General features: G+C 37.4%; 2 protein-coding genes and 1 pseudogene across 2 annotated transcripts; 1 reads left to right on the forward strand and 2 right to left on the reverse strand.

The window, feature by feature from the left end:
• Positions 1 to 6985: 6985 nt before the first annotated feature.
• Positions 6986 to 7463, forward strand: LOC126499494 (40S ribosomal protein S17-like; annotated as a pseudogene).
• A 22394-nt stretch (positions 7464 to 29857) lies between these two features.
• Positions 29858 to 36869, reverse strand: LOC126499412 (keratin-associated protein 21-1-like). Its single transcript, XM_050138597.1, has 2 exons — positions 36625 to 36869; positions 29858 to 30176 (listed from the first exon to the last, which is right to left on the reverse strand). Exons 1-2 carry the CDS (start codon positions 36867 to 36869, stop codon positions 29858 to 29860), a joined length of 564 nt encoding a protein of 187 aa, XP_049994554.1.
• A 9546-nt stretch (positions 36870 to 46415) lies between these two features.
• Positions 46416 to 46868, reverse strand: LOC126499413 (keratin-associated protein 21-1-like). The gene has a single exon (XM_050138598.1). The coding sequence runs from the start codon at positions 46866 to 46868 to the stop codon at positions 46416 to 46418; it is 453 nt and encodes a 150-aa protein (XP_049994555.1).
• Positions 46869 to 70581: the final 23713 nt, after the last annotated feature.

Here is a 70581-nt window from a genome sequence, read left to right on the forward strand (position 1 = left end):
ATCTGTTCCACTGCCAGATATTGTTAATTGTGATTATTTTTAACCATCCTAGTGAGTGTGTGATCCTCATCACAACATTTAAATTTGCATCTCCATAATAATGAGCAACACAGGAAACTGTTTCAAATGTCCTCTGTCCAGTAACATATCTTCTAAAGAAGTACTTTTTCATTTTTAACTAAATTTTGTCTTAATCACTAACTTTTCTAAAGTAACTTTTTTCAGATATATATGAAAACACATTTTTCTGTATATGACTGTCTTTCATTTTTAATAATAGTTAGTATACTCATATACTTTTACCTTTGAATCCAAGCATCAAATATTGTGCATGCTGTATTTTTTGTTTCATAATAAAAAGATCTTTGTTTACTTCAAATAATTGCTTTTCTATGCATTTAATTGTTTAAAAATTTTTATCAGTGCTGCCCTCCAGTATGAGTAATCTTCACAAATCTTTGTGGCATATAGTCACTCTGGTTTCTTCTAGAAACCTCATGGCATCATAGTTTAACTTTTTCATTCTTTTATAATAGATAGATAGATAGATAGATAGATAGATAGATAATAGATAATTTTGATTATTTCATTCCCTCATTACCCTCTTATTCTCCTGTCCACCCACCTACCCACCTACAACCCTTACCCACTCACAATCCCTACCTACTCGCCTATCCAGTAAACCTTATTTCCCAACAAGTCTCTGCTCCAACTTAAAAGAATTAGTTTTTAAAAGAATTAGTTTCTAAATAAATCTGGATTCCAACTCAAATCAATTTTACATTATGTAAACAATAAATCAATATTTGCACTCAGCATTTCCATTTTGATTTATAAATTTTGTTCATGCTATACCTCTAGACTTTGGATTATAAAAACATTAAAAAGAAAAATAATTAACTTGTTTGGTTAATTAAACACTTGAAAATCTGTTTTTAATGAACCACAGTTGTATAATATGCTACGAGCTTACATATTACTACATGTTGTATTAACTTTGCTGAAGGTTTTATTTTCTTATAATTAAAAGCTCTCCAACTTAAGTGTAATCTTCATTATGTACTGTTTATGAAACCTTCTTCCAATCACCAAGCATTTTGAAGGATAGAAGATTTTTGAGGTTTTTATAGAGGAACAATATTTTACTGAGAACTATTGTTTAATGTCATAACCTTACCATGGTTTAGGAACTTTCATTTTACCCATAGTCCTTTGATTACAACATTATTTGTGAGATAGAACAATGATTCACTTTCTCTCAGTAAGATGGACACTATTATATATCCTTTATCAATTTTTGTATGTGTAAATGTGTGAGTGTATAAACGTGATGTACATGCCACAACATGTGTGTGGAAGTGACCTCAGCTGTCATTCCTCCCCTTCCACTTTGAGAAAAGATCTTTGTTGTTCTGAGGTAGGTAGATTGTGGGCTTCCAGAGGCTCTCCTGTCTCTGTCTCTGACATGATCAGGATGGTGGGCTCTGGAGATCTAACATGGTCACATTTGCACACTAACACATTATCCTCTGAGATATTTCCCAAACCACCTTTCTCCATTTTTCTGCATTTAAAAATATATAGCTAATATTTTATTGAGAATTTTTGCGTCGATATTCATGAGTGAGATAGGCCTGTAATTCTCTTTCTTGGTTGGGTCTTTGTGTGGTTTTGGTATCAGGGTAACTGTAGCTTCATAAAAGGAATTTGGCAATGACTTTTCTGTTTCTATATTGTGAAATACGTTAAGGAGTATAGGTATTAGCTCTTCTTGGAAGTTCTGGTAGAATTCTGCGTTGAACCCATCTGGTCCTGGGCTTTTTTTGGAAGGGAGATTTTTGATAACAGTTTCTAGTTCTTCGCGACTAACAGGTCTATTTAGATCATTCACCTGGTCTTGGTTTAGCTTTGGTATATGGTACTTATCTAAAAAAATGTCCATTGCTGGTGGGAATGCAAACTTATGCAACCACTCTGGAAAGCAGTGTGGAGGTTTCTCAGGAAATTTGGGATCAACCTACCCATGGACCCAGCAATACCACTCTTGGGAATATACCCAAGAGAGGCCTTATCACACAACAAAAGTATATGCTCTACTATGTTTATAGCAGCATTGTTTGTAATAGCCAGAACCTGGAAACAACCTAGATGCCCTTCAATTGAAGAATGGATGAAGAAAGTATGGAATATATACATATTAGAGTACTACTCAGCAGTAAAAAACAAGGACTTCTTGAAGTTTGCAGGCAAATGGATGGAAATAGAAAACACCATCCTGAGTGAGGTAAGCCAGACCCAAAAAGAGGAACATGGGATGTTCTCACTCATATTTGGTTTCTAGCCATAAATAAAGGACATTGAACCTATAATTCGGGTTCTTAGAGAAGCTAAATAAGAAGGAGAACCCAAAGAAAATCATATAGGCATCCTCCTGAATATTAAACTTCATCAGGCGATGAAAGGAGACAGAGACCCACATTGGAGCACCAGACTGAAATCTCAAGGTCCAAATCAGGAGCAGAAGGAGAGAGAGCACAAGCAAGGAACTCAGGACCGCGAGGGGTGCACCCACACACTGAGACAATGGGGATGTTCTATCAGGAACTCACCAAGGCCAGCTGGCCTGGGTCTGAAAAAGCCTGGGTCAAAACTGGTCTCGCTGAACATAGCGGACAAGGAGGACTACTGAGACCTCAAGAACAATGGCAATGGGATTTTGATTCTACTGGACCTATTGGTTTCATGGGAGCCTAGGCAGTTTCATGGATGCTCACCTTACTAGACCTGGATGGAGGTGGGTGGTCCTTGGACTTCCCACAGGGCAGAGAACCCTGATTGCTTTTTGGGCTGACGAGGGAGGGGGACTTGACTGGGGGAGGGGGAGGGAAAGGGGAGGCGGCGGTGGGGAAGAGACAGAAATCTTTAATTAATAAATAAATAAATAAATAAATAAAAAATATATAGCTAATCAATTGGTCTTCATTTAGAAGAGAAAATATATTGAATATGAAAATTAACTCAAATTTTCATGTACAGTATCAAAGACAAAAGCGATCATTTCAGTGATCACTTCAGTGTACAAGCCAATATCTAAGAATCTGTGGCTCAACTCTATTACCTGGACATCAAAAGAGATGTAATTTCACGTGAGAGCACACCTATTGACTTTTCACATTTCAAAATTTTAGAATCATCAATCATATCTCCAGTCTCTGTGAGAAGCACATCAAAGTTAGGAGTTCCAGGGACTTTAAAGTCAGATGAGGTTCGTACCATGCAATGATTTACCACTTCTTTGGTGGTGTGTTGTTAGGACTGTGGGTGATATAGAATGGATCTTTGAGGAACTAAATAAGAGTCACTAATCAATGGTGATACTCCAGAAGCAAATCTCCAAATCTTCCATAATCGAATGTTTGTTAGCCACATAGCCATAAAACCATCTTAGCCTCAGCTGAAATCATTACCATGACACAGCCACTGCCATCACAAGAGCCATAACCACAGTTCCCACACACACTTCCGCAGTGATGGGAACGCATAGGGTCAGGAGATGAAGATGCGGCTGGGTCATAAAAGAACCTCCGAGAACTGAAGCATAGCATACCATCAAGCCTTTCTGTGTGACCAGAGGTCTGAACTGGGCAGATCCCCCGCATTTTGTCTTCCTGTTCTCACATAAAATCTCATCTCACAAAAGCTTGCTGTTGTTTCATTTTGTCATAAAAGTTCCTCTCAATTTATGAACCTCAGTTTTCAGTTACTCCAAACAGCCGCACACTGTCAGAAGTGACTTGTAGTATCCGTGCCCGTGTTCTCAGGAAGCAACACCACAAATACATATTCCACAAGTGTCAGGATTCTAAATAACGTGTTGCCTTTCTCTCCACTAATCTATAATTATATCTTGTAGTGAAGTTTAAACTGTGTTAAATTTATTGCTGTATCTCCTAAACCAAAAGTTGGCTTCTTGCCTCTTCATTATTTATTGTCTCCTCGCAGTTGATTTGAAGCCAATTCATTTTTAAATTAATCTGTATGTTATCCTCAGTCTCAAAGTTGAAGTCCTTGCACATCCATGCCTTCTGCCTCATCCCTCCCACTCCTCTAAATCGGTTGCCTGAAAATCTGGAAATTTTAATATTTACTATTCCTTACCTTCATTTCATCTCTATATCCTCATATTTTAAAAGGCACTTACATAGTTTACACTTATCAGATCGCAATATTTGTAAGTTGTAATAAAGTATCTAAGATTAGAATAGAGAAACATATGCCCACACACTTACTATTTTCCAAGGAATTCAGTCCTTAAAACCCCCGTTGGCTACATTTTCACCAGTGAACCTCCAGGTCTGTTTTGTCATTCCTAATCTTCCACGTTTGTCATGAGAGTTCAATTTCATGATACCGAATCAGAACCTTTCTATCAGGGTCTTCTTCCAAAAATAATAAGACTCTACTTCCAAAAAATACCACGGTGACCCCTGGGTCTGTATTTATTTTATACATAATTTTCATTAAAATTTTAATTATTTGATAGAAAGTGAGCAATCAAGCTCCTCAGAAATGTGCAGTGTATTTCTTTACTATAAATGTCACCATTAGCCCATACAGTCTCTAGTTACCACATGAGTGGGCGTGGTAAGCTCTGAAGAATATTCAGACTTTCAGACTTTCTCTTTATTATTTGGGGTGGATATTTTCTCATAAGCAATTAAGTAGAACTAGTGGTCTGGGACTTAATATTTTTAAACAGAAACACTGTAGTTTACATAATATCCAGACCAAGAAGATGTCTTCTTTGCTATTCTCTTCAGCTTATCTAAAAAGGCTATGCTAGAGAAGATAGATTTTTCTCCTTAATTGATGTGAACTGGTTATACAGAAAATTATTACTTCAATTCAACTAGTAATGATCACATAAGTACATGCTTCTCTGGAATTTGGGGTATGTGAATACAGAATGCCCACTTCGATCTAGAGGGATACTTCTTATAGCATATTTGGATATCTATCTTATACTATATTTGGGATATACTTGTGCATTTTATTCTCTTTATATGCAACATTGTAATTTAACGAATAGCCTCATGTAGGCCCCTCTGTGTGCTGTGATTACCATTAATGAATAAAGAAACTGCTTTGGACCTAGAGCAAGGCAGAACTTAGGTAGGCAGGGAAAGCCAGGATGAATGCTGGGAGGAAGGAGCCAGAGACAGATGTGCTAAAACTTTGCTGGTAGGCCACGATCTTGTGGTGATGCCCAGTTTACTTGAAATGGGTTAAATTAAGATGTAAGAGTTATCCAATAAGAAGTTAAAGAAAATGGGCCAAGCAGTGTTTTAATTAACACAGTTTTTGTGTGATTAGTTCTGGTCTAAGCTAGCTGGGCAGCTGGGAAGAACAAGCTCCCTCCGCCTACAAGAGCCTCTGCAGTTCTGTTGCTAAATCTAGAAGTCTCTTATGTAAATAAAGATTTGAAATACCATTAACACATATAGTCACATCCTTCTGACGATTGTTAATCCTAAGAGGAAGCACAATTAAGTCAGTGGGCTGCTGTCTTTATGACTAGCAACAGGTAAAGATTTTTTGTTTGTTTGTTTGTTTATTTGGGGGTGGGTTGTTGTATATTTTGCACATTTCATTCTGAGGACCACATGGAAAACAAAGGGTCTTAGTAATGAGTCTTCGGTTCCTTCCCTTGGCCTTCAGAGGGCAACCACAATCAGGCCACCTTTCAGCCTGGAGCCACAGGCTTATGAACCGAAGCTTTGTTTTGAAGCATTTAAAAACCACTCCACAGCCCCTGCAAGGGAGGGCTGCCTTAGAGACTTCTCAGGAAGCACATTTGGATGACTGCTTTATGTTCCTGGCCACATAAAATGCTTTAAGTGAAATGCTAGCATGCTGTCCTCTTCAAAGACATCTGCTTTAAGGCAAATGGCAGACATAAAATATAAAATGCATTTGTTTTTAAGTTATAAGCTATTGGTTATAGGTACATTAATATACTATCAAATAGAGAATAACGTGAAACTCACTAGCACTGTGTGAGTTTATGTTTTTAAAATAAAAGCAAATTAGCAGAATCCTTTCTCCCAAAAAATGTCAAAAAGAAATATATGCACATATACGTCTTTAATTCTAGAAAGACTGGAAACACAGATAATAAAATTGAAATGGTAATTTCCTCTGGTTGCTAAAACTTATGGTTGGGTATTTGTTTAAATTTTCTGTAGTTTATAAAATAATGTGATGAAACATTACAGTCACAACCAGAAAAAACAAACATTATGAAAAATTTATATCTTTCTGAGGTATTTTTTCTGCCTTAAATTTAATAAAATTCATAAAATGGAATTAGTAAGCACTTTTACTCTTCAAGCTGCAAATATTTCTTAACCACTTCTTTTTTATGGACTTCAGGAAAATTCTATAAATGGATAAATTTTAATAATACACTGTATTTTGACAATATCCAATCCTCTTGGTGTTATGCTACTGTAAGTAATAGAAATTTATTTCCTCATTTCTTGGAGGACTGAATTAATAATTAAAAATACAGACAAAGATCCTTCTGAGTGTTGAAGGGAAACATTGGTGTCTTGCCTAGAAGGGAGCAAAGAACTTTCCTTAGCTTGAATACCAGGTTTCTCTTTCATCTTCACACTCCCCCCCCCCACTTTTTGTTTTGTTTTGTTTCTCTGTTTAAATTCTTCCCTTTCAAGAAGAAAATATCTGGGCTTGAGCATCCACAAAGACCCTTTGTCTAATAGGCTCACATTCACAGATGTTCATATTATGATTATAGGGGAATACATTTAAGCACACAATAATTTTATGATTTTTCATGCCAAAACTCAGACATTCTCAGGATGGTGTCGTGTTTATTGTACTATATGAGTTCTAACTATTAAGTATTTTGCCAAGAGGACTGAACTAGTGCTTCCTGTGTCTTCTTTTACCAGGACCTGTCTACATGGGTTGTGTTCACACCAAAACTGTGAAGAAAGCGTCATCGAGAAGTACCACACCTACGTGGGTAATGACTGCCACACCACGTGTGCATGCGAGATCACCATTGTCCCCAGCCAGAAAGTCTGCAACAAGATAGTGGCTCCATCATACATCTGTTGAAGAGGATTCTAAGAGCTGCGATTCCAGGTGACCACCACCATGTTCAACTCCCTAGAAACATTTAAAAAGTTTTCATTTTAACATCAGTTCAGTTATCTACTTGTGTTTTTGTAACTCGTGGAAGGTTATCTTGAAGGAGGAAGAGAGAGAGAGGAGAGAGAATTATGTTCCTGAGGTCTCTGTCCCAGATCACAAGGTCCCTGAGGTAGATCCTGGGACCAAAGAAATGTTGAAGTTCCTGGACTTTGACACTCTCCAACCTGTGAGTCAGTCAGCCTTCAGTGCAGATGAATTTCAAAACACCATGTGGAGTCGTTTGAATATTTCCTGTCATATTGTCAATAAACATTAAAAACAAAAAACTAAAAGAGGACTGGACTGATGTTAAGATGAAAATGGTTTTTAAATGTTTCTAGGGAGATGGGCATGGAGGTGCATACCTGAAATCTTAGCTCTCAGGAGGCAGACCCAGGCAGATCTTCCACGAGTTCAAGGCCAGCCTGATGTTCATTGTGAGTGCCAACCAGTCCCTGCTACACAGTGAGAACCAGATTCAGAAACAATAAAACACCTTCAAGTTTCCTTGAGAAAAGTCACAAAGGTTTCTTATGCCTAAAAGCACAACCATGGTTCTGTTCCCTGATACCTGCTTTTTGGGGGCCACCAACTCTGAAAACACTGGTTGGCTCATAGCTGTCCCCACAGTTTGAGAATGCTCTTTATACAAGTTTATAGGAGCACATCCACAATAAATAAATAAAATAGACAAGGAAGACGTGGTGTTTAACCAGTGCCAAAGAGTCTCTGTAACACTAGTAGGTAGTTTACATATAGGTCGGGCACACAGCCATGTGGACATGGGCCCTCGTTGCTGTTTACTCTAGGAAAAACGAGTTCTATGAAAATGCGCAGATCTGACATTCGGTGTCAGTTCTGTTTCTGAAGACCGTTCATTGCTTATAAGTTAAAAATACAGCATATATTTTTACCAATAGCAAAAGTGCAGCTGGTTTCCCGTTGCTGCAGAGACTGTCTGATTAAAGTGTTGGGAATAAGAGACTGTCGACTGTTTAGCCTACCTTCATCATGTACTCCAAAGCTAAGGAAACCAGAGAAAAGGAGGGAGAAAGGATATAAGAGCCTCATAAAGGACTGAAGTTTGTGGAATGCTATCTTCTATGCTTGACCAGGTACCACATTTACGAATTCTAGAATATCCCCGTGTATTCCTGTAGACTTCATAAAACAGAATGTCTTATAACAGATTCCCCACTGGCGAAAACTACATAAAGTGCAGCACTTGCCTTCAATGCTTTATTGATAATAAAGTTTATGCAATCATATTTCGCTAACCTATCTGACATTGCTTAAAACAATGCTTAAATCTCTAGATTTTTAGTCAATTAGAATTCATTTATTTAAATTTTAATTTAAATATGTGTATGTATATTCGTGCATGTAGCGGAGTATTTTTGAAACTATGAGTTGTATAGTTATTCTCACAACGGAGCTCTTTCTTTTCCCCAAGTTGCCTAGGTATGTTTGTGTCAGCACACATGCACATGTATGTATGTTATGTGTATTCTTGCAACTTACTCTCTTGACGCACTTTGGGGTTATAATGTATTGCTATCAGCTCTACAGTTACCATATTATACTTTAAATTTTTTGAAGTTAAAATATGATTATGCCCTCTTTTCATCTCTCTTTCTTTCCTCTAAATGTTCCCATTTGCCCCACCTTACTTTCTCTCAAACTCATGACCTCTAGGCTTTTTTTCTTTAAGGGTATGTGTGTGTGTGTGTGTGTGTGTGTGTGTGTGTGTGTGTGCATGTGTTTAATTTATAAAGGCATTAAATATAATCAGTATAGTCTATACTATGATACTTATACACACACACATCTATGATTTCAACACTGACCAATTGGTATTGGATAGTATACTTTTCCCTAAGGAAGACTATTCTGTCTCACTCTTGGCATCCATAGTTGTCATTTTGTAATTCTGATCTTCAGAATCATTCATCTTACAAACAAAAGTTTGTACCACCGAGTGAACATCATATTTGCTCTTGCCTCTGAGCAACCACAGTTCTATCCTTTGTCTCTCTGAGTTCTGACATTTTCATTTCACGAGTGAATTACATCTCTTTTCTCCCACCATACTTAAGCCTTTCTGTTCTTCATGTTGGAGCTCAGTCTGTAGGGCCCCCATAGGTAGATGCTCCGCTCTGTGTGGTTTCTAACACCATTTGCTCACAGTGTCTGGATTCCTACAGCATACTGATTACAAACAGAGATTTTCCCGGATCCAGCTGCTCTAAAACATGGAATTCGTCTTCGTCTGTCAACCTTTATCTGGACAGTGTCTATTTGTATGCACATTCTCAGCAAAATATTATACTATAAAACATTGGTGTTGATAAAAAGGTTTGTATAGTTAAAATAATTTATTTGATAACCTCTAATAAATAACCAACCAATTAGTTATTTATGACATACTGTCCTATGAAAATAATATGAAGAAAATTAATAAATTTTAATATATTTTAAATTAGTAAATTGTTTTGCATAGGTTTTTTTAACCTGTTTTATTTTTGCTGTATGAGTATTTTGTCTGCATGGAATTTTGTTGACTCTGCATGTCTGGTGTCCACAGAGCTAAGAAGGAGGTGTAGAGGCCCTGGGAACTGAAGTTACTGATTGTGTAAGTATAAATACTCAGAACTGAGCCCATGTTTTCTTAAAGAGCAACAAATGCTCTTGACCCTGGAGCCATCTCTCCACCCACATTTTGCACAAAATTTTAAGATATGTTTATTTTACAGACATGATTATGGTAATTAACAAAGATGCCATAGCATACAAATTTGAAAAAAAAAATTAAGATCCGAGGTTCTGGTATCTGACCAGGCTTGTGAAGTCACTATAGTTCCATGATCCATGTGTGATCTTCAATGTGTTCCTCAAGCAGGTTTTTACTGATAAGAAGTGCTAGCATATAGCATCAAGTGTTTCACAGATCCACTGTCTAAGCGTATAGTGCCAATCAAAATTCCACGGTGTGTTTTTTTTTTTAAGATCAAATTTGGGGCAGGAAAAAATGGTAAAGTGGGTAAAACACTTACCTTACACGCCTTAGGACATGAGTTGAAATTCCCAGAACATATTGCTTCATATTGTCAGTGACTCACCCAGTCGACAGTATGAAGCAATATTATGATACAAATTAATGAAAGAAGTCATTTAAGACACTTCAGAATTTAGGGTCTTAGTCCCTCTTGTACTTCCGCCTCCATCTTTTGCTATGAATATAGTCTACTCACGACTTCAATACCGTGAAACATGTTAGAGTAAAATTGTCTAAGGGAGTCCTTTCCTGAACAATCCTACTTAAATGTTCTCTTTGCATGTATCTCTCTGCCTTCCCTACTGGTTTTCTGTACATTTATGCTCCTATTGTATTATGCATACCTTTTGTTTATTCTCTTACAGAACATCACTGCTTTAAGAGCAAATTTATTTCTTTTTTGCATTTTGTTTTTCCTTTGAGAACTCAATAGAGAAAGGAGACTAAGGGGTAAATAACTAGCTTTAACTTCGAAAGCAAAAAGGATGGAATTCATCATTAAAATAAGATAAGAAAAAATAGGAGGAAACAAATGGGGAGGTCAGATAGCTATTTTGCACTACAGAAATCATTATTCTTTTTCTAATACATTTAGTTATGTTCTGTTTCTTTGAAATCATTATTTGTAAAATTAATCTCTTGAACAAAGATTGTTCTATGAGCTTTAGCTCTAATTTGGAGTTTTGAAGGTTTATTCTCCTACTGTGTTTCCAGGAACACTCAAGCCAGAAGGTCTTAAAATGTGTTCTAAGAAGTTTCCAAGATGAGAAATATACTGAATAGTTCTATAAAATAAATTCCTTCTAGAATATTAATAATCTACATGTGTTTTTAAAGTATACTTAATCATACATGCCACCGTCTGTAAAAGAATTATAAAGTAGAATGTAATGTCACTGCCCTCAGGAGAGGCAGTGTAAAACAGAATGAGCCTAGCATTGTTCAATAAACTGATATATTTGTGAAATAAAACAATTTCTGTTTCACTTTTGAGTATCCCAAAGGTCCATATAGTGAAAGCTTTGCTCCCAGCACAGTCCTCATGGGAGCTGGTGCGGCCTTTAGGGGTGCGTTCTGGAGAGGCACTGAAAAAAAGTTTGGGGCATCACTTCTTTCCCTTTCCGGTTTTGTTCTTGTAGTTCCTTTTCAGCCATGAGGTATTCCTTCCCCCTGAATGCCACCTAGTGCCTGCACCAGAGGCCTAATACCAACAAGTCCATCTGACCATGTACTAGAACCTCCCAAACAATGAATAAAAATAAAATTAATATCAAGCAAATTGGAATTGTCATAGGAATGGAATAACAATGGAAAACAAAGGTACTCAATGCTATCCCAAACTAAAACTGCGTTTTAAGTCCTTTGAAAGGTATTAGAGCATAAATTAGAATATGAAAGGCTTATAGTTGTGCAAACTCTCCAACCTTAGAAAGAGCATCATTGTTTCTATTCTGGACAATAGAACAGGTCATAACTAATAAAATGAGTAGTCCTTATTTTAACTAGTCACTCGGTAGATACTTTTGCCGGAATCCATTTGAATATTTTTCAAATGTGCCTTCAGCTGAATTAATTTTCCATCAGATTAGTCTCAAATCAACATAAGTATGATATTCACTTCACCAAGAGGATTGAAAATCGTATATAAGATGCTCAGTTGGAATTGAATCTTAAACAATTTAAATATGGCTTCTAAAACATTCTTCATACTGAGCAATCTGACTGAAAATAACTTCCACTATGACAATTGGGTGTTTATTTGTATCTTGGTCTTGTGGTCCCAGTTATAGCTCATGGAAGTTCTTCACAGGTGAAACTATTATTTCTTGTTGGTTATTATATGTTTATACCCCTGCAATCACTGTACTTGGTGTAGAGATAATAGGGCAAAAATGCGCTTGCATGGAATTGCCTTCTGTCGTAATTTTGTGCATTCAAGCATTTGTGTCTGCTCAGATTTGAGGCCTTCATGTAACTGTCAGAAATTTAGCTCACAATTTTCTAACACCCACCACCTATGTAATGTTGAGTTGTGCTAAAGCATTGGTTTGTTAAAAAAAAATGAAATTTTATCTTCATCTTCTGGGAATTTCTTTTTGCTATTGTATCAATTTTCTTTGCCTTGTTCAATAAAATGCAAATTTCGTTACTTATTCCACTTTCCCATTTTCTCACTTCACTACTATAGCAATTCCCTACGTTAAGCATCCAGGAAGACACTGTTAAATTCTTTGATGAACAAATAACTTCTGTAATTCCCTGTCCTGGGACATCATCATGTGTGTGAGCCTGTCAGTTTCTTTATCTCTCCAAAAACTACATGCAATGGTGCTCTTCATCTTTCTCCGCATCGAAGGATGAAGAATTATCTGCAAAAGTAACCTCATTCATCTGCAAAAATACAAAAGACGGAAGTCGAAACTAAGCAGTTTGTTATCCTAGATGATAGTTAATAATTTAAATTTATTAGATTTATCTCATTCAGTAAAAATTCACATAAAAATCCAATATTGTCACAACATGAGTAAAAATTGCTTCAGTTCTAGGCCAGTGTTAATTCCATGTATACATTCAGATACACATATAATTTATGATGGATTATGTTATGTGCAGTAATATTTTATATGTATAGATTTATGCCAAAATAACTACAATTAATTTTGAAAGCTAAGTACATTAAAAATAAATCATTCCTGCAGTACTTTCTCATCACACTAAGAGAGCCAAGATTTTTCATTCTCTCTTTAATTGCCAGCTCTCCATCAGCTAGTGTACAGCCTCATTTTCTCCTTTATTTTCTGCAGTTGCCCATCATTCTCTTCAAATCTACTTCCTCCCATTTCTACCCCTTGTTTGCCTTGACCTTCAGACCTCACCTCCCTCTTCAAATGCCTTGCAATACCACCATAGTTACCTTTTCTCAACCCCTTGTTCACCTTGACTGTTTGACAGCCCTTAACTCCCTCTTCAAATGCATTGCCGTGACATCCTGGTTTTCTTTTTATTACTTTGGATCACAATTTTCTTCCTCTCTTCCTCTACCTTTCCCCAAGCTTCAGTGAAGGGACTTTGCCAAACATGCCCTCATCTGTATCTTTTTAACCACCTCATAAACCCCAATTTGTATAGAAAACTACTGATTAAAATCTAAAGAATAAATATGTGCACAAATATCTTTTTTGCTTCCCTTTATTTTTAAATTAAAATACTTTTCCCTTTCTCTTCTCTCTAACTGCTTCTATGCTCCCTCACACCCTCATAAATTGATTGTCTTTATTGATTATTGTTGTATAAATATATATGCATACATATATTCACAAATATGTAAACACAACCTTCTGACATCACTTTTGTTGTTAGTATATATGATTTCAGTGCTGACCACTCTTGTAGTTGATAACCAAATACGTGACTCATTTCTTAATGTCCAAAACAGCAACTAATCATACTCTAGGTCAGGGTATGTAGTCACAGAAGTTGTCAACAACTTTGAACAACCTAAAACTCTCTGACCTTCAAACAAGGTGGAATAGGCTCACATTTTTGCACCTCCATAGGGAACCTAGCCCCAACAGCTACATCTAAAATAAAATTTTTGTACCTAAAGCTCCAAAAACATCCCTGAAGAGAGGACAGAAATATTGAAAGAGCCAAAGGGTCAGGAAGACTTCTGTAAGATAGTTTCTTGTAGAAATGCCTGTTTAAACAAAATCTAAATGACTATGACATCAATAGATATGAAAAGAGAGAAGGAAATCTCCCAGGGACATAGCCTTAGACAAAGAACTATAGGCAACTAGTGTTTACCATTTTATATAAAAATAGATAGCAGTTACTTTCAAACTAATGCCATGAACTTTCATTATTAAATCTATAAATCACAGCTAGACTATTCTTTCCCTGGATATATTATATATAACCTCTTATCCACTGTTATGAATTAGATAAAATGCTGTGGTTCTTCATATGGCCCATGGGCCACGATAGGCAGTGGGTTCCAGGCAGGGAGACACATGCCAGGTGAGAGACAGAGACCTATTACGCATGTCATGCAGAGAAAGTGGGTATTTATTCAGTTTTTATGGAAGGGAAAGGGGGTAAGGGGTGAAAGAGGTGGAGCAGAGAGGGTAGAGAAAGAAAGAGAAATGGGGTGGGGAAGGTGAGGAGCCATGGCAGCATCTACCTCTTTGGGAGAGAGACAGAAAGGAAGAAACTCAGGTTGAAAGTGGAAGGAAGATCTACTTGCCTCAGCAGTAGAGGGAAGGAGTGGATAGGGCCTATCTCTTAAAGGGACAGGACAGACCATTACATCCACATGTTTAAAACTCAAATGTAGGGCTGCAGAAGTGTCTTGGTGGCTAAGAACATGTGCTGATCTTTCAGAAGACCCAAGTTTGATTCCCAGCACTCATTTCAGGCAGCTCACAACCACCCTTATCTGGAGCTTCATGCATTTGGTACTACTAGCACACAGTTTACAAATCCAGACACAGACATGCACAAATTTAAAAAATAATAAGCCTTTTAAAATCAAATACATCTCTTTGATGACCTTCCAAGATTATTTCCATCTGTGAATGTCACTGTATTTCCTAGAGCATATATAACTCCCAGGATGCCACCCTTAGCCATTTTTGTATGTCAGTAAAACTAGTTATGTTCTATATAATGTATGTTTTATAAGCTTATAGGATAGTTGCCTTTTTATGTCTTTTCCTAATTTCTTTAATGTTAGCAACCTTGTTCTCCCCACTGAGCCCCCCCCCATTCTTCTCCTTTTCTCCTTTATGTTATCTATGCTTTTAGGCCTTCCCCCAGAAATGCCCTTTCTAGTTTTCTGTATTGTACAGGTACAGACAGTCAAATGCATAAATCTAAAGAGTCCACGTCTGAAAGATAACAGTGGCATTTGTTTTCTGGGACCTGAATTACCTAACTCATTACGATATCCCCCAGTCTCATTCACCTACCTGTACATTTCATATTTTCATTTTTCTTTACAAATGAATAAAATTCCATCGTATATGTGTGTCACATTTTCCTTATCCATTCATCGCTTGACAGACATTTCAGCTGATTTTGCTTGGTTTTATTTCTTAAATTGAATCTTTATTCTATACCAGACAATGGGGAACGACGTATAATTAGGAGAATCCCTGCTTACTCAAAGACTGTTTCTAATACCTCAGTATAATATATAAGTTGCACTAAACATGGAAACGCATTTGTCTGTGTCGGAGGAAATAGGACCTTTAGGTATATGTGGCTGTCGTATTTTGCATTCCCATCAACAGTGAAGCAGGTTCCCCTTTCCTCACATCCTCAGCCACACTCGTCTCTTATTTTGTCGATCTGAACCATTCTGACTTGATGAAATCTCATTCAGTGCGTGGCCTCACGCCCATGCACACACTCACATCACTAACTGGCTTCAGTGGGTTACACAGAACAACAAAAGAAAAAGGGCATGAAAATGGGAGGAGATGTGGGAGAGATCCAGAAGGCTTTGGATGAGGGGAATATGAACAAAATTCATTGTATTCATGTATGAGATTCTCAAAGAATATATAAAAATATTATTTTAAAACTATTTTCTCAAAAAAAATATATTGCTGCTTCCTTACTTTCTTGCAAATACAAGCTTAGTGCTGGCCCCAATCTCACTCCTTACTCCTACAAGGGAAATTTAGCTCCAGGTATTCAGACAATCGTTCAACTCTCCAACTTACCTGTCACGTTTTTCCTAAATTTGTATTTATACCAATCCCTTTAATGATATGTTTCTTTTGATTAACAATTTTTCCTACTCTGCTCATTCTAAGTCCCCTACATTGCTCAAAAGATCTTTAATAATTTTCTTCTCCCCGACCATTTTCAGTACTTTAAGTTATGAGAATTGTCAAATTATTTGTCAAATTGGTCTGTGCAAGACACCAGGTACTTTCCGAGGAAAACTCTTATGATGCCCATCCCAACCTGTGTCCCTTGTGTGATTCTCACCTTGATTTGTTCATTTTCTTTCTTCTTCTATTTTAAATTTTCTGTTTAAATCAAACCACAGTTCTCCCTCACTTCCCTCCTGATACTCTCCCCACTCCTCCTCATCCCCCAATCCACTCCTCAGAAAAGGCAAGGCTTCCCATGGGGAGCCAACAAAGCCTAGCATATCCAATTGAGGCAGGACCATACCCTTCTCCCCTGCATCAAGGCTGAACAAGGTATCATCATAGGGAATGGGCTCCTAAAAGTCGGCTCATGCACCAGGGACAGATCCTAGTCCCACTGCCAGTGACCCCACAAACAGACCAAGTCACACCACTGTCACCCACATGCAGAGGGCCTAGTTTGGTCCCATGAAGGCTCTTCAGCGAGCTCCCAGGAGCTCTGGTCGCTCTCCACGTGGGTTTTCCTGTTAGGATCCTAACCCCTCTTGCTCCTACAATTCCTCTATTGTACTGGACTCCCAGAGCTTGGCCTGGTGTTTGACTGTGGATTTCTGTATCTGCTTCCATCAGTCACTAGATGAAGATTCTATGATGACAATCTGATTAGAGTTCAGACACCCTCTCCACGATTGCTAGGAGTCTTAACTGGGGTTGCCCGTATGGATATCCCTAGTACCATGTTTCTCCCCAACTCCACAATGGCTCCCTCCATCAAGATATCTCTTTCATCGTTCTCCTTCTCTGTCCCTCCCACAACTTGACCAAGAACGAGTCCCTCCTTTTCTAATAGACTAATGCAGTTCTTTAAGGATGAACTTATCTCCTCTTTAATAGAAGTGTTCTGTAGTTGCCAGAAGCCTCCTTATCTCTTTCCTATGAACTTCTGCCAATCTTTTCCTGGGTGTCATGTGAACTATTGTTTGCTGAAGTCTGCTCTGCACTACAGGTAGGTATGTCTGCCTTGATTCTCTAGGAGAGTGATTAGTTCTTCTATGACAGGAGCATTTCTCATGCCGTCACAACACATACAAAGCATCTATCAAATGTATGTCTGCAGCAGGAACAGTGGCACATGCCTAAAATCCCAGTATTCGGGATACTAAGATAAAGGACTAAGAATGTGAAGCTAGCCCAAACTGTACAAGCATACTAAGAAGTCAAAAATCATCTATTTGGTTCTCATAGATTCCTTGTTGATTATATGTTAAACCTAGATAGGAATAATATTGGGCTTGAATTGATTGTATTGCCTTTTTAAAAGCCAGCATTTCCGAGTGTGGAATGAGTGACACCTGAGAATTCATTAAACATGTAGACTTTCCAGCTCCATCTGGACATATTTGGTCATAAACTCCTGGACTGCAGCCCAATCACAAGTGCTGTTTTCAAGCACTAAGAGCAGTCTGATCAACAGTATTTGAGAAACATCACAATGGATTAATCAGGTAGTTCCAATAGCATTTTATATAAAGTAATATTAGCCAACAGATGGTCAGTTTACAGTGCATTTGTGTTTGAATATTCTGAATTGTTTAATACAAAAGGAACAGTGACTCGCCTTGTGCTTTAGGTCATTTTCAAAGCTTTGATGACGAAGAAAATATCAGCTATTGGGCCAGGCATTCTTCTACGTGACTCTAAAAAGTTTTCACAGTTCATCTTTCTGTTTAAATTTTACTTAGTTCGCTCCAAATATGACTTCATGTAAAGCTTTGCAATCTGAAAGTTGATATAATTGCTGAAATTTAAATCTGGCATGCAGAAACTTTTGCTAGAGAAAACATGTTCAGGGCCCAAATATGAGCTTCTCACCCATAATGCAATGTGACTGTCAGCATCTGATTGGCTCTTGTGTAGAGTGAAACCTGCAGCAGAGATGGCAAGTTCGATAGCTGATGACCTCAGAGAGGTGACCACATGCTCAGAATGTCCTCGGGGTAATTCAGGGAGTTCGATATTGATCTACAATCTGTTTCGGGACCAAGATTACACAGAAGAAGTCATGAACTCTGAAGACTAGTTAGTTAATTTTACTTCCACTTAGTTGGGTAGGATGGGTATTACTTTAATCAAGGTCCTGTAAAAAAGAAACTCCTGTGGGATATATGTACACACACACATGCACACACACATACTGTACCAAATGTGTCCACACATATGCATGCACACCTACATGGTATATAACTCACACACATAGATACTGCACACACACACATGCTGTATATAACTCGCACACACACACAGCACATGAAGGATCTAGAGTTATGAGACTTTAAATTTCCTATGGGCCTCATATAAAACACCAATAGTCCTATCCAAACCAGTGAAAGAACATTGTGGAAATGGCCCAGGCATTAGCACTAATGGAAAGTCTCCCAGATAAATTTAGCAAAGATTCATGTTTGAGAATAGCTGTTCTAAAGGACAAAATTCTCCCCTTTTAATGTCTCAGATGAATCAAACATTGACTATTTGAGAGAAACAATCAATCAATACAGGAAAAATGTGAGACCCAAAGGCCCAGATCCTGAAATAAACACTGAAAGGTAAAATGTTTCTCCCAACAATGGAGCATGATATAACCCTGGGGCCTTTGGATCATTTTCTGTCCTTCTCACGCCCTCCTCTTCTTGCTCTTCTTACTCTTTCCTCTCCTTTTGCCCTCCTCCTCGCTTCTCCCTTCTGCTTTTTCTCTCCCTCCCCTCCTCCACGTCATCATCATTAACGATTTCAGCACAATGATACTAAATTAGAGTTAGTGCCAGAAGTTTGTAATCTTGCTTCTTCTAATTTTAGACAAAAGAGATATATCTGTTTTAGAGAGATGAGTAGACTCACGCTGCATGGATCAGAGAAGTCCAGAAAAGAGGGAAGCTTTAGAGACTGGAAAATTAGCCATTGTTTTCACCTTTGCAGAACTCGCTGTGAGTGTAAGTTCATGCCTGTCCACTTTTAAGAGCCACAAATTAAATGGAATTGTTGGAATGTTTGAAACTTAAGTATAAACTCATCTAGAACTAAAGGGTACTGCATTACTTTGTTTTCAAAAGATAACCTGAAATTAGACTCAATACTGAAAATGGACTTGCTGTCACAAAACAGATGAGAACCTCATCCCCGTGTAAAATAGGCTTATGATCACAATGATAAAACAGAATCTGTAAATATAAATGATGGCTCAGAATATGGATTGCCAAAAGTTAAGTATCAATTCTAAACTTGGAAATTTTTCCTAGTATCTGGATCAAACCCAGGCTGTTAGTCATGTTGGAAGAAATGTCCTTCCTCCCATCTTGAAATATCTTTATTCGTGAATACTTAATATCGAAAATTTGTAAGAGACTTTTTCTAAGGTTGGAAAATAAAATGCCCTGCAGTGGTTCAAATGTTGAAAATTTTGTACCCAAGGGGTAGTACCATGTTGAAAAGTTGTAGAAAGTTTCCAAGGTGAGACCTAGGTGGGAGGCTAGGGTAAGGCTCTTGGTAGTATCTTGTCCAGGCTGATTTCTCTCTCTGCTCCCCTCAGCCCCCAGTAATGAGATAAAGACCCAACTCTGGACCACCATGTTCTCCCCAATCACATGGAGTCAAGTAACCATGTGCTGAAACCTCTGAAACTATGAACCCAAAGGAAACCCTCTTCCTTTAAGTGGTATATTTTAGGTGTTTAGTTGACAGATGAGACTAGCTAATTAATACAATTCTCAAGCTTGTGTTGATAAAAGGGTTTTATGCAGTTCAAAGATGATGTCAAGTATATGGAATATGTCAGAAGTTACCATGTAAGAGGAGGGAAATGACAGCATTGGTTGTTGGATGTTTTATAGTCAGAGGAGCAAGGCCTATGGGATCTAAGGAAGAAGACGCCATCTGCATGGGCTTCCCAGGACCCTAAGGTAGCGCTTTGCTAGGGACTGAATGATCTGTTTCCAGGACTCTGTCAACAAAAATTGCACTTTATTGACTTTCTGATAAAACAATATTGTTGTATTTTATCCTGAATTTCCCTAACCATGAGTGAATTTGCATACTTGTTGACATGTTTGTATAACTTAGAATTTCTACTAATCCTCGATTTCCCTTTTCATTGCGGTTCTACAGGTTTCTGTTTACTAAGACTTAAACGCTCTTTTCCTAGTTTACTATCATGCATGTGTCTTTTAACACATAGCATATATTCTTGGTCAGCCTTTGGTGAATATAGATTTAGTCTTATGTAATCAAAGATTCCACATTGAACTGAAAGAAATATGGATATAATATATTCAGAAAAAAATACATTTGTACTGAACATTCATAAAAGCTATGCCTTATTATTATTCCCCAAAGATGTTATATGTAAGATTATATAATAGCTGTTCTACAGAATTTAAATTGTATTGACAAAGACAAACAATCAGGAGATATTTAAAGAATATAGAGATTGTATTCATGTTGTATTCAAATACTATTCCCTTTTCTATAGCAGACTTGAGCATCCTTAATGGGACGTTTAAGAACAATTGTCCATGAATGTGAAGGGGTGATCCATAATACAGATATATACATACATATATGTAGATATAGATAAAGATAAATACATTTTCTCTTTTCTTCTTTACATATCTTTTGTTGTTGTTTGATTTTTTTTTATGTTTGAGTTTTTTAATTTTTATGTAATATCTTGTCAAATATGATAATATATCCACAATTAGTGTTTTATGATGTATTACTACATTAGCAGTATGCACTGAATAACCAGCTTCCTCACCTCATCCTACTTCAGGCTTCATATTATGTGATATCCCATGTATACTTACCTATATTTCCAAATTTTTGATTGTATTCTTTTTTCTATATTTCTATTCTAAAACCAATACCACATTTTTAACCTTCACAGGTCCTGGGATTGCATTTCATGTACATTTAGGATATTTTTGAGTAAAGAATCCCATGGACATTTTAAATCATATCTAACCTGGGAGGTTTACATTTGATAACTGATCTTTGTTGTAGGGAAGCTGCTTGTTCATTTTGTCTGCTCAGCAGCTAAGACCAGAAATAATCACACAGAAACCATATTATTTAAATCACCACTTGCCCCGTTAGCTCTACCTTCTTATTGGCTAACTCTTACATCTTAATTTAACCCATCTCCACTAATCAGTTCATTACCACGAAGTCATGGCCTACCAGTAAAGTTTCAGCATCTCTGTCTTCAGTAGGGCTGTATGGCATCTTCTCTCTGACTCCTTCTCCTTTCTCCCAGCATTCAGTTTAGTTTCCCCGACCTACCTCTCTTCCCTGTGCAGGCCAAAAACCGTTTCTTTATTAACCAATGGTATTCACAGCATACAAAGGGGGAATCTCACATCAGATCTTTCCACTCAAGATGAGATGGGAATGTCCCTTCAGATTTTTTCTTAATGTAATTTGCCCTTTTTTCCTAGATCTTTGTAGCTTTCTTCCTAACTTCACTGAAAATTTACTTCCATGACAAAATAAAAATTACATTTTAAATATAAATCTCTATAGGCAGAAAACTTTTCTAACATATTTTTCTAGTGTACATGTACCTTAATATTTGTACCTGTTTGCTTCTGCATGTAGAGTTTTCCTCACAAGGGCATAATCACCGAAACACTTGTTCTTCCCAGTGTTACACCATATTATTTTATTTTCTTCTTCTCTATACAAACTTCATGGAGATGAGGATAATTGCACAATTACCAAAAGCTGTCAGCTTCGTAGTCTAGCTGAAAATGTTTTATTTTTTTTTCTTGGTACTTTGCTTTTATATGGGTTTAAATTGCTTTATTCCATTGTATTTAGGTAGTTTTTTTTCACTGCACTGGTTTCAAATATCATCAGATTTTTTGATTAGTGAATTCAGTTGCAGTCCATGTCAGGATTTTTTGTGTACTTACACTCACTGAGATTTTTGAGAAAGGTCAGGACACTTCCACATCTGAAAAACAGGTTAGGCCAATGGGAAGATTTTCCCTTTCAACAAGGGAGTCTGAGTTCAGTTGGTCATTCAATATGGATCTGAGGAAATTTCACATTTGCCCAGTGGAAGCTTCCACAACGCAAAGCAAATCCACAGCGATGAGTGTCATAGTGTCTATTAACATGTCGATCAACATCCAATTCCCATTTAAATATTTCATTCCTTTTTTGAGATAAGGTCTCACTGTGTTGCTCTGGCTGATCTGGAACTCACTCTGTCAATCAAGCAGGCCTCAGACTCATAGAGATCCTCTGTGCCTCTACCTTCAGAGTGCTGGGATTAAAGGTCTGGACCACCAAGCTTAGCCTTATTTCTTACCTCTTGATATTAGGGTAAATTTAGCTTTATAATAACCGCTGATTCTCTCCTTTTGAAATGATTGTGCATGCAAAAAGCAGCTTCTAAATTATTTTTAAATCACCCCTCAGCATTTTCCAAAACTAGAAAATTAATATGTAAAGAATACTCTTCTATTTTTGAATCCTCCTTTCTCTTTAGTTACAATGATTTCTTAATGAGAATTCATTTCTTTTGTCCCGCCTCACAGTTTTAAAAATACATTTTCTTGAAATACCTACTCTATTTTCAGGACTCAAAGTCTTTTTAGAAAACTCTGAATCAAAATTCAAGCTAAATAGTGTATGTGTTTGCACAGCAGCCTTTGTTGCTGTGTCATCTTTCTTGCTTTACAGCCCCCTTCAGTTACATCATCTGCAAAAAGGAAGTCACTAAAACACCTCTCACGCTTCTATTTCTGCACCCGTGCCTCCACCTGCCACTGACGACTAACCAAGTTATTGTTGGACACTGTTCTATGCCTCTTGAAAAGAAGATTAGATCATCCAAGCCCAACATCACTGAGGGATCTTTATAACGTTGGCAACCCTTGGTTATCAGAGAGCAAAATCTGAGAGTCCAGTTCTTTCATCTATAAACTGCACAAGAAGTATTCTTGAACTAATTGAGCACTACCTGAAAATGTGTTTGGTACATAATGTGTCCTTTGTGCATTTGCTCAATTCCTCCTGATTATCCTAATGTGTGATAGCTGCAATGTGATTACAGCTTTGTACAGCCAATCACTGCTAGAATACAATGTCAGTGCATCACACTTGACATCAGACGGTATCCAGTTCTGCAACCGCAAGAGGCACATACCTTCTGCCTGTAACACGTTTGGCTTGAACACAAACTTGGCTTTAAATATAAAAGATGATTGGGGCCCTGATTGATTTAAAACTGTAGTGCTACTGAAAGGATTGGCCTCATAGAAAAGAGACCATATCTTGAAATTATGTCTACACTGAATATGCTAAAGTCTCAAAACCATGCATCTGGGGATTTAGGTGAATAAAAGCATAAAGTATAAAGCATCTATGAGTCCTATGAGCATATGTATTAATTCATGTCTTAAATTTCTAATTACTGTTTTCCCTATGAATACTTCTTTGAAGAAATTCGTGCAGCAGGCTATTAAAATAGATCTTGCAATAAAAAGTAAAATGTTTTAAAATAGTATTAATGTAAGCCTTACAATAACACTGGGAGATCATCTAATTCACATTTTACATGTGAGAAGCCTGAGTCTGGGGAGTGGTTGTATTAGTAAACAAACACAGCAACATTCTTGGATAGAAAATACAGCAAATCATCACCCCAACATCACATCTCATCTCAGGCATGAGATGTCAGTTTCCACAACAACAAAGCTATCACCATGTCACACCTGATAATCTCATAGGACCGCAGAATAATCCCCATGGTCTCTTCAAATAACTGAAGTAGACTCCATTCTTTACTGCATTAACCCCTGACCACACCCCTTTCATGCTCTGATCTCTCTATTCTGAACCTCTAAGGCTTACCTTCTCACTTATCCCCCAAGTCCTGACCTGCCTGTGGATTACATGCACCCAAGTTCATTGAGAGAGTACCATGCTTCTCATGTCTACAGTAAGACTGAGAATGACTTTACTGCCTTCCTGGTCATACCTAAGCTTCAAGTGTTCCTCACCGGAACTGGTGTTGTTCTCTTGTAAAGTCTTTGAAAACTGTGAACAAAAGTAATTGTAAAGAGAGTTTAATAAGTAGTTCAGAAAAAAAAGTTCAGGCTTATGTTGAAATAATAGGCAATACCACCAGCCAATGTCAGGATGAACTATTGGGTGTGCTGAAGAAAATAGATCAATATAGTGAAAAAACTGAAAATAACAAAATCTATAAAGGGAGGTCCTAGGGGGTATAAGTGATCCAAATGTGAAAACAATGTTACTAGAAGAAAAATACAGAATATCAAGCCTGTAGAGAGGGCTCAGTAGCTAAGGGCAATTCCTGCTCTTCTGAAGGACCTGACTTCATTCTCTAATACCTACGTCAGGCAACTTAGAACTACCTGGAAGTCCAGTGCCAGGGGATCATATATCTCTATTGCCTCCATGGGCATCTGCAGAACATGTCACACACACACACACACACACACACACACACACACACACACACACTACCAAGATGTGTCTAATCCCCTTGATAAAGAATTAGAGTCACTCTTTTTAAACAAAATCACCAAGTCACTCAGGCCATGTAGTTAACCTTTTTCTACAGTTGTATAAACTACATTATAGGTATAAGCAAAGACTGTCTTTATGATAATATCTGCAATGTCTAAGAATAATAAGGGGATTACAAAGAATTTCTATAAATCAAGTTTTAAAATACAGAACTTCTCTGGGGAAATATGGAAGAGACAAAGGTTATTGTTACTGGAAAAAAATGTTCAAACTCATTACTAAACATAGATGAATGTATAAATTAAAAAGTATATTATGCCTTTCAGTTCTCAAAGAAACAATAACAGAAGTTTAGGTAAAGTCATGTTTCTGTACATATATGTAGAAGGAACAATATGCTGTATCAGAACATGGAATTTACAGTCAGTGGAATAATCACATTCTGCCTCAAGTCATATGTTGGGTTGAGTATCACAGACACCCCCAAGGAACATATGTTCACTGCCGTAATGCTGTGATGTAGAGAAGCCCATGTCAGGGGTGACCATATCTGTAGTTAAGAAAGAACAAACTCATAGTTAAAGGACACATGCACCAGTCTGTGCAGCTTCAGTATAGAACCTACCAATAGAAATGGCCAAGGTGGAACGTTCAACACAAGTACTACTGAGTGATAGGGGGCTTGAACAATACATAAAATCATATCATTTACTTGAAATAGAGTGACTAACTCTGCTAAAGTTTGGGCTTCCTGAAACAGGTGCGCCCATACAAGTTACAGCATAGCTATAAGGAAGACGTGGGAAAAGACTGGGAAACAAGAGAATAAATTAGAGAACCACTTGAGAACATGCCAGCGTGTAACAACGTTTGTCCTCTGAATGCATGTGTGTTAATTATTTGCCTCTCTCAGGGTCATAGAAATTCTCTATTGACTTTCTTACTACTATTATTAATATTTTCCCTTCTTCTTAGATTTATTCTTCCTGGTTATTGTCCCCTTTAGTAAAAACATCTATCATAATTATTGTAAACACTGTTTATGTCTTACTGACCAAGAATTCAAGAGTTTGGAATATTGCCTCCACCCCCTAAAATCTCACCATTCTCCATAAAGGAAAGATTTCCAGTGAGGATATATAAGCATCTCTTTCTTATTAGGTTAAAAGGAAAAAAGAAAGAAAAAGAGAAACGTTAAACTACTGTGTGTGTGTATTTTTTTCTGTACAGAGATTCAATATTTAAACACACCAAAAAATTCTTGTAAATTTTAATTTGGAGTATTGTAGATGCCTTTGGTCAACAACTTTGGGGTTTACTGTTAGTTTTGATTTAAGGGCTCATTACTGAGCCCAAGGTTGGCATCTACCTCATTTTATAGCCCAGACCTGAAACTCATGAAGATCTCATGTTTGATTTCATTGTGTGTATATTTAGAGTTCAATTCTTTTTTTTAATAAATCCAGATTTAATAAACAGTGGAAGCAATGCAATGAGAGCCTCCTGGGTGACTCTCTTGGAGATAGAGACAGAGACCCACACTGGAGCACTGGACTGAGTCCCAAGGTCCCAATGAGGAGCGGATGGAGGGAGAACACGAGCAAGGATGTCAGGACCACGAGGGGTGCATCCACCCACTGAGACAGTGGGGCTGATCTATTGGGAGCTCACCAAGTCCAGCTGGACTGTGACTGAAAAAGCATGGGATAAAACCGGACTGTCTGATCATGGTGAGCAATGAGGGCTGATGAGAAGTCAAGGACAATGGCATGGGGTTTTGATCCTACTTCATGTTCCGGCTTGGTGGGAGCCTAGCCAATTTGGACGTTCACCTTCCTAGACATGGACGGAGGGGGGAGGACCTTGGACTTTCCACAGGGCAGGGAACGCTGATTGCTCTTTGGACTGGAGAGGGAGGGGGAAAGGAGTGGGGGGAGGAAGAGAGGAGAGGGGGGAGGGGGAGAAGGGTGAGAGGAGGGGGAGGGAAATGGGAGGCTGGGAGGAGGCGGAAACTTTTTTTTTCCTTTTCTCAATAAAAAATAAATAAAAAAAAAGATCAGCACAGAGATCTGCTATGTGCTCTTGTATAGAGTTCAATTCTTAAACATGTGTTTTCTAGATATGTACGTTGTATGTCCAAACTTCTCATCAAAATGTCATAAACAATGAAAACCCCCATACTCAATAACTCTCATAAAATAAATCTCGTAAAATAAATCAATCAAGTATTCAACCCCATTGTGATAATATTTACTTGCCCAGCTTTGCATTGTATACTTTACAATCACAACATTAATGACAGCCAACCTTTCTGTGTCCCTTACAAATGGCCAAATCTTCTTTGTAGGTACAAACTCACAGGAGTTTTTACATATCGACAGGTCTAACCATGATCTGTCATTTATTGACAGGTGCTTGGAGCTTCATGTAGATGTATTGCCCTCCATTTACATATTTCAATTTACACAAAAGTAAATCTGGCATGTTATCTTGGACTTAGCCATGATATAAACACTATTGTCTCTGTCTCCTCAGTCTGAAAATATCCCACCGATTCTGGGTCCAATCTAGAGACACAAACATCACAGTAGTTTAATCAGACAAACTCAATATGAAATTACCCATCTGTAACAAATAAAACTATAATTTATCAGAATCTGTAGGTCTCTGGAGACTTTGGAAGACTCCTCAAAGAAGCAAAAGCAGATGAGAATAATACTAACATGACGAATTGAGAAGTTGCTGTACTGTACCAAACAGTAGGGCATGTGCATTGTGCCTTTAACTTAATGAAAAATGCAGTTGCCATCTTCAATACTTCTTCACCTAGGGGGAAAATGCAAAATAAGACATGAAAAAGCCTTGTAGGGTGATGGACGTGTTTATGACTGTCTTTATAAGCGTGATTTCAGAGGTACAAGGTTGTATTCAAATTGACAAATTATATACATTAAATACAGGCAGCTTTCGTACATTAATTATACCTCTTAGAAACCACAAAATACCCTGTTCTTCAGTCAAGGGAAAGCAAGTTTATTACTGTAACCAAGGGTGTTATAAAGTAAGAATGAAAATAAAAGAAGGTGAGGAGCCTAGACCCACAGGCGAACCACTGAAGTAGAGACTGAGCAGGATATAGAAGGTAACTGGCATTCAAAGGGTCAGCATGGTCATTTGTTGTCCTTAATTTCTCAGTAACCAGAGTCCTGTCTACAACGTTGTTTCTGGTGCCTTTGCATTGCAGTACACCCCTTACCTTCGCTTCTCAGTTTTGGACTTTTATGCTATGCATTGATGCTTTTGATCCAGTAGGAGCTGGTTTTTGTGCAGGGTGAGAGCTATGGCTCTAGTTTCATTCTCCTTTAAGCAACTGTCTAGCTTTCCTCAGACTGTTTGTTAAAGATACTGTCTCTCCTCCAGTGTATAATGTTGAAGTCTTTGCCAAAATTCAAGTGGCTGTAAAGCACATGCTAGGATGTGGGCCTTTGGTTGCATCTCATTGATCTCCACGTCTTCTTTTGTACCAGTGCCATGCTTATGTTTCTTTTATTTTTTGTTGGGACCAATTGGAGTCCTGGCCTTCAGCTGCTCTTCCCTGGTAGAGCCTTCTGATGGGAGTTACTAAAAAGCTGTTCCTTGCCTAGAGGATCAGCGGATAAGATTTTCACCAGTTTGCCATTGACTGCTGGGTATTTAAGCCTCCATGGTCCTATTAAAGAGAGGGCTTTGTATCAGTGATTAGACGTCCATGTGTCTGTCTGTCTCTGTGTGTGTTTTTTCAACCTCCAGCCCCTTGCCCGAAGCTGGCGGCGTGGTGCGCGGCAATTTTTAGTTTTTTTGTTTAAGCATAACTTGAAATCAGATATGGCAATACCTTATTTTTTTGATCCAGACAATTTTGGCTGTCTGAAGTCTTTATGATCTCATAAGACATTTTCAGATAATTTCTATTTTTATGGAAATCCAAGATACATTTATAAAAGTAAATACAAAAAATATACATTTATATTATAAAGAATACAGCCAATAGAATGAAAAGGCAGCCTATAGAATGGGAGAAAAAATTCTGGCAAACTATAGATCCAACAGAGGATCAATATCCAGAATGTGCAAAGAAGTCAAAAACCAACATATCAAAAAAATAAATAAATAAATAAAAACATTCAATCTAAAAGAACAGGCTTTTGATCTGAATATAAAAGTTGATAAAAAGAAAGGCAAGTGCCAAATAAACATTTTAAAGCATAAAAACTATTGGTCACCAGGGAAAAATCAGACTAAAATTACTTTCAGATTCATCTCACCTTAGTCTGAATGATTGACCATAATAAAAAAAAAAAACTGACAACAATAGCTGGAGTGGATGTGGGGAAAGAGGTACCTTGCTCACTGTTGGCTGGAGTTTAAGATGGTAAAGTCTCCAGAGAGATTATTGTGGGTGTGGAGGTTCCTCAGACGTAAATTACAATATGACACAGCTGTACCATTCCTGGGCGTGTATCCAAAGGACTCTACATCTTACTCACAGACACTTATTCAACTCTTTAGAATTGTGTGTTTAACTTAGGGCACCTAGAACAGTCTCGAAATTAGAAAATTATCATCAGTTCAATCAATGCCCAAAGGGAAGAAAAGCTGGGGTGGGGAACTATTGAGGTATTTATGTAAGGATCGTATGGATGGTTTGGGATCATGTGTGGACACTTTATCCACAAAATCACCTGCCAGTCCTCCAAGATTTACCCCGCATAAAACTCAAAGCACATTATATTTCAATTATCTAATCTCAAAACTCTATTAATCAATGATCACAATTACACAAAGGAGTCTATATTTCTTAATGAGCAAATAGTTTTATTCTTTCACATTCGTGTATTCCAACCAGACATTTCTTCTGTGCCTCTGAAGACAGTTGCAGCCACAGGCTCAAAGAGACAGTTGTAAAGGTTTACACTTCAGAACCCAGTAAAATAAAATCCATCTTCCATGATGTGCAGAAAATATTCAATCTGTAGCAGGAGTAAACATATATTGTGACATGTTTACAGCTGTCCGTCAATCCTTGGGCTCGCAATAAATAGTTCCAGTTGGACTTGCTCTTGTAGTACTTGTTCCCAGGGTGATGGAGGAATTTCGGTGGAGACTAGCAGCAAGAAGAGCGGCATTTTCTGTAGCTACAGCAGCCAGAGCTGTATCCACAGCCATACCTGGAACCATATCCACATCCATAGCCAGAGCCGTATCCACAGCCGTACCTGGAACCGTATCTACAGCCATAGCCTAAGCCGTATCCACATCCATAGCCAGAGCCGTATCCACAGCCGTAGCCTGAGCCGTAGCCTGAGCCATAGCCACAGCCATACCTGGATCTGTATCCACAGCCATACCTGGAGCCATAGCCACAGCCAGAGCCTGAGCCATAGCCACAGCCAGAGCTGTAGCCACAGCCTCCACAGGAGTTTCTGTAATAGTTGCAACACATGGTGATGAGAGGTGAGGTTTTAACTAAGAAGCAGAAGGATGTTTCTGAACTGAAGCTGCCATCCAGTCTCCTCGGACCTTTATATACTTACAGGACTGGATGGCTCATGCCTCACATGGGCTCTCTTTTTTACAGCCATGTTCCTACAGTGAACTCATCCCCTGAACAGTCATGTTAGGAATTCACAATTTACTTCCCAGGAACTCCCACAAACATTCAAGGAAATAGGTATGTTTTCTGAACACTCAAACTTATGCATCCTAATTTCTTCTCCATAAAGTCATTTTATGACCATGACCTAACAGAAAGCATCACCTACATCTGTGGGACCTGTAAAATGTGTTTTTCACCGTGTAATTGAAGCCCTTGTTCTCACAAGCCATATACATAAGTTCAGAGTATCACCAGCAACAACAACCCAAGCTTCGCTGTGGCTCTTGCTCTCCTCTCCCAACTCATCCCTCCTATCAACAAACCTCTAAATCACCTCTCATGGATTCTGGACAACGAAGCTTACTTTAACTCACTACAACCAGTTCTCAAATTTCCTCCTTCCCTCTTAGGGAAGACTCATCTGTCTGTCCTTCTGTAGGTGGGTTGTGTGCTTCTTTCTTTCTCTTTCGAAACATTTTACTAAATTCCTATGTAACAGTTTTTGAGTATATTTATTTCATACAGTTTAAAGGTGAATGGATCCAAATGTTTCAATGTGGAGAGCTGAAAATGTTTTGGCGCATTCATTTTTTTAAGACAAATTGAATGGAAAAAATTTAAGCAGGTTAATTTTTATGAGATTAATCAGCCTATACTTAGATTTGGTCAGTGTTTCCATACTTCCTTATCCATTGTGGTTAATAAATAAGAATTACACTGGACGAGTGGAGTGCATATCTATGTGACAATTCAACCAAATGGCACAGAAATATAACCAGAAGCACAATGACTTAGAGTCTTGTTGACTGGAGTGGTGATTATGGCAAATAACCATGCCATGCGTTTCTAGACGTCTATAAAAGATGACTTTGGCCAAGGGGCAGAAGCATATTTTTGAAGTATGCATATGATCTAGTCTCCATAAATGGCCATAATTTAAAGGAGATCTCTACTCTTAAAATATTCTTAAGATTATCCTTTTCTGTCGTCATTCCTATGGTGATATGTTTCTGTCAAATTAGTTTCCCTTCATTCTTAGCTGTCTTGAATATTCCTACATTGGTCATCAGTGAAGGATCTTTACCTTGTACATCTTTCACTTCTTTGCACATGGTAAGTGTGCACTGCCCCCAGTTCAACTGTCATATGCACACACCACACCTCAGCATAAAAATCTCTGAATAATTCTAGCTTTAGTCAGTAGTCATAACCCATATATCAGACAGTCACAGACAATTCAACACAAAATGATTATTCCATGAAAGATGAGAATTTAAATGTCCTATGAATGCGGTAGTCTAAGAAGTCTAACAAGCACTTACGGGATGGAACTTTATGAGGCATCTTTCCCATTTAGCAAATGGACTGAAATCTGCGCTACATTCACAATGGTGTACTTGGCACTTCGGAATCTGCAAAGAGCACCTATCCTGTTAAATATTCCTGTCATGATTTTTTAAAAAAAGGGAGAACAAGGAAATTTGACAAGGATTAATGTGTTTGATGATGGTGACAGATTTGCGTGTGGAAGCATGGTTCTAATGTCAGAAGTTTATATGCATTACATTCACATGTTTTGTATGAGTGATGTCTCAACAAGGCTCATGAGCAAATACGTACACAAACACACCTTGCTGTACAATCATTTGTACAAACCAGCAGTGGGTTTGGGAAACAGGCATGGGATCTTTAAAGGCTTCATAAGTGACAGCCTCTGGTGAAGGAGGAGAGGACAGACAATATTGTCATCTGGTTGCATGTGTGTAGCTAGGAGGCTACCTACGTAACCAAAGGAAAAACAAAAGACATGGTGGTATAAACTCATAACCAGTGCTGGGGAACTGGAGAGAAGAGGATCCCTGAGGCTCAGAAGCTTAACCCTGGGGCACATGAAATGACCCCCACCGCCAGAAAGTGAATGGAATGTCACTAAAGGTTGTCTTCTCCTCTCTACATGTAGCAAACATACGTATACATTTTATACACACAGAGAGAGAAGGGGGAATAAAGACTAATACGGCCCCTTTCCTCCTGTTTTGTTGTCTTACGTTTCTTTTCTCAGGTCATACGATGTGGTCACCTGTTACAGTACTATCGTGAACAGACATGGCCAGAGTAGGCATCCTTTAGGAAAGGCTGTAGCTTTTCCCTGTTGAATATAATGTTAGCATCAGACATTTGTCTATGCTTTAATGTGTTCAGGTTAACTGCTCACAAATCAAAATATTTGAAGGTTTTTACTGTAGGCTGTGATAAATGTTTCCACATGTCTTTTCTGCATCCGGTACTGTTGTTTGCTATGTGAGTTTTGCCTTTCCTTGTGTCAATATGGTGCTTTTTTTTTTCAAGTGTAGCAAACCAGCCTTCCATTACAGGACAAATTCCACTGGTTATGGGGAATGAGTCTCATAATGCGTTATGGATTTCAGTTTGCTAACTGTAGAAGACATCCACATCTATGTGCATCAGAAATGCTAAGCTTTTGTTTTGTTTACTTACCATCCCCTGTCTTGCTTTGTTTATCAAAGAAATACTAGACTCACTAAACAAATACGGGAGTGCTCCCTATTCCTCAGTTTTCTGAAAATATTTTAAATGGTTTAAATTTAGACCTTTAAATATTTGATAAGTAAAAGTGATGGTTGAATGATCAGCCCTAAATAAGACAACTATCACACACACACACACACACACACACACACACACACACACACACACATACTGCTTAAATGTCCAGGGAGCATCATCACAAAAGAGGACTGGATCCAGAGGATGGACAGGGTCACTACAAATGGTGTCTTCTGGATTTATCATATTGTGCTTGGTTAATATATCTTATCTGATTTTGGAATATATTATTGATAATTATTACATACTTTTATTAAGGAATTACCATATTATAGTATGCAACATACTTCATTCTTTTTTATATTTCTGCCTATTTCACATGATAATCTTTTCTAACTTGCTATTGTTTGCAACATACATATTCACTTTTAATGGATTATGTTGTTAATTGTAAATGTTGCGCAGCAAAGAGGTGAGTGCTGTCTTAATACTAACTTAAGCATTGAGTGTTTGTGATTAGATAATTCTAACCATTTAGATTAAAACTATAGCTATGGACATACCATTGCAATTGCCTAAATTCTTTCTAATTATTCATGGAAAGCTATAAATGACAGAGAAATGTTGTTTCAAAGTTCATCACAAACGTAATAATATTCTTCATAAATTTCACAAAAAAAAAAATAGGCAACATTTTTCCTGGATTTTCAGACCACAGAGTCCTTACTCCATTCTCTAGAATACATTTTTCATTTATTCCGTCTTTACAGAATAGCTAAATCCCTAAGTAGAAGTAACTGGGAAGGATTAATTAACTAGGCATGCATTCCGACTATGAAAACCTATTCAGAGTTAACCTCAACCGGAGACCCCAGACGAGAATCACTTCCCGACAACAAAACAGGCAAGACAGGTTCTGCTGTTTGTTCCTCCACTTTGGACATTTCAAAGCAACTTCTCATGTTGTGAAAGAGATTTGGCAACAATTCTAACACTGATAGGATTCTTTCCACTGGTACCTAAATTCCATGCAATACACAAAAAGGAAGATTTTAAACGATGCATGAAAATGAAGAGAGATTAGTGTATGGTTAGAGACGACTGTGAGGACACACTAACATCACAGAATCATCACATAGAAGAGGAATGGCCAGTCAGTTGAAATGACAGGCTGCCTAGTAGATCTTTCCGAGAAAACTTTCTCAGACAGACAGATAAGAAACTGAAATTAAACATAAAAAGGAAGCTTCTAAGAGGTTAGTGATCCAAATGTAAAACATAAATATTTTAAGTCATGAACAAATTGTAGAATTTTTCAGATCTTTTATTGAAAAACTACATTTTCATAAAGTATTTTTATTTTTCTCATCCTCTAACTCCCCCAAAATCATTTCTACCTTTCTACATACACAAGATTTTATCTTTTTTTCTTCACAAAAAAACCCACAAAAACATCCAGCAAAAAAAAAAAAAAAACTAAAATATACAAGCAAACCATCAATCCCCCCAAAAAAAAAGAAACAAAAAATATTCACAAAAATAAAATGAGTTCATTTTGTATTGGCCAACTCCCCGTGCATAGACCTATTTTGAAGTGTAGATAATATGTACAGTGAGACTCTGTTTGAGAATTTTTCCTTTGCTAGCAGGTATCAATTTCAGATAGCTTCTAGGTCAAAGAGGGAACTTGTGCCCCTGTCCGTCTCTCAGTACTGAAATCCCACCTGGTTGGAACCAGTGCAGGCCACATGTGTGCTGCCACAGTCTCTGTACGTTAGTATTCCAACAGTCCTACAGCGTCTGGAAGACATGGTTTCCTCAGAGTCTTCCACCACCTCTGGGGCTCATGATCTCTTTGCTTTTTTTTCCACACAGATCCATTAGCCTTGAGGAGAAAGAAACATCCTATTTAGGGTTGAGTGTTTCAAAGTCTTTTACTTTCTGATCATTTCTACCGCTTCCATGGTGAAGAGCAAAAGGAGGCATATTATGATTTTATGATTATGGAGCTCAAATGTCTGCTGCTGTCACACATGGAGAGTCATAAAGCAAATAGAAATAACAAATGTAGATAAATACAAGACTTATTGGTCTTTACCATAAACCCCACAATTTATAAATGTCTATATCCAAATGGGCTCAAGGTAGCAAGGATGGACTATACAGAAAAATTATGCTTAATAATAAAACAAATTTCCTAAAGATAACCAAAATAATTTCACCACCTGAACTGCACAGCGGGGATAAAATGATATTTATCCTCAATGTCCACACACAATTAATCTGTTTTGCATTTTCAATGTCTATATACACAAACTAAGATATTATATCAGTTGAATTCATATTGAGATATGGTACTCTTTGCATTTCAAATACTCCTAATGAGCATAGGGTGAAGTTACAATTTTAATTTGTTCCTAGTATTCCTTGGCTTGACATAAATTTTTGTAGTGTAGAATTTTCCAGTGGCCAACAAATTAACCCTTTTACATGTGGAAGCTTCCCGTTTTCACACTTGTATAGTCCGTATATTCAACTTATAGAATGATCATTTCTCTAGGGACTTTTGGGGTTTTGAGATGCAGTAGAACAAAGTGAAAGACAGGGGAGAATGACTGATGGGAAAAATAATAGAAATAAAAAATTGCAAGGAAAATAATAATATTTTAAAAATCGAAAAAAGCCTATGAGAACAATAATCTAATGGGAAAAGGATGGTTTGTCAGTTTACTCTTCTACCCTGAATGTGACAGGCACAAGTGGATGACTGCACAGCAGAAAACCCATAAGCCACCTGTCCACTACTTAAGCTTTTGTTCACTTAGATTTTTGTTCTTCGACCCAGGACCCCAAATCCATTGGATTTCAGAACATGCCTGGTTGACTGACACTACAGCTGCTCACAAACCTCCTCTCTTCACCTATCTTTAATCCTGAGAGGCCACATGAGAACACAAAAGGAAACAGAGATAGCGGGAAAGGAGGAAGTTCCTTTAATAAAAATGTAAAGAAGGTTTCAGCAAGCTTGGATTGCCCTCATTATCTACCATCCTGGTTTTCATGACTAGAACATAAGCAGAATAGTTGTCCCAATCATCACCCTCTAGGAAATATGGACATAAAAGTAATATAGTAACAGTGAGAAAGAAGATCCTATGTTCTTTCCAAGGATTTGGGTTCTAGCAGAGTTTATGCCCTCTAAGAATTTTTATTTTACATATTTCAAAAATGTTATTTTTCAAGTGAAATATTTCAATTATAAAATAATTAAAGATAATGATGACAGAAGAGTCCAGACTTCAGAGCAAATAAATTAATTTATTTAGAAACTGACATTTTCGCCTCATTTGCATATTACAAATGCACTTTTCTTCTGTGCCTGTGAAGAGGGCTGCATCACAGGTTACAAAGAGAGTTAGAGTCCAAATCGCAGGAAAATAAAATTCATCTTCATGATAATCCAAACTCTTCAGTTTATATCAGGAACAACTGCATAGTGTGAGATGATTTCATCTGATCAGCACACAGTTGTCAGTCACTCCTTGGGCTTAAAAAGAATGGATAGGCGTTCCAGTTCAGCTTGCTCTTCCCTTGTTCAATTGCCAGGGTGAAGGAGGAATTGTGGTCAGGACTAGCAGCAAGAAGAGTAGCATTTTCTGTAGCTACAGCAGCCAGAACCATAGCCACAGCCATAGCCAGAGCCATACCTGGAACCATATCCACAGCCATAGCCAGAGCCGTATCCACAGCCATAGCCAGAGCCGTACCTGGAACCATAGCCACAGCTAGAGCCAGAGCTGTATCCACAGCCATAGCCTGAACCATAGCCACAGCCATAGCCATATCTTGAGCCATAGCCACAGCCGGAGCCATAGCCGCAGCCAGAGCCATAGCCGCAGCCAGAGCTGTAGCCACAGCCTCCACAGGAGTTTCCGTAGTAGTTGCTGCACATGGTGATGAGAGGTGAGGTTTCAGCTGAGAAGCAGAAGGATGTGTCTGAAGTGAGTGCCATCCAGTCTGCCCAGACTTTTATACCCTACGGATTGATGGCTCATGCCTCACATGGGCTCTGCCCTCTCAATTGACAACACTTCTAGAGTGAACTCATTCTCTGAACGTTTGTTAGGAATTCACAATTTACTTACTACTACCCTAGGAACTCAAGCATTCAAAAGTAATAATCTATTTTCTAAACAGTGAAGCTTAGGAAATTATAGCTTATCCTCTATAAAGTCATTTTATGACCATGACAGAACATTACATACCACTAAATATTCATGACCAATAAGAATGTGTTTGTACGATGTTTCTCAATGTCTTTCGAATTATCAGCTGTACAGTCCCATGGTGAGGAGTGTTATTACCTTCTCCATTAGCAGCTGTCAGAGAAGAACCATTGCACCAACTCTGTTTTTGCTATTAAAATCAGTCAAAACTACTTTTCAGATATTTTTGACAGACTTGAGTTTTGAACCTTTAACTTACAGCTAGAACTCAGTTCTTTCTGAAGGAAGAATTGTTATTGCTATCATTTCCTGCAATGAAAACTTTATATTAAATTGTTCATGCACAAGTTATAAAATGAGACATAGTCTTATCACTCATAGACATTTATTTCAAAGGGTTACTACCTAACTGGTTGAACATGTCTTGGCTCAAGTTTTTATTGTTGTGTTTTACTTAATTTAAATTCTGACATATGAGTTAATCTTAGCAATTTCTCAATATACATTCATGCTAATGAAAGTATATAAATAAATATAATTGTTTTTTTCTATAACACAATTAACCAACAGTGAGTACTTCCATATGGGTGGAGTAGATGCATAAGTGAAAGATTTTGGTGAAAGAATGTGTTCTAAGAGATTAAGTGTATAAGGGACATAGCTCAACATAATAAAACCAATTACAAACATCCCCCAACCACCATCATTCTAAACAGAGGGAAACTCAAAACATTCCACAAACATCAGGACCAAGACAACAGTGAGCAAACCTATTCAATGTAATACTTGAAATCTAAGCTACATCTAAGAGACAACTGACAAAGACCAAATAGAGACAAAAGAAGAAGGAAGCACTCAAACTATTTTATTAGGTAGAGCTATGTCCCTTATACATACTTAAGCCCTTAGAACATATACTTTCATCAAAATCTTTCATTTACCCATCTACTCCACACATATGGAGGTACTCACTGTTAATTAATTGTGTTGTAAAGAAAAGCAATTATATTTATTCATATACTTGCAATAGTATGAGTGTATATTGTGTAATTGGCAAGATTGACTCATATTTAAGAATTTAACTTAACTAAAACAGAACAATAAAAACTTGAGCCAAGAGATTTTCAGCCTTTGTGGTGGTAACCCTTTGAAATAAATATTAATGAATGATAAAACTATGTCTCATTTTATAACTTAATAGAAATTATGCAGGAAATTATGGAGATAGAAATTCTTCCTTCAGAAAGAACTGAGTTCTAGCTGTAAGTTAAAGGTTCAAAACTCAAGTCTGTCAAAATCTATGAAAAGTAATTTTGACTGATTTTAATAGCAAAAACAGAATTGGTACAAAGATTATCTTTCAACAGCTGCTAATGGAAAAGATAATGACACTCGTCACAATGAAAGGAATTGAATAGTTGATAATTCAAAAGACACAAAAATATAATCCAAACACGTACAATTTGATCACACATATTTGATGGTGTGTTATGTTATGTCACAGTCATGTAATAACTTTATAGAGGATAAGCTATAATTTCCTAAGCTTCACTGTTTAGAAAACAGATTATTATTTTTGAATGCTTCTTTGAGTTCCTAGGGTAGTAGTAAGTAAATTGTGAATTCCTAACAAACGTTCCAAGAATGAGTTCACTCTAGAAGTGCTGTCAATTGAGAGGGCAGAGCCCATGTGAGGCATGAGCCATCAATCCGTAGGGTATAAAAGTCTGGGCAGACTGGATGGCACTCACTTCAGACACATCCTTCTGCTTCTCAGCTGAAACCTCACCTCTCATCACCATGTGCAGCAACTACTACGGAAACTCCTGTGGAGGCTGTGGCTACAGCTCTGGCTGTGGATACGGCTCTAGTTGTGGCTATGGCTCTGGCTGCGGCTATGGCTCTGGTTGTGGCTATGGCTCTGGTTGTGGCTATGGCTCAAGATATGGCTATGGCTGTGGCTATGGTTCAGGCTATGGCTGTGGATACAGCTCTGGCTCTAGCTGTGGATATGGTTCCAGGTACGGCTCTGGCTATGGCTGTGGATATGGCTCTGGCTGTGGCTATGGGTATGGTTCCAGGTATGGCTCTGGCTATGGCTGTGGATATGGTTCCAGGTATGGCTCTGGCTATGGCTGTGGCTATGGTTCTGGCTGCTGTAGCTACAGAAAATGCTACTCTTCTTGCTGCTAGTCCTGACANGGCTCTGGCTATGGCTGTGGATATGGTTCCAGGTATGGCTCTGGCTATGGCTGTGGCTATGGTTCTGGCTGCTGTAGCTACAGAAAATGCTACTCTTCTTGCTGCTAGTCCTGACCACAATTCCTCCTTCACCCTGGCAATTGAACAAGGGAAGAGCAAGCTGAACTGGAACGCCAATCCATTCTTTTTAAGCCCAAGGAGTGACTGACAACTGTGTGCTGATCAGATGAAATCATCTCACACTATGCAGTTGTTCCTGATATAAACAGAAGAGTTTGGATTATCATGAAGATGAATTTTATTTTCCTGCAATTTGGACTCTAACTCTCCTTGTAACCTGTGATGCAGCCCTCTTCACAGGCACAGAAGAAAAGTGCATTTGTAATATGCAAATGAGGCGAAAATGTCAGTTTCTAAATAAATTAATTTATTTGCTCTGAAGTCTGGACTCTTCTGTCAACATTATCATTAATAATATAATAATTGAAATATATCACTTGAAAAATAACATTTATGAAATATGTAAAATAAAAATTCTTAGAGGGCATAAACTCTGCTAGAACCCAAATCCTTGGAAAGGACATAGGATCTTCCTTCTCACTGTTGCTATTTTACTTTTATGTCCATATTTCCTAGAGGGTGATGATTGGGACAACTATTCTGCTTATGTTCTAGTCATGAAAACCAGGATGGTAGATAATGAGGGCAATCCAAGCTTGCTGAAACCTACTTTACATGTTGAGAAAAGGAACCTCCTCCTTTCCCGCTATCTCTGTTTCCTTATGTGTTCTCATGTGGCCTCTCAGGATTAAAGATAGGTGAAGAGAGGAGGTTTGTGAGCAGCTGTAGTGTCAGTCAACCAGGCATGTTCTGAAATCCAACAGATTTGGGATCCTGGGTAGAAGAACAAAAGCTTAAGTAGTGGACAGGTGGCTTATGGGAGTTTCCTCTGTACAGTCATCCACTTCTGCCAGTTACATCCAGGCTAGTAGAGTACGCTAAATAAACCATCCCATTCCCATTAGATTATTGTTCCTATAGGCTCTGGTACTTTTTAAAATATTGTTATCCTTCTTGAAGTTTTTTCTTTATTTCAATTTTTCCCATTAGCCATTAACACCCACCTTTCAATTTGTTCTATCACATCTCCACCCACCAGAAGTCTCAAGAGAAATGATCATTCCATATTTTGAATATACCTTCTATGCAAGTGTGAAAACTGGGTGCCTCCACATGAGAAAGTTAGTTTGTTGGCCACTGGAAAAATCTACCCTACAACATTTTTTTGTCAAGCAGAAAACTATTAGCAACACAGAAAAACAGTAGCTTCATTCTATGTGTACTAGGAGTATTTGAAGTGCAAAGAGTTCTGTGTCTCGATACGAATCCAATTGATATGACATCTTAGTTTGTATCTATAAATATTGAAAAATGCAAAATGGATTAGTATGGATGGACATGGAGGATAAAGGTCATATTATCCACTCTGTGCATTTCAGGTGATGAAATCATCTTGGTTATCTTTGAGAAATCTGTTTTATTATTAACCACGATTTGTCTGTAGAGAGCTATCTTTGCTACCATTATCTCATTTGTATATAGACATTTATAAATGAAGGGGTTTATGATAAAGAACAATAGTCTTGTATTTATCTATATTTGTTATTTCTATTTGCTTTATGGTTTTCTATATTTGACAGCAATAGACATTTGCTGTTCCATAATCATAAAGTCATAAAAATCTATTCCCTTTTACTCTTAACAATGGAAGTAGTGGAAATGATCAGAAAGTGAAAGACTTTGCAAAGCTCAACTCTAAATGGGATGTCTCTATCTCCTCAAGGCTCTTGCATCTGTGAGGAAAATAGGGCAAAAAAAATAAAGCCAGAGGTGGTGGGAGACTCTGAGGAAACCATGTCTTCCAGACGCTGTAGGACTGTTGGAATACTAACGTACAGAGACTGTGGCAGCACACACGTGGCCTGCACTGGTTCCAATCAGGTGGGATTTCAGTACTGAGAGCCGGACAGGGGCACAAGTTCCTTCTTTGACCAAGAAGCTATCTGAAATTGACACCTGCTAGCAAAGGTAAAATTAGTTTCTCAAACAGAGTCTCACTGTACATATTATCTACACTTCAGGATAGGTCCAGTACCCAGCGGGAGTTGACCAACACCAAATGAACTTATTTTATTTTTGTAGATTTTTTGTCTCACTTTTTGAGGACGTGGTTTGTATTTTGCTTGTATATTTTAGGGTTTTTTATGGCTGGGTGTTTTTGTGTGTCATTCTTTTTTTGTATAGAAAAAAAAGATTGTGAGAGTAGAAAGGTGGGGTTAACTCTTGGGAAAGTTGGAGGGGGTAAAAAGAGAAAAATATTTTATAAAAACATAGTTTTTTAAATAAGAAAGCCAAAACATTCTTCATTTTGTTTATTGATTACAATATGTTTCACATTTGGATCACTCTCTTAGAAGCTTCATATTTATATTAACTTCTAGTTCTGTATCTGTCTGTATTGAGAAAATTTCTTCTGTATTTTCTACTATGCAACCAATCATTTCAACTGATTGGCAGACAGAATTGAAGAACGAGATATCCTATGTGTGTGTCAGATACAAACAAGACACAGAGGGAGTCAGACATACAGAATGAATGAGTGGTAGAAAAGGAAAAAGACAAAGCATAGATCAATATAAATGTGTAATTTGAGTTATAAGACTTAATTGGACAAACTAAGCTAAAGCCAGGCTTTCATAATTAATTAGTCTCTATATCATTATTTGGGAGCTGACTGGTGGGATAGAGAAAGACTTTTTACAGAATCACTTATGTAATACATTTAAATTTGGAGGTTTGGAGAAGTGAATACTGATGTGGAATATACTTCTTTATATGTACTGTGTGGCTAAACTCAGACAAGAATTATGTGTTAAGTTCTGGTTAATAATAAGCCTGAACTAATATGCCAAACAGTTTATAATTAATAGAAGCCTCTGTGTGTTTCATTGGGACTGAATTGCTGTGGGACTTGGTGAGACAGAGATTTCTGTTTACAGAATATAGACTACACATATTCATTAATTCCCAAAACTTTCTCATGTGTTTGAAAGACAAGGACATTTGAAATCATTTTGGATAAATATATTCGGTGGATATTATTTTGAAGAGAACATGAAAGAGCATAATAGAGAAATGATATGCAATGACTGGATCTAATGACTTTACAGTTCACAAAACCATGACCTCACATATTAATTTGATGTTGAAAAATAATTTAAAACCCACTTTAAAATTACTTTACGTGAGGTATATGTGTGTGTATGCATGTGTGTTTCTGTCTATAGTATGTGCATGTAATTGTAATATTTACCAAATCTAGAAGAGGGTGTCTCATCCCCTTGAGCTAGAGTTACACAGATGGTTGTAAACTAGCGTATGTAGGTGTTAGGAACTAAATTCATGTCCTCTGTAAGAATGGTTGGTTTCTTAATTGCTGAGCCATTTTTTCAATCCTTTAAAACCCACCTTTTTGGCAATGTTAAGTTAAAATAGATTCTTGATAACTACATTATACCCTATACATCTTAATTGTATTCTAGTCATATTGCCTTCCAGAATTTCTACTTCAGGAATTTTAATGCAGAAGGATGATAATATATTAGAATGTGTTTTTACTACATAAACCAAGTAAAAAAATTAAAACTTATGTGAAAAATCTCTGAAATTATTATAAAAGGTAAACTGAGATTTTGTCAACTATCACGTATAAACCCAGCAGAAATTATAGTGCCTTTAACTACTGATGAAATAAGAAAGGTTATGGGAAGACAATGAACCATGGCAAAGGACATGTGCTAATTTTTTGGGAGAAATTAATAGCACTTATGCCAAAAGCAATAGATTTAACCTAATAAAGAGAACTTCTTGGATTCTTCTCTGACTTGTACATGATGCTCCAATAACTGGAGCCCATACATTTTATACTAATGCAAATAAATGAGGGATGACAGGTTACAAATCAGAAGAACTAAGTAAGGTTAAACAAAGCCCTTATAATTCTGTCCAGAAGGCAGAATTATATGCTATTCTTATGGTGCTAAGGGATTTTAAAGAACTCCTTAATATATTAGTGATTCACAACATGCAGAAAGAGTTGTCTTGCATATTGTAACCGCTGAATTTATACCAGATGATACAGAATTGACTTCATTATTTATCCAGGTGCAAGACATAATCAGTAATAGTCTTTGTTCTATATACATAAAACACATCTGATCCCATATGGGTCTCCCAGGTCCTCTAGCAACCAGTTAATGCAAAAATTGACTAATTATTGATTGGAAGTTTCTGTGTCACCAAGTCCCACGGCCATTTAGTACCAATGAAACACACAGAGGCTTGTATTAATTATGAACTGCTTAGCATATTACTTTAGGCTTATTATTAACCAGCTCTTACAACTTAAGTTAACACATAATTCTTGTCTATGTTTAGCCACCAAACACATATAAAGAAAAATATCTCACATGATATTTACTTATCAAAACTTCCAAAATTAATTGCATTAAAAAAGTGTGATTCTGTAAAAAGTCTTTCTCAATACTACAAGTTAGATCCCAAATAATAATGCAGAGACTTATTAATTATGAAAGCCTGATCTTAACTGAGGCTTGTCAAATTTACTCTTATAAGTTCAATTATACATTATATAAATCTATGTTTTGTCTTGTGCCTTTTTTAACTCTCATTCATTCTGTATGTCAGACTCCTTATATATCTTTTTGGTATCTAACACATGTCTAGATTATCTCTTTCTTCTTTTCTCTCTTCCAGTTGAAATCAGTTGAAATGATTGGTTGCATAGTAGATGATACAAGGGAAACTTTCTCAATACAGACAGATATGTTACTAGAAGTAAATATAAAGATGAAGCTTCTAAGAGGTTAAAGATCAAAATGTGAAACATAAATATTTTAAGAGATAGGTAAAATGCAGAAATTTTGTTTTTTTTAATTAAAAAATATATTTTATAAAATATTTTTCTCTTCTTACTCCCTCCAACATCCTCAGGAATCAACACCACCTTTCTCACCACACAACCTTTTTATCTCCTTTCTTTACCAAACACACACACAAAAAAAAAATCCAGCAAAAAAAAAGGAATTAAAATATACAAGCAAAATACAAACCCACCTAACTAAGAACTGAGACAAAAAAAAAAGTCTTCGAAAATTAAAGGATATCATTTTATTTACGTTAACTCCCCCTGGGCATTGGACCTATCCTGGAGTGTTATGTAGAGTGAGACTCTGATCGAGAAACTAATTTCCTTTGATAAAAGATAACAATTTCAAAGAGCTCCTTGGTTAAAATAAGGATCTTGTGCCCCTTTCTTTCGCTCAGTACTGAAATCCCACCTGGTTGGAACCAGTGCAGGCCACGAGTGTGCTGCCACAGCCTCTGTACGTTAGTATTCCAACAGTCCTACCGCGTCTGGAAGACATGGTTTCCTCAGAGTCTCCCACCACCTCTGGGGCTCACGATCTCTTGGCTTTCTTTTCCACACAGATCCATGAGCCTTGAGGAGAAAGAGACATCCTATTTAGGGTTGAGTGTTTCAAAGTCTTTTACTTTCTGATCATTTCCACTGCTTCATGGTGAATAGCAAAAGGTGATAGATTTTTATGACTTTATTATTATGGAACAGCAAATGTCTGTGGCTGTCACACATGGAGAGACATAAAGCAAATAGAAATAACAAATGTAGATAAATACAAGACTTATTGGTCTTTATCATAAACCCCTCCATTTATAGATGTCTATATAATAATGGGATCATGGTAGCAAAGATGGATCTCTACAGACAAATCATGCTTAATGAATAAACAGATTTCTCAAAGATAACCAAGATGCTTTCACCACCTGAAGAGCACATAGGGGATAAAATGATCTTTATTCTCTATGTCAACTCGCACTAAACTATTCTGCATTTTTAGTGTTTATATATACAAACTAAGATATCATATCAATGGGATTCTTATCAAGAACAGAACTCTTTGCATGTCAAATAGTCCTAGTACACATACTGTGAAGCTACTGTTTTTCTTTCTTGCTAGTATTTTGTTGCTTGACATGAATGTTTGCAGTGTATAATTTTCTAGTGGCCAACAAACTAATCCTTTCACACGTGGAAGCTTCCAGTTTTCATAACAGGTATATTCCACTTATAAAATGATCATTTTTCTTGGGACTCCTGGGAGATTGAAATGCATTAGAAAAAACTGAAAGAAGGGTGTGAATCAATGGTGGGGAAAACAGAATAGAAATAAAGACAAAACTGCAAGAAAAATAAAAATAATAATATTTTAAAAAGCACAAAAAGCCTATGGGAACAATACTGCTCTGGGTGTCACTGGCACATCTGGATGCCTGCACAGCAGGAATTCCCATAAACCACCTGTCCACTACTTAAGCTTTTGTTCACTTAGATTTTTGTTCTTCTACCCAGGACCCCAAATCTATTGGATTGAAATAGATTCCAGTCATGCCTGGATGACTGACAGTACAGATGCTCACAAACCTCCTCTCTTCACCTTTCCTTACAGTGTAAAGAAGGTTTTCAGCAAGCTTTGATTGTTCTCACATTCTATTTTTATTTTACATATTTCAAAAACGTTATTTTTCAAGTGATAAATTTGAATTATAAAATAATTAACAATAATGAATGCTGACAGACTTCAGAGCAAATAAATTAATTTATTCAGAAACTGGCATTTCTCCCACATTCGTATATTACAATTGTATATTTCTTCTATGCCTGTGAAGAGAGCTGCATCACAGGCTTCAAAGAGAGTTGGAGTCCAAATCCCAGAAAAATAAAATGCATCTTCATGATCAGCCAAATTCTTCAGTTTATAGAGGAACAAGTGCATATTGTGAGATGATTTCAGCTGCCAGCACACAGTTGTCAGTCACTCCTTGGGCTTAAAGAGAATGGATGGGCATTCCAGTCCAGCTTGCTCTTCCCTTGTTCAATTGCCAGGGTGACAGAGAAATTGTTGTCAGGACTAGCAGCAAGAAGAGTAGCATTTTCTGTAGCTACAGCAGCCAGAACCATAGCCACAGCCATAGCCAGAGCCATACCTGGAACCATATCCACAGCCATAGCCAGAGCCATACCTGGAACCATACCCATAGCCACAGCCAGAGCCATATCCACAGCCATAGCCAGAGCCGTACCTGGAACCATATCCACAGCTAGAGCCAGAGCTGTATCCACAGCCATAGCCTGAACCATAGCCACAGCCATAGCCATATCTTGAGCCATAGCCACAACCAGAGCCATAGCCACAACCAGAGCCATAGCCGCAGCCAGAGCCATAGCCACAACTAGAGCCGTATCCACAGCCAGAGCTGTAGCCACAGCCTCCACAGGAGTTTCCGTAGTAGTTGCTGCACATGGTGATGAGAGGTGAGGTTTCAGCTGAGAAGCAGAAGGATGTGTCTGAAGTGAGTGCCATCCAGTCTGCCCAGACTTTTATACCCTACAGATTGATGGCTCATGCCTCACATGGGCTCTGCCCTCTCAGTTGACAACACTTTTAGAGTGAACTCATTCTCTGAACGTTTGTTAGGAATTCACAATTTAATTACTACTACCCTAGGAACACAAAGAAGCATTCAAAAATAATAATATTTTTTCTGAACAGCTTAGGGATCTATAATTTACACTTTATGAAGTCATTTCATGACCATGACAGAATATAACATGACACCAAATATTCATGACTAATAAATACGTGTTTGGATTATGTTTCTCAACGTCTTTGGAATTATTAACTATACAGTTCCGTTCATGGTGAGCAGTGTCATTACCTTCTCCATTAACAGCCGTTGGAAAAGAAGCGCTGTACCAAATGTTTTTGTTATAAAAATCAGTCAAAACTACTTCTCATGTATTTTTGACAGACTTGAGATTTAAACCTTCATCTTACAGCCAGAACTTAGTTTTTTCTGAAGGAAGAATTGCTATCTCCATAATTTCCTGCATGAAAGATTTCTATTAAATTCCTTATGCACAAGTATTATGCATTCATTGGTTTTATTTCCAAGGGTGACCACCTAAAAGGTTGAAAATGTCTTGGTTTAAGTTTTTATTGTTCTGCTTTTCTTAAGTTAAATTCTTAAATATGAGTCAGTCTTGCCAATTACTCAATATACACTTATACTAATGCAAGTATATAAATAAATATAATTGCTTTCCTCCAAAACACAATTAACCAACAGTGAGTACTTCCATACGGGTGGAGTAGATGAGTAAATGGAAGATTTTGATGAAAGAACGTGTTCTAAGAGATCAAGTGTATAAGAGACATGGCTCAACATAATAAAACCAATTTACAGACACCCCACAGCCACCATCATTATAAACAAAGGGAAACTCAAAACATTCTACAAACATCAGGACCAAGACAATGGTCGGCAAACCTGCTCATGTAATATTTGAAATCTAAGCTACAGCTGTAAGACAACTGAAAAAGACCATATAGAGACAAATAAAAAAAGAAGCACTCAAACTATCCTTATTCACAAATGATATGATTTTATACATATAATTTTCTAAAGAAAACACCAGAAAATTTCTACAGCTGACAAATTACTTTAGCAAAGTAGCAGGATACAAAAGTGACAAACAAAATATAAACAACAAACACACGGAGAAAGGGATCGGACAAGCACTACTTTTCACAATATACCGATAACTGATAAAGCAAGTGAAAAACTTGTATAACAAAAACTTAAGACTTTTAGAAAATGAATTGAAGAAGACAACCGAGGATGGAAAGATGTCCATGCCCATGGAACAGTTGGATGAATATAGGGGTTCTAAGTGTAAGGAGCAGAGTTTAGAGCCCTGTTGCACAGTATGCAGACCATGAGCTTTAGTCAAGATTAATATTTACAAACTTTTCTGGAAGAATTGATTTTAAATTTTTTTCAGATTAAATACTAAAAAGAAAATGATGTGTTGTTCATGGCAAGCTTCTTGGTCTAACCATGCTATCGTCTCTTCTGGTCCTATTCTCATTTCTTTTCTCCGATACACCAATTAGCCACAAATTCAATGCCTCTGTTTTGATAGGCTTCTGAAGTTGTGATATGTGTGGGGGTTGACTTTTCTGAGATTCTATTTTCATCTTCACCTTAACTTCGGGCTGTCTTTATCTGCTGTTTCCATGATATGGTTTTCTGTTCAGTGGCTCTTATGCCTTTCCTTTAATTGTCTCTGCTTTGGGATTCCTGCCAGACTCAAGTTGGTGTGCACCTTTACTTCTTTTACTACACAACGGCAAATTTTGTGTCTTAACACTGACCAACTACTGCTGATGTGAAAGTGATCTCTGAGCTGCAGATCTTCTAATCAATGAAACACCAACCATATAGAAAAAGTTCAATAAGTTTAATAATTAAAAAAAAAACTTCCAGATCATGAAACTCCAAAACTAAGATACATGTGAGACTCAATGTGAAAATTTTGTTCTCTGAAAATGTTCAAGGAAGATAAATCTTAAACGGGGTACTGAACCTGCTGTATAAATATTTCAGGGAAGTATTATAATATAGTTTTCAAGATTCTATTATGCAACTAAAAATAATAAAAAGAGATTAGCTATGACATTATATGTCATCATCATAAACTTGTCAGTTATATACTTCTCTAGCAAGTTATAATTTCTTTCTTTATTACAAGTCTTCATGTTAAAATCTCCATAAATTTATTCTATTTAAAAATTTACCATTTATAATTATCAGAAAAGTTATCACAATAAACTCCTTTTGCAAGTGAAGATCTTTCCTGGTTCCATAACTCCATTGCTGGAGTGTAATTAAGCCCATTTTCTAAAACTGTCTATAAGTTTGGTCCCAATACCCTCATGTCTATGATGTAATCCAGAACTCCTCAGAGAAATGGTACCAATCAGTAGTTACTTTAGATGATGACATCAGTTGAAAAAAAGAAAAGTTTTACAAAAAGCATATAGCATTTCAATTAGTTATAAGGGACAAACTTGCCTGTGAAAGGAATGGTGCTTATACAACAATGTCTTATGTAACTCAACATTGCCAAAAGGTGGGTTTTCAAGGGCTGAAAAGGTGCCTCAACAGTTAAGAAATCAACCATTCTTACAGAGGACATGAATTTAGTCCCCAGCACCCACATAGGCTGGATTACAACCATCTGTGTAACTCTTTATCTCAAGGGGATCAGACACCCTCTTTTAGCCTTGGTAAGCATTGCATCACATGCATGTACTCGTATACACAAACATACATGTATACACATCACATACACACATATACACCTCAAATAAAATAATTTTAAAGTGGGTTTTAAATTATTTTTCACCACTAAAATTAATATGTGAGGTCATGACTCTGTCAACTGTAAAGTCATTAGATCTAGTCATTATACCATTTCTCTATTCTACTTTTTCATGTCCTTTTCAAAATAATATGTACCAAATATATTTACCCACTTTAATTTTTTATGTTTTGTCATTCAAAAACATGATAAAATTTTAGGAATTTATGAATGTATTGACAGTTTGGTTGCCATGATGAATCTGTGAATGTATTCTGAGAACAGAAGATTCTGTCCCACCCGATCCCACAACAAGTCACCTCCAAATAAACACCCAGAGGCTTATATTAATTATAAATTATTTGGCCTATTATTTCAGGCTTATTATTAACCATCTCTTACAACTTAAATTAACCCATAATTCTTGTCTATGTTTAGCCATACAACATATATACAGAAGGACTTCCCTCATCAGTATTCACTTATTCAAACCTCCAAAATTAAATGTATTAAATATATGTTGTTCTATAGCAAGTCTTTCTCTACCCCACCAGTCAGCTCCCAAATAATGACACAGATATTTATTAACTATGAAAGGCTGACCTTAGCTTAGGCTTGTCCCACTAACTCTTATAACTTAAATTGCCCCATTTGTATTAATCTATGTTTTGTCTTCTGGATTTTTACCTTTCTTTCATTCTATATGTCCAATTCTCTCCATGTCTTGCTTGTATCTGACATGCACCTAGATTCATCTCCTTCTTCCTCTCTCTCTGCCTAACTCCCACCTATACTTCCTGCCTATCTATTGGCCATTCAGGTTTTTATTAAACCAATCACAATAATATATCTTCACACAGTATACAAATATTTCATGACATGATTTTTTTTATATCAACTACACTTCATAAACCTGGAAAATTAATAACTCAACAAATAGACATAAATACCTTTATATGCATCTACTAGAAAAGATCTACAGCACAGATGATGAATGAGTGATCATCAGCTGGTTCTGTCCCTACCTAGAGAGCGGAGACAGTACATCACAGAAGGACTACGTGGAAGGAGGGGATAGAAGATTATAGAGGACATATAGGTGTCTGGGTAGGCAATAATCAGTTTATACTACTCCATATATGATAATTACGCACCCAGGTTATATATCAATAGTGGAAATAGATAAGATTGCCCTCAGGCAATACGTCCAGAGCATAAATGAAAAACTATACCAATTTATGACTTGCTCCCTCAGCTTCAAATTCACACCTTGATCTTTGAGCATTTATCTTTAATTATCAATTTAGACTTAAGCTTTCCCAAGAGAGGATGCATATACACATTGAAGGAAGTATTGATATTCCTAACTTTGTGATGGAGATGATGAAGACACATTGTTGGTCAAGTAGTGTGTCTAAAGAAATCTTTGGGAGTCTGAGGTTCAGAAAGTTCTACCTGTTGGGTCTATCATGGCTGCTGTATCTGAGGTTTCTCCTTAGAAAAAGTCAAATAACAATATGTGTGCAAATATAGATGAATACACTCATATGCATGTAAAGATTTACATAAGTGTGAAAATGTACAAATGAGACTACAAACTGCAGTGAACAAAACAATGTGGTGCTGATGACAGAAAAGAAAGTACAAAACTGTCAAAGCAGGAGATGAACATGAGTTCCACTACCACAGCCACAGTGCTTGGTGGACTTCCCAGTATCCTACTAATGCTACAGCCGGTCATGAATGACAGAAAGAACACAAGTTCTTGCCAAAACAAATGAAATGCATTGACTGAAAGAGCATTATTTTTCCAACTATGAAGCATTTGTTTATCACACAAAAACCAAAATAAGAAACAAGAAGCATTAATTTACATTTTGTGCATAATAAGCCATCATTGGTCTTTGATGTCCATAATGGAAGCATTTATATTCTCTCAGCAACAACTTCCCTGAAGTTAGATAGCTGTCTCACCTATATTTGAATATAGAAATGGCAGAATGAGGGGCTTTTCATGGAGAAATGCCAGGCTTGAAATACTTTGTTTCTTAAAAGATTTATCTTATTTCTAACTATGTATATTGTATGTGTGTCTCTGCATGGGTGTGTGAACATGAGTACAGTTGCCCTCAGAGACCAGAAGAGGGGGTATCAGATCCCCCAGAACAGGAGTTTCATGATGTTGTTAGCCACTTGATGTGGGCACTGGGGGACTTAACTTAGTTCCTCTGCAAGAGCACAAAGCTCTCAGTGATCTATTTAGACTCCTGTAACACTTTACAGGCATGTTTTACAGTGTTGTTCTGTCCACATGGTACATTAATGTATTTTATAACAGCTGTATCCATAACTAGACTCCTGCCCATAGCATATCTGAAGCCACAGTAACAGCCATATCCCCAGCCCCCATGGTGACTTCCAGAGTGGTTTCAATACAAAGTGCCAGAAAGATAGGCTCCAATGAAGGGGCAGGAGTCTTCCCAAATTTTTTTTATCTTGTAAACACTGCAATTCTGGTAAATATATAGGAGTCATCCCACTCAGCTGCTCGTTGATGGGGGAGGGCTAGTCTCTCCATAGCTAGAGCGTCTGCCTTAAGGAAACACAGCATTCTAAATTCTTCAGCTTTACCAGAGAACTATGTGGTTCTCATTACTAGTCATCATCCTCTGCCAGTTTCAAATCTACACAGAAAGTCTACAATTACCTAGTCATCTGAACATGTGACTCCAAAGGTATATTCCCCACGGCAAGGCAAGGCAGGAAATTAGGCAGTGTGTTGAGAATGCAACTCTGAATGAGCCTGACCAATTGTGTGCATTGTTCCCAGTTGCTAATTGTTTTATAGGTGGTTGCAGGAGAACCTGAGGCTTCTCACAGAAAAATTCAATACTTCATTTTCCTAAGGAGTCGCATAGCCTTCAAAACAACATTTTAACAAAAAATTTTTCATTCCTAGGGCTCAATAATTTTCTCATCAGCTCTATGTACATATTTAGCTCAAACTAAGATAGAAAACTAATATCTGTCGGGGAAGCCCAGCCAATCACCTTGCTTGAAGGGCGGGGTCCCTGAGGTTATTTTTTATTTATAAAGATTGTGGGCGTGTTTCCCACGGCCTCTTTTGTTTTTTTGTTTGTGTGTTTGTTTGTTTGTTTTTTGTGGGAACAATATAAGCTGCAAATATCCTTTACAAGAGAAGATGAGTATTTTGTAAGTCATAAATTCCTTCAGTTATTTCATCTATATAATCTCAGTTGGGAAGTGAGAGATGCAGGCAGCAACTATGTGGAAGCGGAAGAAGAAAATGTTGAGGAACTTATATAGCTAATATATTGCTAAACACAGGTATCTAATTTTTAAGTTACATAAAATCCCCACTCTTTACCACCAAAATATTGAGCATTAAATATGGCTGATTTTTTTTATTGATTTTATTGAGCTATACTTTTTTCTCTGCTCTCCTTCCTTCCTCTCCCTTCTCCTCTACCCTTGCTCATGGTTCTGACACTCCCATTTACTCAGGAGATCTTGTCTTTTTCTACTTCCCATGTAGAATAGATCCATGTATGTCTCTCTTAGGGTCCTCGTTGTCGACTAGGTTCTCTGGGATTGTGAATTGTAGGCTGGTTTTCTTTGCTTTATGTCTAAAAGACACTTAGGAATGAGTACATATGATATTTGTCTTTCTGGATCTGGGTTATCTCATTCAATATAATGTCTTCCAGATCATCCATTTGGATGTGGAAGGTACTTTATTACACCTTATAGTAACCCATCTCACTAAATTTCTCTCTCTCTCTCTCTCTCTCTCTCTCTCTCTCTCTCTCTCTCCTAGTCATTCCAATATCATATAGACAAAATTTATTTGTGTTTTGTCCCCACGCCTCCTTAATCATGAAAGGCTAATGGATTTTTTTTCACTCTCCCTTTCCTTCCAGAGTGGTCTGTTTTTAAAAACACAATACGAGATTATCTTCCTAATCGCTGCTAGCATGTAAATATTGTTCTGGTCACCCAGAAGTCTGTGACCATGACTTCAGCAGGTAGTTCAGATGACAGAAGAGGATGCCAGCAGTGACTGTTTTCTACTATTGTGCAATATGTTTTATAATTAACAATGCAACACAGGATTCTTTATCTTGGTCTTTGCTCAGTGTTTGTAAATCATAAGCCTAGGAACAGACTGACTGGGATTTACAGAGTCTCACAAGTTCAAGTTTCCTTTGGGAGATAATTTAAATGGTAGTGAAACACCCCCTCCATGCATGAAACATACTTGCACCAGTAATATTTCTTTTAGTTATCTAAAATTCAAATAACCCACTTATGTTTTGTCCACCAACCCCAAGAATAATTACTTATGTGATATCCTCCTCTCTCTCTGCTAGGATTAAAAGGAAACTCCTTTCATACCTAAAAGGAAAGTATAGATCATTAGGACCCATCTTAGAATTATATTTACAGACACCTGTGAACTTCTATTTTGACCTGTCCAGGGATTACATTTCCTCCACAGTGCCTATGAAGTTGAGTTTCCAGCATATAAACAATTCTAAAATCCACCTTCCCACTCTCCCTTGCCAAGAAGACTTCATCTCTTCCTGAACAACTCGACCAAGTCTCATTTATCCTCAATATTTTAACTATAGCAACACTCAGACCTTTGTAAAATGTGGTTTTTCATATTTATCCCACACTTTCAGAAGATAGATAAACTATTTAGTTCTGAGTAGTACAGCAATTGAATGTGCTTTATTAGCTTTATTAATAAATAGTTGATGAATGAAACTACCAAATATTCTGATATACTTGTACCTCTATGAGTCTGTCAACCAATCCATCCCTTTTATTGTTCTACTCAGCAAAACTTCAACATTTTTCAAAGTTTAGGGGCATCATAACTGGGAAGGATTGTTGGTTGCTTCCCTCCTTTGGAAGTTTGCATGGTACACCTAAGACTCAAAGAACACTTCAGAGAAGGAGGCAGAGAGATTAAAAGAGACAAGTGATGGAGAAATTTTCTGGGAGATTGTATCTTCTAGTAATGTCAGGACTTACACCTATGAAGACTGTCTAAGCATGAGTTGAACAAGGTCAACAACAACAAACAAACAAAATAGATGGACATGGAGAACTCTATAAGGCCTCAAGTTTCTGTAAAGAACTACACACGGCTTAGGAATGCTCAGAGTAGAAAAATGTCTTCCCCAGGATAGAGTATAGAAATTGCCTATCCAATACCAAATGGTCAGCCCTGAAATACTGAAATATGCATACAAGTAACATTACACACACTAATATATATATATATGTGTATATATATATGTATATATGTGCATGTATCAACAATTAATAAACATGGTTGGCATGAATTTGAAACAGAACAAAGAGAGATTTATAGGGAGAAATGGAAAGGGGAAATGATGCAATTACATTTATAACCTAAAAAAGAAAATATTTCCAAGAAGCTGAAATATTCACTAACATATTGAAAACATTCAAAGGCATCAATGCTCATGAGTAGTTGTGATGTGGGAGTCCCCTCTGTGTGCTGTGATTTCCATTAATGAATAAAGAAATTGTTTTGGACCTATAGCAAGGCAGAACTTAAGTAGGCAGGGAAAGCTAGGCTGAGTGCTGGGAAAAAGAAGGGAAGAGTCAAAGAGAAGCCATGAAGCCACCACAGACAGAAACTGGGAAGCCACTGTCATGTGGTGATACACAGATTAATAGAAATGGGTTAAATTAATATGTAAGAGATTAGCCAATATGAAGCTAGAGCTAATGGGCCAAGCAGTGATTTAATTAATACAGTTTCTGTGTGGTGCTTATTTCGGGGCTAAGTGTCCCAAAACCAACAAGCAGCACCCTCCTCCAACATAGTTAAGTCTTAATTATATACCAGAAGGTTTTCTTATATTCCAAAAGCATAATGAGTCACTACAGCGAAATGCAAAAACTTAAGAACTTCCTTTTTTCCATTTTTCTGGAATCAGCATTACCATTTTCACAATCAGTCAGTGGAGCTCAGATATGTTCCTAACACATGGTATCCCAGAATAGAGAGAAGACAAATATTATATTGGATCATGTTATTACTTCTTGCTTTCTGAGTTCAGAAATTCCCTCCAAATTAATTCTAATAGTGGGTCAGCTACATGATCTTAAAAAAACCCATTTGTAAATTATCTGATTAAGGAATTTATTTATGATTTGTATTGTATCATACATACAAATTGTATGTATGTATTGTATTGAATTGTATTGAAAAGAACTCTGACATCACTGCAATTCTTCAACCTTACTGTCTCTAGAGTGACAGAGGGCATGTCTGTATGTCTGTGTTACCAGTCACTCAGAGAACACGTCTATAATGTCTGTGTTTCCAGTCACTCAGAGAGGACGTCTGTATGTCTGTGTTTCCAGTCACTCAGAGAGCAAGCATGTCTATAATGTCTGTGTTTCCAGTCACTCAGAGAGCAAGCATGTCTATAATGTCTGTGTTACCAGTCACTCAGAGAGCACGTCTGTAGTGTTTGTGTTACCAGTCACTCAGAGAGCATGTCTGTAAGTCTGTAATGTCTGTGTTACTAGTCACTCAGAGAGCAGGTCTGTAGTGTTTGTGTTACCAGTCATTCAGGTATACAGTTTCATCTACACCTTGGTACCATTTCACACAAAAACAAGTCCACTCAGGGCATTGAAATTTCTGACTTTTTACTCTGTCTCAACCATTCCAGCTGTTGTTGTTTTGACCCACTCTCTCCTTCTCCCTCTGCTTCTCCTCTCTCTCTCCCTCCCTCCCTCCGTTCTTCTTTTTTTCCCTCCCTCCATCCCTCCCTCTCTCCTCTCCTCTTCTCTTCTCTCTTCCTCTCCCTCTTCTGCCCTCCCTATCTCTCTTTCTCTCTTTTTCTCCACCCCTCTCAGTGAGTGTCTGCATTCACGTAGATGTTAATAAAGGCATAATTATTGGCTAATATAAAAAGAAAAAAATTGATAAAGCTAAAACGCTTGCTCTTTCAGAAGACCAGAAATCAAGTCTTAGAACTTTCATTGGGAAGTTCACATTTACCTGTAACTCCAGCTCCAGGGGATCAGCTATCCTCTAAAGAATTCCTAAAACACATACACATATGTTCTCATACACACAAATTAAAATAAAATAAAACTTTTAAAAATAATAAACAATTCTGGAAAGTGAATTAAAAAGGTAAGATTCAGCTGAAAAGGGCCATTCTTTTTATGGGTGAGATACTCAAGATATGAAAGATGTTCTTGGACCAGCTAAAATTATTGTACAGCTTATCAAAGTGACATGAACAGCTAAGTGCTAGGCCTGTCAATCTCTAAGTATGTCATAGAGATTAAAAAATATGAAACTATGTTCGTTGTAGTAAGTTTCCATTACTATAAGGAAATATCCTGATGACCACTTTACAAAGAGAAAGGATTCATGGTTTTGCATGGTCCAGTCCATGACTGAGTGGCTGTATTTCATTTGTTTCTAAGGCTGACAACTCAGTATTGGAAAACCAGTCAGGACGAATTCACTCTCTTTCCGTGGTTATTAACCGCGTATAGCTCTTCCATCTAAAAGTGGAGCGCTACGCAGTTTGCCCCCTACACATTGACACCTCAACTGGTGATATCATTTTTCTGGTCTTGTTTAGGTGGCCATGAGGTAAGACTTTGTGGGTGTAACTTTCCTGCCATAGCTAGAAGGTCCAATCTCAAGCAACTTTTTGGTTGTCTGGCCTCTACATTCTTCCACAATTTCGACAATATTCTCTATGCCTTAGGTACAGGAGTGTTGTTGTAAATACATCAATTGGGGCTGGGTTTCACACATTCCCACTGAGACCATTTTAAGATTCATTTTAATAGATGAATTATCATTGTACCTTTTATATAACTTTAATTCATTTAATGTCAATATACTTCCAATCAATATTTTAACAATATTTAGTATGGCATTTGGTGGCTAGTATATATTTTAGATTTCCATTTAGACCAATAATATTTCAAGTGTCTGATGGCAATTTCTGGCAAGTGGCTTTCACATCTGACATTGCAGCTTACTCGAGAGACCTGAAAATTACTCAGTGGAAGTTATTCATGAAATTTCTCTCAGTGGGTTCATTGATCTAGAAATAAATATCCACCTTAGGCCTCTTTCCTTAAATTATCCACTCTGAATCTATTTCCTCTCTTCTATGAATTTGATTCCATTCATTCTCCATTGGAAGCAGGATCTGACCTTGGTTTGCCCTTCAACTTCATACTCAGACAGATGCCACCTCATTCCCACTTGGTAGTCACAGAGCACCTGCACACACAGCTACTAACTATAAAGTGAAATTGTAAGTGACCACTTTTTTTTTTATCTCCTTTTGAGTTTTATTCAAAACATCAGGATTCCTCTTTTAAATAAAAATTCAGTGGGCAAGCATGGCTAATGCAAGACAGTAAAGTCAACAAGAACCAGTCAACAATATCAGAGCACCTAAACAGGAACAGAAACTACTCAGGTTAAATTATAGAAACAAGTAAAAAATTACTTTAAAAATATGTTCATTAGCTACTTGTGGGCAGCATTACTCATTTAGCATACGTACAACAACTGTTTTAATTTTTAAATTTTTATTTTATTATTATTGTATGCATATTTGTGATGATGTAAGTGGCATGCAGTTGTCATTGTGTATGTGTGTGTGTGTTTGTGTCTAAATCTATATAAGTTCATGGAATTGGTTCTATCTTTTAGCCTTTATGTGAGTTCTTATTATTGAACTCCAATTGTCAAGCTTGTGGCAAGCATCACTATTCACTGAGCTATTCCATGGGCCCACAAGTTCCATTCTAAGAGAAGTAGGATCATAACAAAAAATATTTGAAGGCACACTCCATGAGATGAAACCTACCCAAGACACTGATAAGGTGGCCAAGAACCTGAGACAGATAGGCCAGGCACCATGGAGAAAAACCTAATGCTATTGCTCTGCTAAAGGAACATAGCAATAAGATGACTTTTAATGGCATTATGATATATTCATAGATATCATACTCAGATGTCATCAGAGAAGGTTCCTTCTGCAGTATACGGAAACAAATACAGAGACCCACAACTGAGTAATGGGGAGAGATTGAGAGGCCATGGAATACTCAGTCCCATAGGATGTTTCCATCAAATCCCCAGTCTCAGGTCTAAGGGAACTCTGCAGGGGGCAGAAAGATTGCAAGAGCCAAAGTGGATGGAGGACACCAAGGAAACAAGGCTCTGTAAGCACAACTGCACCAATGTATATAAGAGCCCACAGAGGCTATGGATTTGTGCTAGGTGGGGTTCCAGCACAGAGAGGAGACTTGAACATAAGGCCCCATAGTATCTTTGTAGATTCTTAGTCTCATAATTTTTTTTTGCTTCTTTACAAGTTTGCTGTATATATTACAAATTGCAGTTTTGTGATTTCATGAAATTCTTGAATGTCTCTGTGTCTATACTTTCTTTTTTTTTAACTTTTTCTTTGGCTCTTTTTCTCTTGTTGATTGTTTTGTCCTATTCCAATTTGTTTGGTTTTATCTTATTTTATTATAATTCTTGAGATACCTAATTGCTTTCCCAGCAGAGGCAGTAAGGGGTGGCTTCAGTTGGGAGGGAAGGTAGGAAAAGTCAAGAAGGAGTTAGGAGAGGAGAAATCATTGTCAAAATATGCTGTATTAAAACAAATCTATTTTCAACAAAAGAAAAATCTCAAAAATAAAAACTGCACATATAAATATACCAAGAGTAAATACAAACTATTATGATTCCTGAGACAAACTTTGTTTGTAGAGGAATTGTCAGTTTTAGTGAAGAGGAGAAAACTTCTAAATTTGACCTTGATCCCAAAGTACTAGAGGTGGCAGGAAGTTCCTGTTGTTATTCTTTCTACTGCTATGATAAGATTAATGTTTCTTGCCTTAAGAAGATGCCCTGTCATTCTGAAAGTATTATTTCCACCAATCAAGAATAAGACAACTTCATCATTTTAAAGCCAAATTTGAAGCAAACTTTAAATATTGGCCATGTGGACAGGCTCTCACCAGGTTCATGCTGAGGTTCCTGGAAAAATGGCTCAGAATCATAGTCTGTAGCAGATAAAACCACAATTCATTGAATTTCTCATAAGATCCAATCAGGGACAAGCATGCATCCTGACATAGCTTCATCTTGTGAACCTCCTACACATATGTTATCAAGCACATTGATGAAGATGGGTCAAAAAAAAACTTGTTTCAGGGAGAGAAAACATATGGCTTGTTATCTTCCACAAACAATGCCCTCAAACATTTTAGGAATTATACATCTTTGGGCAAGTGGCTTGCATTTCAGAGGCATTTTTATTTCATGGACATCTTAGGGAAAGTAATTAAAACTTAAAATAAAACTTTGGTTCACACTAAAGCACATACCAAACTATTACCAGATAATAAACCTTCTATTGTTCTGATTCTTGCAGCCTCCAGAACCATGAAAATAAGTTTATTTTCCTTATAAATAATATAATCCTTAGCCTCTTGTTATACCAATACAATGTAGTAGGAGATTGCTCATTCATTCCCAGCCACCCAAACCCCAATAACGACACAGAAACTGTATGAATTTACAACACCACATGGCCTATTAGCTCAGGCTTCTTTCTATTAATTTGTGTATTGTCACAAGGCTGTGGATTATCAGCTAATGTTCTGTTCTGGTGCCTTTCTCCTTCCACAACTACATGGCATCTTTCTGACTCTGCCTACATTTTCTATATATCTCTTCCAGCCTGTCTATATTCTGCCCTGCTATAGGTCAAAGCAACTTTATTCATTAGCCAATAAAAGCAACGCATATACAGAAGGTCATCCTATATCATCTCCCCCTTTCTGTATAAATAAAAAGGCTTAAATTTAATGTAGTAAAATTACATATAACAAAATAGACTCAAACAAGAATTATAGTTACAATATTTAGTCTATTTGTATTTGGCAAAATTAAAGAAAATACACTATTATCTCTTTTATCTTTGCAAGTCTAAGTTTCATACCTAATTTATCTTTATCATAACTAAGGGAAACTTTAACTATCTTTCTTCAACACTTCAAGACCACAGAAACATATACTATTACTTAAGTAAACAGGAAGTACATTGTAAACAACTTCCAAAACTTTAGAATTGACAGAGATGTCTTGCTACCTGGACAGTCACCCAAAGTTCTTCTGCAACATTGGGGCACCCATCATCAGCCTACAGGCCCATAGTATCTGGCAGACTTTTCCATGAAACAGAAAATTTGAAAGGCTGTTTTGCCTATGTTGGTAGTTAGTCAGTCACTTTCTTCTGTGTCCTGCAGAATGTCTGACAATTTTTTCTGTGAAGCAGGAACCCTGAAGGACCATCCTGTATTTTGGAGTATTCAACAGTCACTTTTCTGTGGGTCCTGCATGCCCAGTTCATACAACATGCCATCAAGAAGTTCAAGCAAGAGCAGTCTCTTGCCCAAAAGACTAACCAGCTCCAAAAGAGCCTCTTTGATGACCATCATCCTCTTGACGTAAATTGGTGTTGCCAGGAGCAGATGTGTCTCATTTTCAGGAAAAGTCTAGTTCTTAAAACATTTTGGATGCCATATTTGAAGAAAGACTATCTATCTGAAATAAATTTCTGTACATCTAGAAAATCTAGCTAACATGACTACAAGTCTGACGATTATAAATGAGTATTTATTAATATGAAATTTTAATTATACATTACATTTTTAAAAGAGCTGTATAAACATAATACTTTAAACAAGAGTAGAAATATATATACACAGTGTAATTTATCGACCTTAAATTTGTATCAGTAGACCAAGATCCATATCAATACAAAAATACTTATCTCTATATCATATCCTCCTTATTTTTTTTTAGACATTGACTGTGACTATTAACCACTATATCAGCCCCCTTTAAATGAAAATTAACATTTGTAAATAATAGTTTTGAAACTTTGGGCAATATTTTCTTAAAACTGCTTCCTGTACTTTTTTTGGGTGAAATATTTTTAGGGTTCACAGAGACCTTTCAGGGGGTTCTTACTCCATCAAACCACATTAGTCTGGAAGGAAACCACATGTTTCCATCTTTCCTCTGCAGAACAAAAGCAGAACCTGTTTTTCAAAGCAACATATCCTTAGAACAAAATTTTGAAGACAAGATACCTTTATGTTGGATTATCTTACCAGACCTCAGAATCAAATAGCTCTCTGCAGTCAAAAAATTCAAAGACAACACAATAATATACATAATCCAGACTCTCTGTATATATTCCATTTTTATGTTGCTTATTTTTCATTACCCCTTTGAGCTATGATTTTCTGTACTCTTTCGAATTACTTTTACTGTCTCTTTAAGGACTTTGTTTTATGTTTTAAACTATTTATTTTATAACTGTCTGTACTATTTTTCTTCTCTCTCCCAAGGCTATACACATTTTTTAAAACACATTATAACCCATTCAGAGGTTTATTTCTGTCTGAATCTGTTTTTTTTTATTCTATACCTGTAATTATTTTCTGATTTGGAGCACTTTACAAAATGATAAATTGGCTAGGACTAAGGCGGCTTTGCCTTTTGGCCCTGCCCAGTCCAACACAGAGGAGGTACATTCATTGCCAGCTCTGTGAGCCATGCTCACCACCCCAGCTCCAGGGATGTAGCCTGTCTACGTTGTAATTAAGCAACTTGTAGCACTCTAATCACAAACTCCATTTAAGTTTTCTCTAATGGACCTGTTTGTACTGCCTGTATGAACCAAGAAGACTTCTTAAAGGAGCTATGCCTCTGCTTGCAGCCAGCAAACAGAGCCAATCTGAAAAAAAAATGCAGCTACCAAGAAGTTGTGTTTGGCTCCCATTTCTGTGGGTCAAGATGCTCTCTCTCTCTCTCTCTCTCTCTCTCTCTCTCTCTCTCTCTCTCTCTCTCTCTCTCTCTCTCTTTCTCTCTCTCTCTCTCTCTTGGGTCTTATGTGGGTCCATGCCTGATGGTCAGTGCCATTTTGTAGTAGGAGACTGCTTGTTCATTCCCAGCTGCCCAGACCTGTATAATCACACAGAAACTATGTTAATTACAACATTTTTTTAGCCTATTAGCTAATGCTTCGTATTAACTAACTCAGCATCTTAAATTAATTCATTTCTCTTAATCTGGGTATTGCTATAAGGCTGTGGCTTACCAGGTAAGCTTCTGTTTTGACATCTTCCTCCTTTGACATCTACATGACATCTCTGAGTCTGCCTACTCTCTCTCTATGTCTCTTTCAATCTGGCTATATTCTTCCCTGCTATAAGCCAAACCAACTTTATTCATTGGTCAATAAAAGCAACACTTATACAGAAAGACATGGCACATCAATACAAAATGTCTAAAATATCATCTTTAGAAAAAAACCAAAGCAGATATTCATTTATTACTCCAACTTCATTCAGGCCATTGCTTGAAAGTTGTCTTGGTAAAGGATAGGTAAGTTGAAGTGGTTTTTTGAGGATGAGTTGCAGAGTGTCTTTTGGCATCTGTAGAAACACTTGGACCCGTGATGTGGACACCAGACAGCTGGAATCACAATAAAGGTGCACTGGTGAGAGAGTCACAGGAAGTGAATGGAACATGGCCAGGTGAGGGAATGGAAACACAATGGAGGACAGCTTCATTTGGTACATACAGTTCCATGATTCACAGTCAAGGGCGAACAGACATTGGGCAGGGGGATAACAAGATGAGCAAGCTAGGTAACATGTACTTGTTTTTCACAGGATTAGTTCCACTTATGGGTGTGGGCATGCAATTGATTGACAGGCATATTCAAGGAAGGAAATTGATGGCATCCTTTACATTATAATCAGGTAATGACTCTTCAAACAACAGGACAAAAAGACATTTTAACTTAGCACCTGAAAATCCATGCCCAATCTTCACTAACAGTTAATTAATTATGTCAGAGTTCAGATAAAGGGCAAAAGAAATGAATACCTGAGGAGATAGAAAAACTGAGGATGGAGTGTTTCAGAAGTGAGTAGAGTCTAGACTCTTCATGCTTTCCATCCCAATTTTGCAAAGTACAGGCAAAATGATAAGGAGATAGGGAGAATTCATTGCTGCTTTGTGACAACATATTTCATAATCGCAGCCTATTTGATGGCCTTTTATGCTACGCATGATCACACTTGCAAAGATGAACAGTTTCAGCTTAATAGAGACTGAGGTAGAGATGCGACAGTGGCAAATAAGATGGCTGTTGAATGAGAAAACAGCCTTTTTACTTTTCTTTGCAACTGCATAAAAAGTGAAAACTTCCCACCAGAGGGGTTTGATTCTGAAGATAGTGTTGATTACGTGTCTCTTATAAATGTAATTCTGAATAGAGGAGACAGTTTTCATCCCTTTCTGACACATCTGTTTTTCAAAAAGAATATTCCTCAATAGTAAAAAGACGGGGGAGGCAGTTTGACTATGCAGCTGCAGGACTAGAATATAACATCAAGGAACCTATGAACAGAATTCCTCATGAGCAACTTACATCTTCAAAACACACACACACACACACAAAGCAACTCTGTAGCTGCAAGGCTTTCACTAAGGGCTTTTGGTAAGTTGTTGAATGCAGTAACCATCAATGTGGACTTCTCTCATCTCCTTAAGTTGCTATGATCTAACTAATAGGTGGCAGTGTACCCCCATCTACAAGCTCATGAAGTGGCCACACTTTTCATGAGTTGGTCTGTGTTACAAGACAGCTTTACTTCTATGAGATGTGAGGCTCAAGAAGTGTATTTAACTTCTCTAAATTGACACAGATCTGGGATGGTACAAACCTGTAACCTGGCTCTTGAGGCATGGAGGCAGAAGGACATCAGGCTAGCCACTGTACACAGCAAGGGTATGTACTAAAAACAGGTTAATTTGAGAAAGATGAAATGGTGTAAACCCCTTTAAATTCTCTCTTCCTTTCTTCTCTCCTTCTGGAGCAGTTCTCCTTTCTTGTCTACTGATTCTTGCACCCTCCTTGGCTCTTTCTACATATTACTCCTTCATCATTTTCTTCAACAAGTAATATCCATATATAATCTTGCTATCTTTTTTAGAAGAAATGGACTTATGTATAATATAGCAGTGATTAAAGAAGACAGACAGCATGATAAAGCTCTGGGACTGAATCACTCATTGGTTTTCTAGAAAAAATAGCCAGTACCCAAAAGGAATAAAGGAGAATGGAGATCCTTAGCATCTATTTTTTGTTGAAGACACTATGAGAGCCATCGTGGGAAAAATAGCACTGGAAAAGAATGTCCCCACAGGTTGAAATTGAAATCTAGGGAGAGGCAAATCCCACAAGTAGCACAAAAGTGTTTCCTGTCTGCATATATTGTATTGATGATTGCCTAGGAGTAGAAAGCAATAACTACTATGTATGAGCATAAGAAGCATAGTCTGGCTACATAAAGAGGTTGATATTTTCCAGTGTTTTTATAGGTGCAATAGAGTAACTACGATATGACTGGAAAAGTTAGAGAACAGTAAGACTGAAAGGCTATACCAAGACATTGGTATTTAATAAACTATGAATCTGAGACCAAGATTATGGATTGGAACAACCTGGGTTGATACCCATGAGGATATTGGTTGGTATACTGGAGAACAGATCACCAAAGATTAGAAGGAACCTAACTTACCAGTGATGTTTGGAGGGTTTCAAGGAGCAGAATCATACTGAGATACTATCTAAAAGGAAGAAACCACCACATTTGACATTCTCTCTCTCTCTCTCTCTCTCTCTCTCTCTCTCTCTCTCTCTCTCTCTCTCTCTCTCTCACACACACACACACACACACACACACACACACACACACACACACACACACACACACACGTTTCTTATGAGGTCTTTTCCTTGGTTTTATAGGTAAGACATTCTGCACATAGTCTAAAGAGTACTCAACATGGATGTTGGTGAGAATGGATTGAAATCTAGCATAGAAAATCTTCCAACAGGTCCAGAGCTTAGTGTAAGGAATTCTATTTGTTCCAGAAGAAAAGAAATGCAGCCTGTAGCTCAGAAGAAGCCTCCCCTTAAGGGGAAAGCCAAAGAAGACCTAACTGAATGAGTGGAGAATAGATGAAGTCCTGAATGAATGTGTACTGTAGACATGGAAATAGCTACATCAAGTACCCAATGCTTCAGACTAATGGGAGTGGCAAAGCTTTTCCTCAGGGATGAGGCTCAGAGGGATGGCTAAGTCTTTTTTTTTGTTCTAGTGCAAATGTTGCTTCTGAGCAGTGAAACTTTAACCTCAGCTTCCTCTTTCTGATGACTGTAACCTGAGATAGCTCTTTATAGAGACTTCCTACCAAGTCTAGCCAACCCTTATCTTTGCACTACATAATAAAGGTGATGAGATTCTGGGTTGTTCCATAATTGATACCACTCAATGAGAGTGTGCTTTGCCCACCTAAACCCAGATTGTCTGTATGTGTCTGTTCCTTATTCATTCCATAGTCACCAGAGTAAGGTCAAATTCAAAACCATGCAGGATTCTGCATTCATTGGAGAATCAATGCAGAAGCTTGCAGTATTCTGAAGCAGAGCCATAATCCCTCTCCCTCACTCCCTCCTACAGACTCTCTATCTCTCATAAATATCTGTGATTATATATAATACATATATATATATGTATGCATATATACATAAAATGAGGGTATGTAACACACATGTACATGTTTTCAGGTGCCTGTGCATGTCTTCACATGTATGTGGAGGCTGGAGGTTGATGTTGGGTATCTTCTTCAGTAGCTCTACACTTTATTTTCTGACACAGAGTCTCTCTGAGATCGTGGGAAGCATCAGTTTGGCTATACTGCCTGGTCCACGAGCTCCAGGTTGCTGTCTGTTTCCAACTCCTCGTTCTGGGATGAGAAACTTGCCCTACCATGTCTAGGTTTTATGTAGGTGCTGAGAACCTGACAAGGACATTACCAGCTTGGCCATCTCACCTGCCATTATGACAGTTTTAGTAGAGGGTTATAAAACATTGAATAATCCTGATAGAAAATATTTCCTTCTGAACGCTAAATAAAAATGGACCTAAACTTGCTCACTACTGAGTTCTGTCTGATCTACCAATTTCAAAGTATGTAACTAATAATCCAAAGATTGAGCTGAGTGGGAACAGTGAGCATGAGAAAACTTCTTGAACGGGTGGTCAAGCCCTCATGCCATCTCTCAGAATCATACTGCCGTAGCCTCCACTTTTTACCAGTAAGTATATATAAATTCTTTGAAACCAAATGAAAGTGAGGAAAAAATATGTAGCTAAGTTTGCCCATGAGCTAGTTTGATTCATGTGTATACATTGAAAATGACTAGTGTAATATCCATTTTCAGGATTGGTTTTAACACACAGTAAATGTGAAGAATCTTCCCATGTTGAACATGCAAGTCATGAACCTACTACATAGATCTCCTTAGATATCTTCTACAGTAACAATATTATTCCATAGTAAAAAGGTTCTTGAATAGTAATAATGACGGAATGACTCATTGGTGCAGTGGTTCTCAACCTTCCTAATGCTGTGGCCCTTTAATACATATCTTCATGTGGTGACCCCAATCATAAAATTATTTTCATTGCTGATTCACAACTGTAATTTTGCGATTGTTATGAATTATAATGTAAACATCTGTGTTTCTTGATTGTCTAAGTGACCCCTGTGAAAGAGTCTTTGGACCCCTAATGTATTTTGACCACAATTTTAGAATGGCTGCCTAAGTGACTTGAAATACAAACGCCTGAGCCATGAAACAAGAAGAACTGAGGAGTGGAACATAAAGGGATAAAGGAAAGTTTGGATGTTTTTTGTGACACTCAGGTAGACAGACAGTGGATGTCAAAGAGTCCAGCACCCCAATACTCATTGCCATGAATGTTACCTTTTAGAATAAAAGAACCTGAACAGGGCTGATCAAATTAAGGTTATCTTAACCCTATCTGTGCAGTAGTGGTACAAATACCTTGCTGGTAAACAATGGCTCTTTAATTGGACTTAGACCCACTCAACAAGAGGGACATCATTTCTGATCCTAGAAACCTAGTCAGCTACCCAGGGCTAGTGAAGTCACATACTTGGGAGGAAAATCTACAACCACCATGCTATTAAACTTTAGCTCAATCCCTAACTACATTCAAAACATTTATCCTCACATACATTGAAAAGTATAACCCTCACCTCTCATCAATGTAACTTCTTTGTGCAACAGATGAAGACCATTATAGAAAACAACAACCTAACAAAAAGCAGAGTTTTGGAGCCCAGGCAGCAAGCAGAGGAGTGGCTCATTTAAGAATTTTCCTGATTCAGCTTTAGTGGAAAAAATTGCACAGCTTCTTTAAGATCTGGCTTCCTGGTCAGGCAGCATGAACTCTGGCTCTTACAGGAAGCAGAGCACTTGATGGGGTTTGTGGGCAGCTTGCTGTAAGTTACTGGGGTCCTCATTGTTATCTAGGTTGTCTGGGATTGTGAATTGTAGGCTGTTTTTTTTCTGGCATTATGTCTAAAAGCCACTTATGAGTGAGTACATATGATATTTGTCTTTCTGAGTCTGGGTTATCTCACTCAATATGATGTCTTCTAGATCCATTCATTTGCCCATAAATTTCAATAGGCCATTAATTTTTTTTTCTGCTGTGTAGTACTCCATTGTGTAAGTGTACTGCAGTTTCCTTTCCATTCTTTGGTCAAGGGGCATTTGGATGTTTCCAGGTCCTGGCTATGAGAAGCAATGCTGCTATGAACATAGTTGAGCACATGTCTTTGTGGCACTATTGAGCATCCTTTTGATATATACCCAAAAGTGGTATTGTTGAGTGTTGAGGAAGGTTGTTTCCTAATTTTCTAAGAAATCGCCATACTGACATCCATAGGGGCTGTACCAACTTGCACTTCCACCAGCAATGCGGAAGTGTTCCCTTTGCCCCATATCCTATCCAGCATAAGTTGTCATCAGTGTTTTTGATCTTGGCCATTCTTACATAAGATGGACTCTTAGAGTTTTTGATTTGTATTTCTCCAATGGTGAAGGATGTTGAGCATTTCCTTAAATGTCGTCCAGGCATTTTAGATTCCTTTGTTGAGAATTCTTTGTTAAGGTCTATTTTCCATTTTTATTAGATTATTTGTTTGTGTTTTGATGACCAATTTTTTGAGTTCTTTGTATATTTTGGAGATGAGCCTTTTGTCCAATGTTGGGTTGGTGAAGATCTTTCCCATTCTGTAGGCTGTCATTTTGTCTTATTGACTATGTCCTGTGATTTACATAAGCTTTTCAGCTCCAGGAGGTCCCATTTATTAATTGTTTCTCGGAGTGTCTGTGCTACTGGGGTTATATTTAGGAAGTGGTCTGCTGTACCCATGTGTTAAAGTGTTCTCCTCACTTTCCCTTATATGGGGTTCAGTGTGGTTGGCTTTATGTTGAGGTCTTTGATCCATTTGGACTTGAGTTTTGTGTATGGTGATAGGTATGGGTCTATTTTTATTTTTCTACATGCTGATATCCAGTTATACCAGCACTACTTATTAAATGTTTTCTTTTTCCCATTTTGTATTTTTGGCTTCTTTGTCAAAAATCAGATGTTTGTAGGTATATGGATTAATATCTGGGTCTTTGATTCAGTTCTATTGCTCCTTTTGTCTGTTGTAGATGGAATGGGGCCTTTTGTTTGTCCCGGCCACCTAGCTATCTTAGCCTGGATATAACCACAAGGAAAATGTATTAATTAAATTACTGACTGGCCCATTAGCTCTAGCCTCTTATTGACTAACTCTCCCACATTAGTTTAATCCATTTCTGAAAAAGCTGTATATCACCATGAGGTTGTGGCTTACCAGGAAAGAATCTAACCAGCGTCTGTCTCAGGCAGGAGAATCATGGCATCTGGCACACTTCTCTTCTTCCCAGCATTCTGTTCTGTCTACTTCGCCCACCTAAGGGTTGCCCTATCAAAAGGCCAAGGCAGCTTCTTTATTCAACCAATGAAAGCAACACAAATACAGAAGGACCTCCTACACTAAATACTAGGCTGTTTTCAGTACTCTAGCTCTTTAGTAGAGTTTAAAGTCACAGTTTGTAATGTCTCCAGAAGTTCTTTTATTGTACAGGATTGTTTTGGTTATCCTGGGCTTTTTGATTTTCCATATGAATTTGAGTGCTATACTTTCCAGGTCTGTGAATAATTTTGCTGGAATTTTGATGGGCATTGCATTGAATCTGTAGATTGCTTTTGGTAAAATTCCCATTTTTACTATGTTAATTCTGTTTGCCCAAGAGCATTGGGGATCTTTTTTTGTTTTCTGGTGTCTTTTTCAATTTCTTTCCTCAAAGATTTAAAGTTCCTGTCATACATGTCTTCCACTTATCTGGTTAGAGTTGCATCGATGTTGAAATAGGAGCGGCGGGGCTGCGTCCCCAACACCCTGGCCACTTGGCTAGCTCATGCCCGAAATAACAACACACAAACTGTATTCATTTAAGAACTGTTTGGCCCATGAACTCTAGCCCTTACAGGCTAATTTTCGCACCTGGACTAGCCCATTTCTAATAATGCGTGTAAGCACCCCAAGGTGTGCTTACCGGGAAGATTCTAGCCTCCGTCCATCCTGGGAGAGTGGAGCATAGTGTCCCTCCAGAAGCAGAGTCTGACCTCACTTCCTCTTCCGCCCAGCATCCTATTCTGTTTCTTCCACCCACCTATGTTCTAAGCTATGAGGCCAAGCAGTTGGTTTATTATAATTAACCAATTACCTTCCTCCATCA

Source organism: Alexandromys fortis, unplaced genomic scaffold (genome assembly GCF_014885135.2).
Source record: "Alexandromys fortis isolate MF-2015 unplaced genomic scaffold, M_Fortis_MF-2015_v1.1 scaffold_11, whole genome shotgun sequence".
Classification (NCBI taxonomy): domain Eukaryota; kingdom Metazoa; phylum Chordata; class Mammalia; order Rodentia; family Cricetidae; genus Alexandromys; species Alexandromys fortis.

Excerpts from the sequence above, each read along its gene's own strand:
- LOC126499412 (XM_050138597.1), bottom strand. The coding sequence starts at position 36,869 with ATGTGCAGCAACTACTACGGAAACTCCTGTGGAGGCTGTGGCTACAGC. Across the intron at positions 30,177-36,624 it reads GGCTGTGGATATGGTTCCAG|AAACTCCTGTGGAGGCTGTG; the intron begins GTATGGCTCTGG and ends CAACTATTACAG.
- LOC126499413 (XM_050138598.1), bottom strand. The coding sequence starts at position 46,868 with ATGGCACTCACTTCAGACACATCCTTCTGCTTCTCAGCTGAAACCTCA.